This window comes from Fistularia commersonii, chromosome 23 (genome assembly GCF_037954325.1).
Source record: "Fistularia commersonii isolate RoL2024-O1a breed Wild chromosome 23, RoL_Fcom_v1.0, whole genome shotgun sequence".
NCBI classification, from domain to species: Eukaryota; Metazoa; Chordata; class Actinopteri; order Syngnathiformes; family Fistulariidae; genus Fistularia; species Fistularia commersonii.
The window spans coordinates 2270921-2343009 of NC_141306.1; the positions used below are offsets into that span (position 1 = coordinate 2270921).

General features: G+C 41.5%; 2 protein-coding genes across 2 annotated transcripts; both read right to left on the reverse strand.

Annotated features, from left to right (window-relative positions):
* Positions 1-3532: 3532 nt before the first annotated feature.
* On the reverse strand, positions 3533-6094 carry LOC147220611 (netrin receptor DCC-like). The gene is made up of 3 exons (XM_086170101.1): positions 6085-6094; positions 3834-3982; positions 3533-3759 (listed from the first exon to the last, which is right to left on the reverse strand). The coding sequence occupies exons 1-3, from the start codon at positions 6092-6094 to the stop codon at positions 3571-3573; spliced, it is 348 nt and encodes a 115-aa protein (XP_086026227.1). The 3' UTR covers positions 3533-3570.
* Positions 4120-50737, reverse strand: LOC147220612 (netrin receptor DCC-like). The gene is made up of 5 exons (XM_086170102.1): positions 50671-50737; positions 44867-45021; positions 43388-43508; positions 18263-18539; positions 4120-6926 (listed from the first exon to the last, which is right to left on the reverse strand). Exons 1-5 carry the CDS (start codon positions 50735-50737, stop codon positions 6707-6709), a joined length of 840 nt encoding a protein of 279 aa, XP_086026228.1. The 3' UTR covers positions 4120-6706.
* Positions 50738-72089: the final 21352 nt, after the last annotated feature.

Sequence of the window (72089 nt, forward strand, 5' to 3'; positions counted from 1 at the left end):
AAACGCTGTTTGTTTTTGGACTGAAGGAGGAAGACGGGGAACCCGTGGAGAACATGACCGCTCCACGCCTGCAAACACGGCACCTCCGTGTCCTGCCGCTGCGCCGACACGCGTGTGCTCAAAACACAACCACCGGAAAACCACTCGGCCTCTGAACGCTTCGCAAATTAATTAATTCACGTACCGGCGCATATTCTCTGCGCTTTCTAAATCCTCCAGCACTCTCTCCCACTCAATGTGTGTGTGTGTGTGTGTGTGTGTGTGCGTTCCATTAGAGTATTAGGCGGAGAGGCTCCCTGCTTAATTAAAGAGTCTGAGTCCCCCGAAGAAATGCCTGACAGCAGGAGGGAAAAACCTTCACACACACACACACACACACATTTCAACTCAGACTGACTGCAGATGTGACACACACACACACACACACACACACACACATTTATAGATGTCTTCTCCTTTAAAAACCTCCATCTGCTTTTGTGTGGCTTCAATTTTAAGATTCATTCCTTTTAAATGATATGTTTACATACAGTACACATATCAAACACACACACATACACACACACACACATAAATGTGTGTGTGCTCCAATTTTAGTCCAATTTGATTCGTGCATTAATTCTGGAGCCAATGTTCATTCGTATTTCACCTTTTCATTCACACGTTACATACAGGACTGTCTCCGAAAATTAGAATATTGTGATAAAGTTCTTTATCTTCTGTGATGCAATTACAAAAACAAAAATGTCATACATTCTGGATTCATTACAAGTCAACTGAAATATTGCAAGCCTTTTATTACTTTAATATTGCTGATTATGGCTTACATCTTAAGATAACTCAAATTTCATATCTCAAAATATTAGAAAATCATGAAAAAGTCATTTTTTTTTTTAATTGCATAACAGAAGATAAAGACCTTTATCACAATATTCAAATTTTCTGAGACAGTCCTATATATATCATTAAAATATAAATTATAATATATGATAGCTATTATATATATATAATACATATACATAGTGTTATATACTTTATGTTCTAACATGATATATTATGCATAATATCTCTTTATATATAGATATATTAAAATATAGAGATATTATACATAATAATAAACATAATATAACAGAAACAGTCCTGTTTATATGACATTATCTGCCCTTTCATTCACACGCCATGTTAAAAGGCAACCATTCACTTTCTCATTCACGCATCACTTAAAGACGACCTTTGACCCCGTCATCTGTGTCATATTGACAGAAATCCATTCGCCCTGGTTTTGTTTACATATGCAACCGTTCACTCTTTCATTCACGCATCTAATAAAGACCATCATTCACCCTGTCATTCATGTCATATACCGTATTTTTCAGACTATAAGTCGCTCCGGATTATAAGTCGCACCGGCCAAAAATGCATCATGAAGAACGAAAAAAAAACATATAAGTCGCACTGGAGTGCAAGTTGCATTTTTAGGGGGGAATTAATTTGATAAAATCAAACACCAAGAATAGACATTTAAGGCAAAGTTAGGCAAATTTAAAATAAAAATAGAATAGAGAACAACAGGCTGAATAAGCCTATTTGACGCTTAAACAACGAACTGAGAACGTGCCTGCTAGGCTATGCTAACGTAACATATTACGCTAAGCGTCATTCAAATAACGATAGCATTTAGCATATGCTACAACCAAACAATCTCTGTCACTCTTAATCACTAAATCCAATGAAATCTTCTTCTTCGGTGTCACTTTTAAACAACTCTGCCAACTCCGAAGGTAAACAACGCGCCGCTTCCTCTTCTAGCGGTACGTCGCTACGTCAGAGTCCTCGTCACTTGCAGTTCCAATTATTCCAGCCTTTCTGGATCCCGACAGGACGGCGTCCTTGCTCTGATAGAGAGGTGATTGCGTTGCATGAAGCGGTAACACCAGGAAGGTCCTCCCAAAAACTCATTTATATCCATCTCCTTGGCAACTACCTGGGTGTGAAGATGCAACTGTCCTGTTGACAAGCCTCTCCATGTGTGAACTGGTTCCTCGAGCCGCGGCCAGCTAGCTTTTAGCCCGCGATTAGCTTTTTTAGTTTCCTTCATTTCAGTAAGAGTAACCTCCGCTTTTCTCCAGTCCCTTTCAAGTTTCTCACTAACTTCAAACTTTCTTTCTGCTGCTCGATCGCCGTTTCCGGCTGCATATTTCACTCCTTCCGGCTTGTAACCTGCAGAATATGATTTTCTTTTCGGTGCCGTTTTTGTTCAGCCCATCTCAGTTGTTTTTATAAGTTAGCGCTGATATTGAAATGATCAATTTTCATCGGTACAGAAGTCGCTGGTAGCATCTTTTTTTCACAACGCACTTCCGCCATGACCAGCTGAATTTTGATTGGTCGGCGTGTCTGTGTGATGATCGCTGTCATATTAAAGACACACACACACACGCACACACACATCAGAACAAGAAAGCTCAATAATTTCACACATAACACGTCGACTGAATCAAGGTTTGACAAAAAAATCTGTATGCCAAAAGCACTCCAAAAATAAAGATTGTTTATTCTACATATAGTGCAAAAAAACGTATTCTTGCATTATCGACTCTTACCAGTGCTTACCGGAGATATAAAATAAAATAAAATTTGAATGAAATAAAGTGACATTAAATAACTTAAAATAAAATGCATATAAAATGAAATAAACTTAAAAAACATAAAATAAAATTGAATTAACCATAATTTAAAATAAAATACATACTAATTGGAAAATAAAGAAAACATGAAAATAAAATAAACTAAAGTTAAAGTAGATAACTTCAAATACAATAATATAATAAAAATGACTTAAATGAAATGACATAAAATAACTCCAAATTAAATGCATATAAATTAAAATAAACTTAAATAAATTAAAATAAAATAAAATAAACTTAATAAAATAAAATAAAATGAAATAAAAATTACGATTGAAAACATTGAATACGATTAAATATGATAAACTTAGATTTAAATGGATTGAAACCAATGGAATAAGATCAAAACTTAAGTCGCTGCAGAGTATAAGTCGCACCCCCGGCCGAACTATGAAAAAAACTGCGACTTATAATCCGAAAAATACAATCGACAGAAATCCATTCACCCTCTCATTCACGTTATACAGGAATTTATGTGTTTCATGTAAAAAAAAAACAGCTAGAAAACTGAAAAAAAAAAAAAAATCCATCCGCTGCCCAGTTAAGGACTGGTAACGGATCAAAACAGTCGACTGAATCAAAGTTTGAAAAAAAAAAAATCTGCATGCCAAAAGCACTCCAAAAAAAAAGATTATTTATTCTACATAGTGCAAAAAAACGTATTCTTGCATTGTGTGTCATTCACGCTCTAATTTCTCATCGTATAGAAATGCAAATGCGATTCTTTTTTTCCGTATTTGGACGTTTCGGCCGAAAAAATCGAAATGAAATCGAAGGCGGTATTTTAAACGACGGCGTCGTCTCGTGTTTTTTCCCCGAATAAGCGTCGCCTTCTCCTTCGTCGAGGCATGAAGAATCCACCCGGAACCTCAAGGGGTCAAACTCAACGGACGGGTTTCGGCGAAAACAATCGGACGAAGCGACGAAACTCACCGTCTGAGTGGGTGGTGACCGCCGCCGCGTCGGAGGCGGGTCCGGGTCCGTAGCGGTTGACGGCCACGACCCGGACGGTGTACTCGGTGAACTTGTTGAGTCCCTCCATCTTGTAGTTGAGTCCGTTCACCTCCACGCTCTGAGGAAACACGAAAAAACGTCAACCATTTTGGAGGATTTTGTTTTTTTTTTTTTTTTTCTGGCGGCGCTCACCTGTTCCTTCCCCGACGAGCTCTCGGTCCACAGCAGCCGGTAGCCCAGGACGGGGCCGTTGGGGTGGCCGGGAGGCCCCCAGCTGGCCTGGACCGAGGTGGGAGACAAGGCCTCCACCCGGAAAGACTCCACCCGGCTTGGAACCTGGACTGGAGAGACAAGCGGGATTTGATGATGTCGTCGGCTTGCGGTTTGATGATTGTGAGAAAACAGAGGTGTGAAGGCAGGAGGGGATGTGGCTGAAGATGTGGAGGCTGGTCGAGTCATCTGGGTTGAGGAAGGGGGGCCAAAGGAGTTATAGGTAAGCGAGGAAAAATAAATAAAATAAAATGAAAATGAAAAAAAAATTAAATTGAATTATACTTAACTTCGCTGTACTTCGCTATACTTAACTGTTCTGTATATTTCCTGTGCATCGTGTATTTGCAAGTGCATTTGCAGTCCCTATGTCCTCTGTTGTAAGTCGCTTTGGATAAAAGCGTCTGCCAAATGTAATGTAACTTAACTTAAATAAAGAATACTTCATGATAATAATATTAACTTCAATAAAATGCATATAAATGAAAAAAATGAAAAGAATAAATAAAGAAATTAAAGTAAAATAACCTTAAATTAAATAACTTAAACTAGAATAATAAAATATAATTTGAATTAAATAAAGTGACATTAAATAACTTAAAATAAAATGCATATAAAATAAAATAAACTTAAAAAACTTAAAATAAAATAAAATGAACTTAATGAAATAAAATAACATAAACATAAAATAAAATTGAATTAACCCTAATTTAAAATAAAACAAGTATAAATTGAAAAATAAAGGAAAAAAGGAAAGTAAAATATACTAAAGTTAAATTTGATAACTTCAAATATAATTATATAATAAAAGTGACTTAAATGAAATGACATTAAATAACTTCAAATAAAATGCATTTAAATTGAAATAATTTAAATAACTTGAAATAAAATAAACTCAATAAAATAAAATGAAATGAAAATTACGATTGAAAACATTGAATACGATTAAATCTGATAAACTAAAATGGATTGAAACCAATGGAATAAGATCAAAACTTAAAAACAAATGAGTAAATAAATAAAAATCCAACCATTAAATTATACTATGGAATGAAGGAAACTCGTGAAACCACAAGAAGAGTCCGACTTTGAAACGACAACATTTCCAAATTCTTCTAAACAAGCACGGGGTTAATCTTAGCAGCATCGTGTTTTCTTACAATTTTTTGCAAAAGGCTGCGAAAACAAACGTAGCTGCAGACATTAAATTATGGTAAATAACGGGGCGTCTCGGGCAGGAGGCCGAGAGGGAAAACGGCCTTTTACCTTTTACTCGCTTTCCTACCTGCATGTCAATGGCATTAGAATGGCATTAGGAAACCTGCGGGAAATTTCCGATTCAGTTTGGGGCTTTACCGTAATCTCCAGAAGATAAGAACGCTTCAAACAGCATCTTAAACAATGATGAGGCTGATTTATGGATTTTTTTTGGGGCTTCAAGACGCCAAAACATTTAACCTCGTCACATCGGACCAATGAAACGACCAATATTGAGGACGTTCAATTAAGACACCCAAGAAGACGATATTAATGGTTTTAGCGCTTTTGAGACGCGTTTTGTTATAACATTGCATTTTGTAATAAACGTCCAAAATGTACTAACTTTTTCATTTCATTTTGTAATAAAGCCGCATTTTGTAATAAACTGCCCCAACGCATTTTGTAATAAATTTTGCCGCATTATGTAATAAGTTATTACATATTGAGAAGATTATTACAAAATGCACTTGCAACTTTTTTATTTTCTAGGAAATGTAATAACATGGTGCATTATGTAATAACAATTCTAAAGCATACGTTTGTTAATTGTATTTTATTTTACTTAAAAGTATTTGTAAAAGGTAGGCCTATTATTAGCATCACTGTATTAGCCTAGTAGCAGTACTTAGCGATTACTATCAGTGCACTATTCAAAGGTTGCATTAACAGCGAATATTCTATAAATTCCATGTTATTACATTTCCTAGAGAATAACAAAGTTGCAAGTGCATTTTGTGATAATCTTCTCAATAGTCTCCATTCTTCACAAGAGGAGTCCACATCAAGTGGATTTTCCATCTCTGGAGGGGTTTTCGGAGATCCTCCCGTTAGCATCCGCGGTCACAAGGAGCGACGGCATTAACCATCTATTGTTTTTAAGAAATAATGCAAAAGGCTGCGAAAACAAACGTACCTGCAGACATTAAATTATGGTAAATAACGGGGCGTCTCGGGCAGGAGGCCGAGAGGGAAAACGGCCTTTTACCTTTTACTCGCTTTCCTACCTGAATGTCAACGGCATTAGCGTGTTTCTCTCCCGTTTACGCTGATAAAATCTCCCCTTTACGGTTTTTCTTTTTGTCCTCAATCCAGCTGGGTCTTCGCCATCGCCGTTGGCCGGACGGGTGGCCCCTTTGCCTCCTAACTCCCCTGCTCCTTGAGGGTTTTGGCTACCGTGAAGACGGCCTTTTTTTTGTTTTTGAAAGTTTGGAAAAGAGCCCCGGAGGACGACTAAAAAAAAAAAAAACAAACACAAGAAACTCTTGGATAGCGCTAAAAAGGTCTCGCCCGCGTGTCCTTTGACTCTTCAGCGGGAAAAACAAAGAAAGTTAAAATAAAAAAGGACGACCGCAGAAGCAGTTTGGCAACTATATTTGTCTCCGGGGGTTTTTTGGTTTTTGGCACTTTGCTTGAAAGAGGCTGGTTGCCAGGGGTGTTTGCTACCCGGGCCAAATCCCCCTTAATGTGGGCTGACAAGTGAGCTGAATAATTTTAAAATCCAATTACTAACGATTCCTACAAACAGAACGCCGTGTTTAGGGTACGTAAACGGGGGCCGTCGAAAGTCCGTTTCGATTAAACGTTAGCTTTAGCATCTTACGGTCGGGCTTGGTGGTGACGCGCCGGGGGGCGGAGCTCTCGCCGGGACCGGCGTCGTTGTACGCCACGACCCTGAAGGTGTAGCTCTCCTCGGGTTTCAGGTTGGACACCGTCAGCTCCAGGGACTCCGGCTCCGAGACGTTCACCGACCTCTCCCTGGAAGGGAGAAAACGCATTAGCGATACAAGACGAAAAAGAAACAGGAGTGCGGTTTGCGTTGGCTCATGGCTGCTTTTGAACTTTTTGTGGTTCCTCGAAGCTTTCCAGGAACTAGGCCGCTCTGCTAGGCAGCGGAGGATCTCACCAGCGAAAACACGATTTAGCTCCTACTCCAAGGCAGTGTCTGTTACGGTATGAGCGCAGTGGTATGCTCTCCTGACTGAGTTGGGCATCGCAGACGGAGCCTGAAACATGTCTCGGGCAGCAGAACAAGCAAGTGAATGGTTATGGCTAAAAAGGAAGCATGGTAGCTGTGGAGGTTGTTAAAGACAGATTGTTAGCTTGCGGATCAGCTATGTAGCATGTTTCCAGGACGCTGGAGTTCACTGTCAAGCTTTCTTCAGATGTCGTGGGCTTAACTCGACAAAAAACCCATGATGGAAGGTGTCCACTTGAAAACCAAGATATGCTTCAGGCTGTTGTTGGCTCAAGTAGGTAAGTGGTGTCTGGGTGGTAGCCTACTGGTAGTTAGCTTGTTGTTCGTTTTAGATAGCTTCTTTGCAGCCTGGAACAGGCTTCTCGACCTGTTTTAGCTAGGATCTTGGCAGTCAGGAACACGAACACCTGTCCAAACCAGCTCCTAGAACCTCGATCCAGCAGAGGAACCAGGGACAGTGGACCTCAGTTCTTCCTAGAACCATGTTAGCAGCTACTCCGAGGCAGGGTCTGCTTATAGTTCCATTGGAAGTCATGACATACAGTAGGTACTTGGCGATTGGTGGCCCTCATAAGCCACGGCCAGTCCCAGATGTGTCTTGTAGACTTCAAAGTGCCATTTTTTGTAACACCTGTGGTCCCTGCTCAGCTTTTCCCTTTGGGATATAATGGACGGAAGCAGTTTTCAAGAAAAGCTTTGCTTTTTTGAGCTCCATGGCTGCTTTTCTGCACTGTAGGAGCTTTTTGTAGTTCCTAAAAACCTTCTCAGGATCTAGTGTATTCCCACATGTATTGGGATGGCAGAGGAACCGGGGACAGTGGACCTCAAGTGCTTGAGCCATTTTAGCTCCCACAGGGTCTTCTTGTGGTTCCTCAGGAACTCATGACATAGATGCTTAGCGATTGGTGGAACTCTTAAGCCACGCCCAGTCCCCCAGAAGTCCAAGCTCTTTCCAGGGCTAGTAGAGGAACATCACCAAATTGGTTCAGAATAAGGGCATACTTAGCTAATGGCTAACAGGGTTCCTCACAAGGCGAGGCAGTACAGGGAAGAGATAAAAACACTTCAACCCATCTGAAAGTCCACGGTACTTCCCTCCAAGCAGAACAAGAACACGTGGCACTATCTTTGTTGTCCATGTTGTCGTCGTCTTGGCTAGTGGTTCGGCACGCTGTACATGCTAGCATCACGCGTGTCCCCAAAGTGGTCCCTTATTGCCTTAGGGAAGGGAATACTGAAAAGGTTTCCATGGACGAGGAGGCTAGTTCCTTGATAGAAATTCAAATTGTTTCTTAGAACTTTTCCGTCCCAACAAAGCTATCGACGCCCCCTTGTGGACAAAGCTGGAATTGCACATAGCACATGACGTTCACGATGTGCTGTTACATCATGACGCTATCGCAGGTAGGAGTCAGAGTTCCACAAGTTCTTTCAGAAAAGAAGATACGTTTTCAAAAATGGCGACACTAAAGTAAAGCAGATGCTAATGAGGGGTAATTAGCGTTGAAATTACTTTGGATTTCCTCTCATTTTATTTATTTTGTTAGTTTTGACTTTACTAAGCGCTTATACCGTAACGCGGGTAAAAGGAAGGCATGTTTCACGGTGTATCCGCGCAGATAATCTGAGCTGTGATCTGCGTAATCCCCGGGTAACCGCGGTTAATCCTGTGATTACAGCGCCGCCGAAGCTCCCGCTAATCACAGAATCGCCGAGGAGACGGCGCGCAGATTAGCCCGCTCGCGTCCAACTCGAGAATCACTATTTTTCTTTTTTATGTGGAATTCACCCTGATACCCCAGGGAGGTTTATTCCCCCTTACTGGGAAGGTAACGATGTTTTGCCGGAGACGTTTCAAACAGTGATTTCCTCGGCGCGTCTTGTTATTTCCACTGTTTTTTTCAACCGGAGATGAAAATTCTAAAAAAAAAAAAATGAAAAAATAAAATGTTGCTTTCCGCGACGTTGCAGCAGGATGCCGCTATTTTTTATGAATATCTATTTCAAAGAACTATAGTTTGGAGTTCTGCGGGAAATTCAGACTATAAGAACGCTTCAAACAGCATCTTAAACAATGATGCGGCTGATTTATGGATTTTTTGGGGCTTCAAGACGCCAAAACATTAAACCTCGTCACATCGGACCAATGAAACGACTAGGAAATACCGAGGACGTTCAATTACGACACCCAAGAAGACGATATTAATGGTTTTAGCGCTGTTGAGCCGCATTTTGGAATAACAGTGCATTTTGTAATAAACGTCCAAAATGTAATAACTTTTTCATTTCATTTTGTAATAAAGCCGCATTTTGTAATAAACTGCCCCAAGGCATTTTGTAATAAATTTTTCCGCATTATGTAATAAGTTATTACATATTGAGAAGATTATTACAAAATGCACTTGCAACTTTTTTATTTTCTAGGAAATGTAATAACATGGTGCATTATGTAATAACAATTCTAAAGCATAAGTTTGTTAATTGTATTTTATTTTACTTGAAAGTATTTGTAAAAGCTAGGCCTATTATTAGCATCACTGTATTAGCCTAGTAGCAGTACTTAGCAATTACTATCAGTGCACTATTCAAAGGTTGCATTAACAGAGAATATTCTATAAATTCCATGTTATTACATTTCCTAGAGAATAAAAAAAGTTGCAAGTGCATCTTGTAATAATCTTCTCAAAATGTAATAACTTATTACATAATGCGGCAAAATTTATTACAAAATGCCTTGGGGCAGTTTATTACAAAATGCGGCTTTATTACAAAATGAAATGAAAAAGTTATTACATTTTGGACGTTTATTACAAAATGCACCGTTATTACAAAATGTGGCTCAACAGCGCTAGAGCTCGAGAAATAGCAGCTAGAGAAGAATAAAGCAGGGATGGTAAATGGATAGATGGACTTTTTCTCGTGTTATTTATTATTCATCTTTTTTATCGGCCGTTAAAAAATGTTACCGATATGTGTTTGATTAGAAATTAAATGTGTAAATATCTCCCATTACAATGTGGTCACCTGTGGTTTCTAGACAACTGCGGTTTAAATATATACGCATATTTGTTTAGTTATTTTTAGTCGTTGCAGCTTCTAATCAGGTGCTCTCCATAGTTCAGAAAATATTGTACTTTTTTAATTTTTTTTTTCATGCAAATATAAATGATTGGCCGATCACTCAAACGGTTTCCCACCGGATTGTTGATTCGAAGGACAGAATTTGAATGAAACATTTAATGCATCGATTTCAGTGTCTCGGAAAGCGAGGTTTGTATAGATTTGTCTTTAAAAAAAAAAATCATTATGCATTTATTATGGTTTCTGTAAAATTAATGTTCCAAAACCTCTTTCTATAATAACCTTTTACTTAAGTAGTTTTCTTATGTGTGACAACAAGTTCACATGACATTAAGCACACACTCACACACACACACACGCACACACACACACACACACATTCCCCTTGCAGTCTCAAAAAGCTGAACTCAGAACGACATTTCAGCTGGCAGTTCGAATCAAAACTATAAATGGATAAAAGAACAGAGAAAGCTGAATAAATAAATTGAAAGGTCATAATAAAAAATAAATGAACCGGTATCGACCGGAGCTGAAAGACAAAAACAAAACAAAAAAAAAAAAACTAAAAATAAGAAAAAGCCATAAGAGCAAGAGCTTAATAGAAATAAATAAAGCAGAAAGTCCCAGCGCATAATAATTATGAAATATAGTAAATAAAATGTAAAAAAAAAAATAGATATATAAATCAATCTATAAATTAATTCATACATTTATGATTTTTTTTAATTTATAAACATGTATTAAACTAATTATTACATAATATTTCATTAAATAATTTATAAATGTATTAAAATGATAACTTTATTAAAATTATTTTACTGAACCAACATTTGTTATTTTATTACCGTATTATAAAACCCTCATTTAATAATAATTTTAAGAATAAATGTAATCATAAAAAACAAAAACATGAAAAACAAAAACAAATAAAATTAAAGTCAATCAGATAAATAAAAACTATTGGTATTTATGAATCCATATTTTGCAGGGATGAATTTCCTGCAGATTTTTTGATTCATTTTCCTTTCTTTCTATTTGGGTTTAAGCGGATCCACGTAGGGAGAAAAAGCTTTTGATTGTTTTTTTTGTTTTTTTTCATCGTCAAAATGAAAGACAAACAGAATCACAGCTCTGGTTCCCGATAAAAGTTTTCCGATGTCGTTTTAGAAACAGGTGCGCAGCCGGCGCCGCAGGCGTTTGGTCGTTTTGTAACTGGCGGTCGGCGTCTCTTAAGAGGAAGGTCTCGCAAGACCCGGAACATCTGCGTCCTTCTTCTTTTTCTTCTTCTTCTCTGCTGTCGTTGTCTATTTTATATGAAAGCAAACGTCAACCCCGGCGCCACATCTGGGCGTTGATATTAAAAAAAAAGAAAAAAATAATGATAGGGAAATGAGGTATGAGAGTGATGGAGATTTTTGTTTTTTTGGCAACTTTTTGGTTGGTGGGCGTTTTTTCTTATTTATTTTTTATGCACGGGTCAACAAGGTGAACAAAATAAAAATTGGAATTTAAATTAATTTAATTGGAATATTTGGGGATTTTTTTATTTTATTTCAATTTCAACGTCATAAATAGTAATATAAATGTAACGGCCGAAATTATTTTGGAAAAGAAAAAAATTAAAAAAAGAAAAGATAAGTTTCTAAATTCAATATTGATTGAAAATACTTGTTAGAAAATTTAAAGAAAATAGCTTGGCGGGCCGGATGTGGAACACGGGCCGTAAAATGCCAAGATCTGCTCCAGATGATACACAAATGAGAAGATGAATGTTTGCATGGCTGGATAAGTGGCCCCGTGATGGAGCCAAGGAGAACCCCATCTCACACCCGATGACGGAAGTTTAAAAAAAAAAATAATAATAAAAAAAAAAAAAATGAAAATGAAATCTAACCATATAGTAAAATACAATAAATTGAATTAAAATAAAAAAAATAAACAAATTAAAAAAATGAATTAAAGAGAAGATAAATAAGATAATAAAACAAAATGAATTTAAATAAAAAAATAAATAAAATAATAAAATAAAATTAATTAAAATCAAATAAAATGAATTGAAATAAAAAACAAAGACATAAATTAAAATGAATTAAAATAAAAAGATAAAGCATTAAATTAAATTGAATTAAATTAATTAGAATCAAATTCAATCAAATAAAATATAACAAAATAAAACAGTAAAATGTAAGAAATTAAAATAGAACAGCATAAATAAATTAAAATAAAAGAAATAATACAACGGTTGGTAAACAGTCCTCGGGAAGGAAACAGAGGAGTCTGTTACAGTGGTCAAGTCTGGAGGTTATGAACCCATGAACGGGTATTTCTGCAAATAACCAGCGGGAGACGGGTAGCGTTTTGTAGCCTAGCTAAAAAATTAACGCTATTGATTTGAGCCACAAAGAAGAGCAGTATAAACTACAAAAATACAAATTTAAGGAACCGCTGGGTTGCCCGGGGCGATGAGAGACGGCGACTAGATTTGAAAAAAACCACAGAAACCTTTTAGTCGGAGCAAAAGCTTCGCGTCCATCTCATTCTTTCATTTTCCCTTTAGCCTTTTTTTCTGTCCATTTAATTGTCAACGCGCTGAAGGGAAGTCATCGCCGCTGACATTTTATTGTTCCTCCCCGTCTGCCATCAGTCATCCCCTTGTAATCGTCCATTGTTGCTTTCTTTCTTTCTGTTTTTTCCTTCTTTCTCTAGCCGTCTGCCTTCATCCTCTCACAGTATATTAAAATGGACAAAACCATCTCTATAATTTTTTTTTCTCTTTTTTTACCAAGTCGTTAAGACTGACAAAAACCTCTTTCTCTGTTCTCTCTCGAAGTCATTACCGCTGACAGAAACTCCCGTATTGTTTCATGATGAAAAAGCCTGGCGGGTCTTTTGTCCGGCGCGCCGCGCTCCAAGTGCCGCGCCGCCGCGCGCCGGGTTCCGTCCCCAAGGTAACGGAGCTTAAAAGCTCGGATATAAAAGCACTGAGCCGGAGCCCGGACTGTCAGAGGTTGCCGTTTAACATCGGCGAGGGGATTCTCCGGTGTCACCGCGAGCGTTTTTCGACCGAACTTCTGGAGCAGCCGTTCAAGGTGGGGGACGGTTGCCCCTGACAACTCTTGTTTATAAGACAACACCGTGGACTTTTGTCGGGTGGAAACGCAACACTTAGGCTGCGCAGGAGCAGCGGAAAATGGACTCCAGGGTTGAGACATTCAAAAACAAGTCCGGCGCCTGTCTCCACACTGAGGTTGTAATAAGTGGGAGTGCACGAGTGGGACCATAACAACAATAGTGGACTCCAAAGTATGTCTGGATCAACAACCTTCATCAATGTGGTTTAATTGTAAACAAGAGTGAGTGCGCCTCTGAGCGTTCCCTTGCAAGAAAATGATGGCGTCTGGTTGTCAGATCTGGTTTTCCCAGTGACCCTGCTCAGCTAAAAAACACAAAAAATAACCTCAATTGGAACCAACATGTTTGAAGGAATGGCATCTTTATAGCTACAAGATACCAGAACTTTCAAGCTTGAATTTGGTTCCAGGAAGTAGCCTCCCCACAGGGAGGACTACCTCATTGGGGAGTTCAGGAGTCCATAGTGGAGTCACACAAGTCTGGCACTATTTCCATACTAAGGTTGCCCTCAATGGGTGTCCACGAGTGGAACCATAACAACAATAGTGGACTCCAAAGTATGTCCGGATCAATAACTTTCATCAATGTGGTTCAATTGTAAACAAGAGTGAGTGCACCTCTGAGCGTTCCCTTGCAAGAAAATGATGCCGTCTGGTTGTCAGATCCGGTTTTCCCAGCGACCCTGCTCAGCCAAAAAAAGAAAAAAAACAACCTCAAGTGGAACCAACATGTTTGAAGGAATGGCATCTTTATAGCTACAAGATACCAGAACTTTCAAGCTTGAATTTGGTTCCAAGAAGTAGCCTCCCCACAGGGAAGGACTACCTCATGGGGGAGTGCGTTCAGAAGTCCAGAGTGGAGACACTCAAAAACAAGTCTGGTGCCATTTCCATGCTAAGGTTGCCCTCAATGATCATCTACGAGTGGGACCATAACAACAATAGTGGACTCCAAGGTATGTCTGGATCAACAACCTTCATCAATGTGGTTTAATTGTAAACAAGAGTGAGTGCGCCTCTGAGCGTTCCCTTGCAAGAAAATGATGGCGTCTGGTTGTCAGATCCGGTTTTCCCAGTGACCCTGCTCAGCTAAAAAACACAAAAAAAAAACTCAAGTGGAACCAACATGTTTGAAGGAATGGCATCTTTATAGCTACAAGATACCAGAACTTTCAAGCTTGAATTTGGTTCCAAGAAGTAGCCTCCCCACAGGGAAGGACTACCTCATGGGGGAGTGCGTTCAGAAGTCCAGAGTGGAGACACTCAAAAACAAGTCTGGTGCCATTTCCATGCTAAGGTTGCCCTCAATGATCATCTACGAGTGGGACCATAACAACAATAGTGGACTCCAAGGTATGTCTGGATCAACAACCTTCATCAATGTGGTTCAATTGTAAACAAGAGTGAGTGCACCTCTGAGCGTTCCCTTGCAAGAAAATGATGCAGTCTGGTTTCAAGATCCGGTTTTCCCAGCGACCCTGCTCAGCTAAAAAAAACAAACAACCTCAAGTGGAACCAACATGTTTGAAGGAATGGCATCTTTATAGCTACAAGATACCAGAACTTTCCAGCTGGAATTTGGTTCCAGGAAGTAGCCTCCCCACAGGGAGGACTACCTCATTGGGGAGTTCAGGAGTCCATAGTGGAGCCACATAAGTCTGGCACTATTTCCATACTAAGGTAGGCCTCAATGGGCGTCCACGAGTGGGACCATAACAACAGTGGCGGACTCCAATGTATGTCCGATGCCATGACTCCCAGTCGAAGTTGTCTTGGAATTTACCCTCCTTGTAGGTCGGCGTCACAGCAAGCAATACCTCCACCTCCTCATTGGTCCACACCAGCCCTCCGTTGCTTGCCGTTGTTGATGCTCGCTGTTGTAACCGCATTTGGTACGGCGCAGAGAAAGAAAATGATACCGCAAAGTGCAGGCATTGCAAGTGCAATACAGTGTTTCTGGCATTCCCCACGGTGACTTGTAAACGGAGATTGTCTTCAAAACGTCATCATCTGCACAAGAACTGGTTTCGGAGGACTTTCCAGATGGAGTTGCATTCCAGGAATTAGCCTCCTCCTCTTAGGGGAGCTACTTTACTCTTGCATTTGTGAAGGCAGTAAGGGACGGCGGTAGGGACGCTTTAGCGCACCTTTAGCAACGCACTCAAAACAAACCACGGAAGAAGAAGACGACATGGAGAGCGAAGATGATGCAGCATTTATGTCCTGAGTGGTGTGATAATATCTATGGACCATCAGATGGGTTTAAGTATTTCTACAGTTTCCCTGCACTGCTTCACCAGGTGAAGAACCCTGTTACCATTAAGCTAACTTCTAACTGATTTTGGCCAAAAAATTGACGTTCCTCTGGGGGCCATGAGGACCCTCTGTGGCGTAGCAGGCCAGAAGAGCTCGAACCTCTTTGCCGCTCCATTTTTCATCACTTTTGTGCATTTAGTTGCAATGATATATTTTTTTAAAAGATCCACTCCCTGGTCCGCTAGCAGTGTCCGCTAATGGCCATGGCTTGTGAGTGCTGCCGTTCAACAAGCACCTGTGTTCCGGCGGAAATGTGTAAAGACTCTTGCTTCAGAACAGGAGCTAAAATGGTTCCAGGAACTGGTTTCCAGTAACTAGTCTCCTCCTCCGGGGGAGCCATATATTAGCAAAGGCAGTAAGGGACCACAGTGGGGACAGTTTTGTGCACCTTTAGTGCCACTGTCAAAAAATAACCACAGTGAAAGAAGAGGAAGATATGGATAATATTAAGGTGGAAGCTTCCACAGCGTTTCTGAAATAATAACCATGTGGCATCAGATGGTTTGAAGTGTTTGTACCATCTCCCTTCACCGTGTGAAGAACCCCGTTCTGAACTCTGAACTGATTTTGGACAAAATATTGACGTTTTTCTGCGAGCCCTTCAAACCCATGAAAGAGACTCTGCCTCGGAGTAGGAGCTAAAACAGTTCAAGGAACTGAGTTCCCTGGTGCCCACGCTGTCCAGATGTATCCAAAAAGTACCTGAAAAGGTTCTAGGACCTGTTCTAGGACCTGTTCCTCGAGTGCCAAAGCGGATTATTCGAAAACAGCGTTTGAAAACTAAGCTGAACGTTGTCATGTAAGACACGTTCGAGCGTCCTGGAGGGTTCAAATGCATCACGCTGTGAAAAGTCGTTCATCTTTCAGCGGTGAGGTCTCTGCGGAGCATCCAAGAAACCATTCTGAACCCGAGTTCCATCTGCTAGCTTCGCTCAGACGGGGTCGAAGTGGAACTCGACCCGAAGGGAACTTTGGAATCCGGCGAAACGCTGAACTTATGTTCCCTCGCCAGACGGCGTTTCAAGGCTGTAATACCAATGACCACTGCGACGTCTGGACTCAGATGACCTCAAAATATTAGCTCTGTTGTTGCTGCTGTTAAACAGGTATAATCTGTGTAAACAGTCATTTCCATATAAATGGAAGAGCATACAGTCCGGGAATAAGAACTACAGACCGGAGAGGTTCTAAATATATATAATCCATCCGTCATCTCTTGGTCAATAATGGCTAATAAACAACTTCTGGACACTTTCCCATCCTGAGTTATTGGCGGGGACTAAAGATGCATCGGGAAAAGGGGGCGGTTTCTGAGATTCTGGACACGAAACTCCACCCGTTGTGGAAAAGACGTCAAAAGCCTGCTTATCACCCGTCCGTCTTTTGAAAAAGCGAGCCGATCCAATCCGATGAGGGTCAATTGGCAGCTTCGGGCGATATAAATAGTAAAGAGAAAAAAAAAAAAAGGAACCTCACCCATCCTTACTTGTGAGTGGTGATTAGAGGGAAGAGTGAATGGCCTGCTGTTGAAACTCCCCCTTCCTGCATCACTCCAGCTGCGCAATTTCTCTCCAAGCATCCGTAACCTCTTTCCTTTCCACCGTAAGATCCTGGCAATTGCTTTCAATTCCAATAAGCCGGTGCAGGAGGGTTCAACCTGGTCTCGGAACGCCATCTTCCCCCCTCAACTCGCCACCTCTCGCGCTCCATGCTGCCTTCATGTTGGTCTCTTATATTGTAGTCTTAGTTGGTTAGTATCCAGGTTTGGTATCCAACTAACTTCATATCCTCTCTCACGACGTCCAAAAATCCTCTAGACCTCCAATTGCCGGATCCATTTCTAAAATGTGATTTAATTTTACTGATGGCAATTTTTTTGTTTAATTTGACAATGTGATTTTTTTATTGTTTCTTTGAAGATCTACCAAAATTTAAATGTTCGTATGCTGTATTTTTTTTTATTTTTTTTTTAACATAATTGCAATTGAGCTTGTTTCTAGAAAATGCTCACCTACATTGTCTACTTGTGGCGGTATGGTAGCTTCTCCGGCTTTCTATTTCCTCAAGCTCACTTCTGAGATGCCCACGGGAGTGGAACTACCAATTTAGAAACAAACATGTCTTCACTCATTCATTCATGCTGAACGAACAACAGGAAATGAACATAGAGCGACAAAGCACCAAATCCCCTTGGCATGTTTGATGGTCATGTCTAACCCGATATACTTGAAAAGCAAGAAGATCAAGAGATAATTCTTTCATTCATTCAGCCCTTCATTGATTGTGCCACTTATCCTACACTCAGGTTCGAAAGAGCCTGGAGCCTTCCAGCTGCGAGAGGTGACAGTCCACAGAGACATACAACTATTGACCCAAAAAAGCCATATAGAGGCATACGTCCTCTCATTAGCACCTCTGGGCAATTAAGGGTCTCCAATTAATCCAGCATTTTTGGGGGGATTTGTGGGGACACCTGATAATCTGGAGTCGGACTCCAATCAAGGACCTCCTTGCTGGGAGGTGCAAGCACTCCCAACTCCTCTAGGGATTACATGATCCAACGCGAAGGGAAGGGAAGCACGTCTTACCTTTCGACGCCATCCTGGGAATAGTAAACGCCATAGGTCTGCACCGATCCTCCCGTCTCCTCCGGGGGGCGCCAAGTGAGTCGGACAAATCGGCTGGACACTAGGACAGGGACCAGGTCGCGGGGGGCAGAGGGGAGGGCAACGCCTGGGCTGGGGGACACTGGTGAGGGATCAGAGGAGGAGGAGTAAGTCAAAGGGGTGCCAGAAGGAGAAGGCGGAGCAGGAGGAGGGCGAGGAGAAGGAGTGTGGGCTGGTCTATACTGAGTGGGTGTGGTCTCTGTTTACAGTCCAGGGGTCAAGGGAAGGAGGGAGGAAGGAAGGGAAGGGGGCAGGAAGGGAGAAGCAGGGAAGGGGAAGGGGGTAGCAGCAGAGTCGTGGAAGGGAGGAGCGGCAGGCGGGAGACGGAGTCAAAGAAAAAGGAGTGACGTGACAGATGAGATGAGAAGATAAGGAACATAAAAGACATGTAGGAGACAAGAAGGAAGAAAAGGAGGAAGAAGAGTGGTAAAGAAGATCATAGGCAAGAAGAAAAAAGCGGCAGAGAATCTGACCAGTTCAGTTATCAATCAAGAGATAAGGCGTCTGAAGAGCCGACACATCACTCATAACACATTAATCTTTTAATGAATGACAACGCCGCCTCGGTCGGAGTCACTCCAGCAACGCAAACAGATGTGGTTCGGAGTTTTGTTCCTGTCAGAGCCGGCAGGTTTTCGAAGGCGCCGGCAGCCTCCCGGCGCGGAGGGCGGATTTAACCGGAAGGCGGAAAAAAATGCAGTCTTCGGAAGGAAAAGACCGCCCGTGCGATCGACGCCGGGTTCTTTGCGCGCCTTCTCAGCGTCGTAAACATATCGCGATATGCTAATCAGGAAGGCGGCGCGGTTTTCATCCGAGATCGCGGGTTAAAGGTGACGTGTCACCTTGAAGCCCACTGACTCTATGGGCTTTCAACGCATTTCAAACTAATTTGAATACTATATACAGAACAGCCGTATAACAACAGCATCTGTACTCATCAGTCGACGTGAGGCTAATTTGCAGCCTTTTTCTTTTTTTTCCGGTGTCAAGATGAACGGTGATACAATATCCTATACAAACAATCAAGCCACAAGTATAATATATGACAATGTTTTGCTAAGAATAGCACAATAAGTAAGCCTGCGAGACGCATCTGGTTACCGGCAGGCTCACAGTCAGGTCATTGTTCAGTTCATATAGATAACCAACTGTTGCAGAGTGATCACATTTATAAGTGCTGTCCATTATATTTCTGGGACATTCAGTCTGGAACCAAATGACTATAATCAAAGCAGGAAGCGGCGCTAAGTTGAAACAGACACTGAACAATTACCTCAAATGAACACATTGCTTTTCAAAAGTGACTTCAAGCTGTGTTGCGGCGGCCGGTATCGAGTCGCACATCTTGATAGTGCTAACATGCGACACAATCCGCTGGAATAATATCCAGATATTTAAATTTGTGAGCGCTCGTCACCGGAGCGGCCGGCTCGGGCCAATCAGAATGCGCGTTATTTGTTTTTTTCCGTGAGATTCCGGCTCGATGTTTTTACCCACCGAAGGTCACCGCAGCCGACGGCGGAGAAGCTCTCGAGCGTGAGTACTAGCATTATCAGGGTCATTGGTATGACCCAGCTCTTGAACATCGGAAAATGCGATAATGGTACTCGGCGTACGGGGGAGTGTACGCGCCACGGATGTGATCCAGACGCCACATTCAGAAATCCGGCCGCCGCAACTGATGAAGGCAGGAACGGTCGCGTCGGAAAATATTTAGCGTCAGCCCGCCCCTGGTGTGGCCGAGGCAATGAAGGGGTGAACGAAATGGAGTGCGTGGACTCTCAAATGCGGTATGCAATGAAAAGAAAAGGAAATGAATGAGAAAGACGCTAATGCTACCCAAACACGATGTCCTCGGAATCAATTCGACATTTTTTTTCTTTTATATTGTCCTGTATTTCACATTTACTGCCGAACTGAGATGGGGGTACCGTTACCGTTTCGCTTACTTTACCAAAATGTTTACCCCGAGGTCCACTTACCAGCCTCCCGCTTAAGTTCTAATTGTCGGCGTCTGAAAAACTGCTCTCCGGCGAGGCCTGACTCTACTGTTATCCCTCCTGCAAAGAGCGCTTGGTCAGCCAATAAGCTTTCAGCGCTGACTGAACAAATATGATTAGCGTTAAATTGAGCAAACAGTGGTCTTTCGCGGACGAATAAATGCTGCTTTCCCTTTCACAATGTTTACTCTTTCCACGTTACAGATGTGTGTGATCGCTCACTCAAGTACCGTCTTACATCACTCTTTGGCCAAAGTCGTGTCCGTTTTGTTAAAATTCCGCTTGCGTCGGGTTGAAAGCCTACAGATGTGGATTTTGAGGTCTTACTAGAACGGGAATACACTTTTAACCACGGTTTAAATTAAATATAAATGTCATTGCGCTGATTTGTGATGCCCTTTGAGTCACACTGAATCTGACAGCTTGTATTTGCTTTAGAAAACTACCATTTTAGAGAAAGTCTCATTTTCTGCCGTCATTTCCAGACTATAAGCCGCTACTTTCACACGCTTTGACCACTGCGGCTTAAACAATGAGGTGGCTAATATTTGGATTTTTTGGGGGGCCAACAAGCTTCACGCCTCCTAAAACATTGAGCCTTGAAATTCTGAGACCGTTCAATTCGGACACTAAAAAAGACGACTTTAACGGTTTTAGCGCGCAGGAGGAAAACCAAGATAGCGATCAGCTGGAGGAGGACAAAGCGGAGATAGAAAACGGATGGATGGACGGACGTGTCCTTGACTTATTATTTATCTTTTTAATCTTCCCTGTTACAGGTGCTGTTTGGGAAAAAAAGCATTTCCAGCAAGTATTTGCGGGTGTTACAGGTACGTATTTAATTAAAAGTTTAAAAAATGTCATGCGACGACTTGGACACCTGCGGCTCATAGAAAACTGCAACGTTTTGAATTAAAAAGAAAAAAAAAAAAAAAAAAATCGAAAATCAGTGACATTGAATGAAAAATAAAAAAAAAAATCACTGATAAAAAAAAAAAAAAACATTTACCGTAATTTTCGGACGATAAGCCGCGACTTTTTTCACGTAAACAACGATGCGGCTAATGTATGGAATTTTGGGGGGGAGCTAACAAGCTTCACGCCGCTAAAACGTTTATCCTCGTCACATCGGACCGATGAAACGAGCGGGAAATTCGAAGTCCGTTCAACTCCGACACCGAAGAAGACGACTTTGACGGTTTTAGTGCGCAGGAGGAAGACCGAGATAGCGATCGGCTAGCCGGTGCGGCTTATATGGAGGTGCGCCCAATAGTCCGGAAATTACGGTAATTCTTTTTTTTTCGTTTACATTTTTTTTTCTTTCCAAGAGTAGCAACTGAGGCACGGCCTCTCCTGCCCTCGATTGCATTCACCCGTCCACACACACCGACGGCGTCAGAGCCGCTACGCTAAGCTAACAAGACCATCGGGAGCGACTCGGGCGTCCAGAGGGCGCGAGGGGGGCAAACGGCGTTAAACGGCAAACCTCCTAATGGGAGGTAGCCTCGCAGCTTCACCCTCCAGTTCCGCTCCGGCACACAAGATACAGCGGTTTATTACGGGATTTAGTAACTTAATAGGGCATCGCGAGTCGTATAAAGTGATACGTATGGGAAATTTCTAGTAGCGCGCTAAAGGTGAGGACGGTAACGCCTCATAAAGGGATGAAGACGCCTCCCCGCGGGAAGCTAATATCATAAAGTAAACCCGCACTAAACATCCTCTCCCCTCCTCCGAGAGCCGAGAAATCCAATTTATCCTCCCGATCGGAGGTCGCGTCCCCGCCGCCGCCGGAGTCTTTAAAACGCTTTGTGTCCGTTCGAGGCACGTTTCGGCACCTCGTGACGTGACCGGGAGGGAGGGAGGGTGAAAACGGTGAAATAAAGGTTGGGGACGGAGGAGGAATGACGAAAGAGTGAGTTCTTCACGGTTGCTAACTTTGACTCGGCCTTGTGACGGGAGGAGGAGATGGAAAAATATATATAGATATAAATACGGGAAAAAGAGGGGTGTTAACACGTCGCCTCACGTCTCCAGGATTGCGGTGTGTGAAGGGCAGATGTGAGTGTGTGTGTGTGTGTGTGTGTGTTTTTCCGCCCCGCCCGTGGCGACCCAGCCGAAACGGCGGGCCGTCGCTCGCCCGCCGAAAAATAGACGGCTGCGCTAAATAATGGAGTCAGGCATCGCAGAAGAAGAGGGACGGACACAATCTGAATAAGTGCTGAAAATTACAGCGCGGTCTGATGATACCTAGACACACACACACACACACACACACACACACACACACACACACTGCAGCGCACGTGTGCACACGAGCCCTATCTCACACACACACACACACACACACAGGTTTCCATCATCATGTCCATCTTCTACAAGCTACTCTGCATTTATATTGTTTCTGCTGCCTCACTGATCTTTAGGCGAGTTTGGGTTCGGCTCTGACATTTCTCCAGACAAAAAAAAGAAAAAAAATATATATATGCACATATATATATGTACGTGTGAATACACACACACACACACACACACACATACACACATGTATACAGGACCCTCTACTTTGCAGTTTGCGGTTCGATGTGATACTTTAGTGTTCCGTTTTTTAGCAGTATGTAGTTGTAAAGCTATAGCTTTTTAGCTGTATATAGCTATAGTTATTGGCAATATATAGTTATAAGCAGTTTATATTTATAGTTTTTAGCTGTATATAGATTTAGTTATGAGCAGTATATAGTTATAAGCAGTTAATATTTATAGTTTTTAGCAGTATATAGCTATAGTTGTTAGCAGTATATAGCTATAGTTATAGTTATAGTTATAGTTTTAGCTAGCATGTTTAGCATTACGACCTTTTCATGGCTGAATCCCGATGCATCATGTTTGCCGACGACACGATAACCGGAAGACTGAAAGCACATAGTTTCTAAAATCAAGTATCCAGTTCACACACACACACGCACACACACACGCACACACACACACACACACACACAGACGTGTATACAGTGGACCCTCTACTTTGCAGTTTGCGGTTCGATGTGATACTTCAGTGTTCCGTTTTTTTAGCAGTATAGAATTATAAAGCTATAGCTTTTTAGCTGTATCTAGCTATAGTTATTAGCAAAATATAGTTATAAGCAGTTTATATTTATAGTTTTAAGCAGTATATAGCTATAGTTATTAGCAGTATATAGATATAAGCAGTTTATATTTATAGTTTTTAGCAGTATATAGCAGTATATAGTATATAGCAGCTATAGTTATAGCTATAGTTTTAGCTAGCAGGGTTAGCATTACAACCTTTACATGGCTGAATCCCGATGCATCACGTTTGTCGACGACACGATAACCGGAAGACTGAAAGCACCTAGTTTCTAAAATCAAGTATCCAGTTCACACACACACACACACACACTTGCTGTCAGCACTTCAGCTCCGGGTTAATTCCGCGTCGCCCCTTTCTACTCTGCTCCCGCTCTTTTGTAACCGAGGTGAACCTTCCTGCCATCGGACCTTTGAGTCCCCGCCGGACCACAAACCAGCATCGATCCAAACTGCTCGCCAGTCTGTGTGTGTGTGTGTGTGTGTGTGTGTGTGTGTGTGTGTGCCACACAAAGCTGCCACGGTGCATTATTAGGACTGATCTTTGTATAAATGCAGCCTGGCTGTCGTGTCCTACTTCTGATCACAATGATTATTCATGTGTTGGTTGGAGAAGCTGGCAGGAGAACATCTCCCGGATCTTGCAGATGTTGCAGATCTTGCAGCAGCGAGCTAAGAAAGACAAACGTCGGCGGCGGCGCAAGGCTTCCTGGAGGTCGGGCGCCATCGGCAGCGTCAGGTCGACGTTCTGGACCGGGTGAAGAAGAAGCGGAGGACATTGCAACACCGTATGTTGGTCGTATTTTGGAAAAAAAAAGACCTTCTAACCACCCCGATTGCACCGTGGTGCCTTCAGGGCGTGAATCCCTGACGTTGATTTTTTTAGAAAGCTAATTTTCTCGGATTCAAATGCAATCATCTGAGCCGTTTCGTGTTTGATTTTTTTTTTTTTTGTGCTATTACGGTTATTATGATTATTATAACAGCAGCTTTCCCGGCGTGCTCGTTCGAAGCCTTCTATTGTTACATCCGCCGCCATCTGTTCCCGCCGCCGCCAAACGGGGCCCCCATTGTTTCATATCACTGGCTCCGACGCCGTCGCTAACGCTAACGCTAGCAGGTACCGAGATCTACAACCTCATTAGACCCGGAGACTCGAATGAAAAGCAAAATCCAAGGTCAAGTTTTGCACAAAGAGCATAAATATCAGCGACGTAGCGTCCGGACACGAGCTAAAAACCCCTCATCCTCCGTTTATCGATAACCGCGCCCTCCTTCTTCCACCTTCTAATCGTCTTTTTTTGCGTTTAATCCCTTTTCTTTTTCTTCCGGCCTCTATTTGGTCGCAGGAATCGTCTCTGCTCGCTCGCTTGTCTCAGCTTCACTCCGCTTCACATTCATACTACTTCTGTCTGCACTCAATTTCAGGGCTCATTTCAGCCAGCTGTCGTTAACACACACACACACACACACACACATACGCACACATGCATGTACACACACACACACACACACATGCGCGCACAGACATTCCTCTTAAATTGATATTTATTCCTGTAAATCTCAACCGCTGTAAGTGGGTGGGTAAAATCTTTAACATCTGAAATGTGTGTGTGTGTGTGTTTGTGTGTGTGTGTGTGTGTGTGTGTGTGTGTTTGTGCGAGTCTGGGAGCAACCGACTGACCTGAAGGTAGGGCCGACACTAATGGATGAAAGTTGAATAAAAGCCTGTCTATACACGTATATATATATAAAAAAAAAACATTTTATTTTATTTTTTTTTTTCAAAATTTTAAACAGTTACATATTCTACATAATAATAAAAAAAATAAAAGTCTTGATAATTAGGTAATCTTCGGTCTCTTTAGCTGAGCATTCCTTTTTGACACATAGGTACAATAAATTTTTAATGATATTTTTTATTATTATATTTTTCTATTATTATATTTCAATATTAAAATAATCTCAATTCTGTTTTAATTTTTTTTTTTTTTTTTTTTTTACATTTTGAAACATATGTATGAATTTATGTTCAACATGGGAAAGGATTTTTTTCAACCTCAGTCTTGACAACCGATCAATTTTCCGTAAAGGACACATTTACGTCAAACCACTCCAACACTTTGTCTGTTTTATGGTTTTATTCTGAATTGAAAAAAAAAAAAAATATATATATATATATATTTTTTTTTTTTTTTTTCTTTATAGAAAAGAAAGCACTCGAGGACTCCACGAAGTGGCAAAAAAGAAATGAAAAGCAGGAAGCTGTAACTGGGTCACATGACGTTTACATTTTAGTCTTCATTGTGCTAAATCTTTTTTCCCCAGAACAAGGAAGCAGTAGAAGACACTGGCTGTTGCCATAAAAGGGGATACAGAGCAACGTGGACGGCAACCGTTGCTCTGGAAGGAAAGCAGGTGCATGATGCTTGACAGGGTCTTGTGCGGATGGAACAATCCATCTTCTGATGTTTATCCAGGGTGGAGTCACGGGGGCAGCAGCGGAAGCAGAGATACCCAAATTGTCTTCTTGGTCCGGCTCCTCAAGGCTAGCCGAGGAACCGAGACGTCCGGCATGTGCTGGTTCTTCTCTGAGGGCCTCCTCCTGGTGGGACCTCCCTGGACCACCTTGCCAGGGAGGCATCCGGAGCATATGTTCCGAGCCTCCACATCTGTCTACTCCTGGTTGCAGAGGAGCAAAGGTTGCCTTTTGGCTCAGCTCCTTCTGGTGATCCCATCCAAAAGTGTTTCAGCTGGTAGACTGGGAGTCCCTCCAATCAGGAGGTTGGCGATTCAATGCCCACTCCCTCCCTTCTACATATTCCCGTGCAAGACTTTGTACTACCGAGTCGCTCTTGTCAGCGTCTCGAGTGGCAGCTGTGCCACCATTCACGTGTGAAAGGTCGAAAGCAATCTACGAACCTCTACTCCATTGACCATTTATAGTAGTAAAAATGTAGTCTGAATCTAATTCATTCATACGGGCAAGGTTGCTCCTGACGGTATGCTTAGCGGCTTGCTTAGCATACCATCGGGAGCAACTTGGGGAAGGTTGCACCCAATGGTATGCTTTGCGCCTTGCATAGAATACCATCAGTAGCACCTTGGGGAAGGTTGCAGCTAATGGTATGCTTAGCGCCTTGCTGAACTATCAGGAGCAACTTGCGCAAGGTTGCACCCAATGGTATGCTTTGCACCTTGCTTAGCATACCATTAGAAGCACCTTGGGGAAGGTTGAACCCAACGGTATGCTTAGTGCCTTGCTGAACATACTATCAGGAGCAACTTAGGAAAGGTTGCAACTAACGGTATGCTATGTGCCTTGCTTAGCATAGCGCTGGAGCAACTTGGGGAAAGTTGCTCCCGACTCTAAGACCGTATGCTTTCTAAGCGTACCATGGGGAGAAACTTTGGGAAGGTGCCATCGGTGCACGAATGCGTGAATGTCGTCCCTTGTAACATATTTGGAACAGCAAGATGTGAAAGCACAATATAAGTGGAAACTGGTGATCAGAGATTTTCCGGATTACAAAGCGAACTGGAACTGTCAAATCGTGATCATTAATAATGAACGATAAATGGATGATTAAAATGACATACTGTACATCATAAAATATTAAAAAGTGCAACCTTGCTTCTTTCCCGGGATGGAAAACAACAAACGCCTCCCATACTAATGTTCTTTTCTTGTACTTTTCAAACCAACAAGTTAGCAATAAACAATCACTTCCTGATTCCCGGCTGGTTCCGACAGCGATCCCGGCGTATTCTAAAGGGACAATGCGTAAAACACACTAAATAATACTCCGCTGTACCGGTGTGTGATTTGTAACTTGTCTTGTGTGTGTGTTTGTGTGTGTGTGTGTGTGTGTGTGTGTACATGCCACCGCGTATCTGTGTTTTTTCGGTAATTTACTGTGAAAGCCGTGTGTGTAGAAATTCACCCTGAAAGCTATGTGCGCGCTTGGGGAGCGGCACAAAAAGTCACATTTTGCAAAGGGCCTGTGTGTGTGTGTGTGTGTGTGTGTGTGTGTGTGAGTGTGTGTGTGGCTGCAATTTCCAGTAAAAGCATGTACGCAGTGATTCCAGGTGCGTTTCTACCGCGTGTCCAGTGGTTCCATGAACGTTGGCAGAAAATCTAGGGCACATGTTGCAACTTTGGGGCGTCATCAGCCGGTAATAATACACACACACACACACACACACACACACACATACAGGGGTTTGCAACGAGATCGTGCTGCATTTAGGACTCAAATGAGTCAGAAATCTTGTTTTTTAAAAACAAAAAAAATCAGTTTCAGATGAAGATGCAGAATAACGCCTGATGCTAATGTTCCGTGCTACATCTTCTGTGTTTTTGCTTAACGTGTATTTTATTGGGGTATATATACTGCTCAAAAAAATAAAGGGAACACTTGAACAACACAATGTAACTCCAAGTCAATCCCACTTGTGTGAAATCATAGTGTCCACTCAGGAAGCAACACAGATTCATTTTGACTTGTTTTAAGGACATTACATCAAAGTTGGATCAGCCTGGAGTTTGTTTTTACACTTTAATTTTGAGTGTGATTCCTAATCCAGACCTCCATGGGTTGATACAATTGATTTCCATTGATCATTTTTGTGTGATTTTGTTGTCAGCACATTCAACTGTGTAAAGAGCAAAGTATTTCATAAGAATATTTCATTCATTTAGATCTAGGATGTGTTTTTTAAGTGTTCCCTTTATTTTTTTCAGTGTATATAAAGGGGTTCCACAATCACCCGCCGCAGTGTATCTCATGCTTTATGGCGGTTGTAAACGTCCAGCGCCGGCTCTAATAAAAGCCTTTATTATAACACGGCGTTGAATTTAATTTACTTCCTGTTTAGTGATTCGCATCAAAGCGGTGACACGACCAAAAATAAAAAAATACAAAAATGACCCGAGTGACGAATGTGAAAAAAGTTTCGTCAGAGGCCGACAGTCTCGAGGCGTTTTAGTATCGCTTAGCATTCGGGAGAGCGACTGTAAGTTTTAAATCCAGATTAGGGAAAAATAAAACAGCAAAGGGGTTCAGAGGTGATCTTTTCCACACAGGAGCTCCGGTTTAATAAAAAAAAAAAATGTCAATCGATGCCGCGGTGACCTTAACTGTCGGGGTTTGACGAGACGACGACAACAAAACGTCTGTTCAAGCAGTGATTTAAGAATAAAACCATAAAACAGATGAAGTGTTGGAGTGGTTTGACGCAAATGTGTCCTTTATGGAAAAAATGATCGGTTGTCAAGACTGAGGTTGAAAAAAATCCTTTCCCATGTTGAACATAAATTCATACATATGTTTCAAAAAAAAAAAAAAAAAAAGTAAAACAGAATTGAGATTATTTTAATATTGAAATATAATAATAGATATATATAATGAAAAATATCATTAAAAATTATTGTACTGTGTCAAAAAGGAGAGTGACCGAAGATTACGTAATTATCAAGACTTTTATTTTTTTTTATTATTATGCAGAATATGTAACTGTTTAAAAATTTGAAAAAAAAAAATAGAAAAATGCTTTTTTTCATAAATATATATGAATAAATATATGTGAAAAAAAAAAATTATACATATAAACATTTTATTATGTCTTTTTTTTTTTTTTCCCTCACAACTAATCTAATGCTTTAGTTGTTGGCCATATTTGTATATTTTTATATCAACTGGCTATATTTCTTCATTGTCACATTTGGCTACAGAGGCTCACCATTTGCAATGTTCTTTTTTTTTTATTACTTTCCAATCGCTCACTCTGCTCTGTTCCTTTGCCCTTCATTCTGCTTGCAGACTATTTTATTTTTGTCAGAATCCTTTTTTATTTCATTTTTTGTTCTGATCACCTTCATTTCTATTATAGCTGATTATTTTCCATGCTTTGATTTTTGCTAAAATCCATTTTTTGCAGGTGATTTTTTTTTTTTTTCCCTCATATAATCTGCAGGTCTATTCTTTACTTCGGTTTGTGCTTCCATTAATACGAGACCCCCGACCCTTTGAAAACTCCGGGTTGACCTCCTGTGTGCTTCGTGTCAAATGTGAAACCGTGATGGTTTAGAGCGAGGTTGCTATGGCAACCAGTAACTCCTAAAACCGCCACTGTTTACACTGCATTTAAAAAAAAAAAAAAAAAAAAAAAAGTGCAGGGAAAATGTGAGAATTGTTGGCAGAATCCCTGGGTTGGAAATAACCGTATGTTCAACACACACACACACACTCACACACACACACACTCACCCTGCTGAGCAGTGATGAAGGAACTGATGGAAAGGTGTTTCATCACAAAGAATCAATGATGGAAGAGCCACCAACCCCCTCTGACTGACACAACTCACACACACACACACACACTTGTAGCACGGTGACTCGACCAATCAATTGACAGGAATACACATGCAATCACACACACACACACACACACACACACACTCGCGAAGGCCAAAGGGCGACCTTCTACGTCCGGCGGTCGATGAAGGCCGAGGCTGCACAAACATCGGCGTTATGAGAGAAGAAAAATATCTCCACATATTTCAACCCCCGACCTGCAGACCAGCAGACGTGAACCTTCTTGCTTCCACCTCTCACAGCGAGAAGGTCGCATACACACTTTCTCCTGGAGTTCTTGTCCTCTGGGGTTTCCCTCGACGGCACTGTCTCGAAAAATTTGAATATTGTGATAAATTTCTTTATCTCCTGTAATGCGATTACAAAAAAAAAAAAAACATGCTGGATTCTTTACAAATCTACTGAAATATTGCAAGCCTTTTATTATTTTGATATTGCTGATTATGGCTTACATCTTAAGTAAACTCAAAAATCCTATCTGAAAATATTAGAATATCATGAAAAGTTTTTTTTTTTTTTTTTTTTTTTATCGCATCACAGAAGATAAAGAACTTTATCACAATATTCGAATTTTCTGAGACAGTCCCATATATATTATTGAAATATAAATTATAATATATGATAGATATTATATATATATAATACATATACATAGTGTTATATACTTTATGCTCTAACATGATATATGATGCATAATATATCTCTCTATATATAGATATGAATATTAAAATATAGAGATATTATGAGACAGTCCTGAATATCATAGGTGCCAAACTCTGGCCCGCGGGCCAAATTTAGCCCGCACTTTATTCATATTTGGCCCGCAAAGTCTTACCAAATGTATCGCGCATGTATCGCTAATTCTACAAATCCCAGAATTTCCTGCTTTTGTTTTGGCACGAAAATCCCAACAGGACCCTAAACACCCTCTGTGTACGGTAGTCATAGCGATGCTATGCTAATACCGGCACCCTGCTACTTAGGCAGACAATGTAATTTTGCATATGTGCAATATTAAGTTATATATTGTGTAGTATTAAGCTATTCTTGTTCCATATTTGGATTTTAAGCAAAACTTGTTCGGGTCCATATGAAAAGGTTCATTGTTATATCTGGAGGAAGATTTTTGTTTAATAAATATCAATGTTGGCCCGCGACTTCCCCAGTTTTTGAATTTTGAGGCCTTAATCTATATGTTGCAGCTGCTTCTGAGCAGCTGAGAGCGTTTTTAGTATTCGGAATAAATATATATATTTCCTTAACTTGTTTCTGCATACTTTTGTTCCCTACCTTTATAAGTGTACGTCTTTCAGCTGCAGGTGTCCACGTTGTAATGCAAGATATTTACAAAGAAACATTTTAACATTCACAGTGTTAAGGTTACATTCCGGAAATGCTTTTTTAACAGTGGTGAAAAAGATAATAACAAATAAGACAAGGAAAAGCCGTCTTTTTCGGTGTCGGAATTGAACTACCTCAGAATTTCACTGTATATTTCTGGCAACTGGACTTGTACTTCTTTAGTCAAAGACAGTTCAAGTGAAGAAATTCGAGAAGACAAGAAGATTTCGACAAGAATTCTAGATGACTGAGAACCTCCACAGACGATTTTGCGATCATTTCATCAGACCGATGTGACAAAGCTCAAGGTTTCGGCGGTGCGTAGCCAAAAATATCTATAAATTAGCTGCATTGTTGTTTAAGCCGCTGTGTTCAAAGCGTATAGAAAAAGTAGCAGCTTATAGTCCAAAAAAGTGAAGAAATTCAAGTCCAGTTGCTGCAACAAAAAAGATTTCGACAAAGGATGCAACCATTTCAGTACTATTTTCCTATGAACCAGGGGAGGCAGGAGAGGCTGTGCCTCACTTTCCAATCTTGGAAAGAAAAAAAATGTAAAATGAAAAAAAAAAAGAAATGGTTATATTTATCAGTGATTTGCACTGTAAAGGTAGTTTTCATTTAACTTCAACAGTTTTAGATTTTATTCAACATGGCTGGATTTTTACATTTACTGTTCAAGTACTGAGAAGAGACATACGGTGAGGCAGCGGACTGTGATGCCTCACCGTAGATCTCTCAAAGACGGCTGACAGCTGGCATGCTCTGCACTAAGACTGCATTACTGTCTCTCTTAACGCCAATATTTCATGAATTACATGATGAATTAAATTGTTTCTTTTGTCAACAACCGTATGTGTTACTAGTTTCTTGTGCTGAGCGTTCATAAACCAGCTGCGAAGAGCCACCAAGTGAGGCACGCAGTTCTCCTGCCTCATCGTAGGCGTGACGCACCGGCGGTGAACCTCACCGCACATCACTGGAAACAAAGTGTAAGAAGTGGATTTCATGGGAGAGACAACGAAAGTCAAAAGGGAAACTTCACGCGTCTGACAACCTCCCATCTTTGTAACTCCCTCCCGATAAATCAGTCTTTGTGATTTATAAATCACGTCTGACACGCGCTCATGTCTTCTTGATGTTAGAACCGCTTGATATGTGCTTTTGACGTTAAACATCAATCATCCCTCCCGCTTTAAATAGATGTGAGACAGATGTTATGCAGACTTATTTATTGTTATTAACACTATGATTATTATTAATCTGTCAACTTCCCCAAGCCACCTGAACGCATCGCAAGTCAAAAGCAGCGGCAAATAACATCCGGGAATCAGAGGGATGCACTCAAAGGACCTTGATGAAGAAAGTCTTAAAACTATGATATAATGAGGGTGAATTTTTAATATTTAATCACCGTTAGCTTTACTCCCAGACGCCGGCACTGACGGGGAAAAAAATAAATAAGTTCTACATTTTGAGACGTCAGCGTGGGAGATTTGAGAAGACGTATCCGAAGAGACGAAATAATCGTCTGCATACGAAGACGCGTCGGTTGCTTTGGTCAGAAGCCGACATGTTCTTGATGGCGTCCCTTTTGTTCACTCGTGCCTCAGTCGAGCTAAAGACTTTACCTTCTCTAAACAGGACTGAACAGCTGGCGTCATTAGTTACTTTCAAATTGTAAGAACGTTTTCAAGGTCCTAGAACTGTAACCAGGTGAACCATTTTGGGTCCTACTTGTATGACATTGGTGAACAGCGGACCTCCTCAGCCACCCGGTACCAGATACTTCTTGGGGACTGCGGAGTGCTTGTTTTCTCGTTACAAAATGGACAGAAGCAACAAAGAGGTCTGTGCTAAAGGGGTTCTTCACATGGTGAAAGGAGAAGATAGAAGCACTTCAACCCATCTGATACTACATGGTTATTATTCCAGGAAAGCTGTGGAAGCTTCTGGCTCCATGTTGTCCATGTTTTCCTCTTCTTCTTGTCTGGTTTGTTTTTCTTTGTGGCACTCGAGTTGCACTAAACTGTTCCTACCGTGGTCCCTTACTGCCTTACTGCTAATACAAAGCTAAAAATCCCCTCTGGAGGAAGACACTAGTTCCTGGAAGGCAGTTCCTGGAACCATTTTAGCTCCTACTCTGAAGCAAGAGTCTTTTCACAGTTCCACAGGAACTCATGGGTTCTTGTTGATTGGTGGAACGCACAAACCAGGGCTATTGGCAGATACTCCTGCTAGAAATGATCTTGAGGAAGACCAAGGAGAAGATTTATGGACGTAGTGAGAGAGGATATGAAGGTAGTTGGTGTGAGAGGGGAGGATAAAGAGAATAGGGTTAGAGGGAGAAGGTTGATTCGCTGTGATGATCCCTGAAGTGAAAAGCCGAACGGAAAAGAAGAATTTGTGGCAGGAGTGCAGGACATGTATGGCCATGACAAAGGGATGACGACTAAAATTATTTGAACTTGAACACTCCTCTGTTCATGTCCAAACCAAGGTGAAGATCTGGGTAGAAGGTTGCTGAAGGTGGAGCTGCCAGGCAGGAGGACTAGAGGAAGACCAAAGAGAAGATTTTGGGATGTAGTGAGAGAGGATATGAAGGTAGTTGGTGTGAGAGAGGAGGAAAAAGAGACTAGCTTTAGAGGGAGGAGGTTGATTCAATGTGATGATCCCTGAAGGGAAAAGCCAAAAGGAAAAAAATAATTTGTAACAGGGGTGCAGGACATGTATGACCGTGACAAAGGTATGACGACTGAACTGGTTTGGACTTGAACACTCTACCGTTCATGTCCAAACCAAGGTGAAGATCTGGGAGAAGGTTGATTGGCTGTGACGATCCCTGAAGGGAAAACCCGAAAGGAGAAGAAGAAGAAGCTAGCGGACCAGGGTGCGGCATTTTTAAAAAGCATTGTTGCAACTAAATGCACAGAAGTGATGAGAAATGGAGCGTCTTTTTTGTGGTTTGTTTTTGAGTGTGGTGCTGAAGGTGCGCTAAAGTGTCCCCATTACTGCCTGCCCAGATACTGTACAACACAAAAAGTTCCCCCGGAGGAGGAGGAGGAGGCGAGTTCCTGGAATGCGACTCCATCTGGAAAGTCCTCAGAAACTGGTTCTTAGAACTTAGCCCAAAAAGCGCCTGTCGTTCCCAGAGCGGTCGTTTTGAAAACGATCTCCATTTACAAGAGGCCGTGGGGAACGCCAGAAACGCTGTAGTACACATGCCAGGCCGGCACTTGGCGGTATCACTTTCCTTCCCTGCGCCGTACCGAAAGTGGTTACTACGGCGAGCATCAACAACGCCAAGCAACGCAGGACCGGTGTGGACCAATGAGGAGGTGGAGTTATTGCTTGCAGTGACCCTGAATGACAAGGAGGGTAAATTCCAAGACTACTTGGACTGGGAGTCATGGCATCGGACATACTTAGGAGTCCGCCGTTGTTGTTCCGCTACCACCCGCTACCACCTTAATATGGTGATGGCGCCGGACTTGTTTTTGGATGTCTCCGCTCCGTGAATAGCTTCCAGTGAAAAGGTTACTTCCTGCAACCAAATTAAAGCTGGAAAGTTCCTGTATTTTGTAGCAAGTAGCTAGAAAGACTGTAATTTAGGTTGTTTTGTTTTTAATCCCTTGGTTGCAGATGAGCAGGATCGCCTAGAAAACGCTCGGCCACCCCGAGGTGCTCGCTCTTGTTTACAATTAAACCTCATTGATGGAGATTGTTGATCTGGAAGTATGCCTGATTGCACTCAAACACACACACACACACACACACACATATACAAACACACATTTGCAGGTGGTTTTTAACCACTCACAATAAACAAGGATTACACAAAGAGTACTAACATATACAAATATATAAATAAACACACATACACTTATTATATATATATATATATATATATATATATATATATATATATATATATATATATATATATATATACACACACACAACTTTAAACCAACCCTTGACTACTAACGCATTTAATGATAATATTATCTTCAATCTTCAAATCTTTGCACTTAAAACCTTAAAACACTTGATAGCCTTAACCTTGACAATTTATATTTTATTGTATTTCTTATTTTCCCTCCTTCCTACTGTTATCTATTATTGTTATGTTTTTGCTTGAAACTCTGGCACAACAATTTCCTTTGGGATAAATAAAGTTGTTCTTATCTTATCTTAATAATAATGATAATAACACAAATACGGATACGACTGCTGCTACCACCAATGAAAATGAAAACAACTATATAATAAATAAAGTCTTGTGGTGTGACTTTATAAAATAAAGCAATGGTCAAAATCCACACACACACACACACACACACACACTTCCTCTTTGCTCCGGGGGCAAACACTTAATATGTATCACTACCTGTCACCCCCCCCTTTACACTCCACAGGATAGAGGACAGGAGAGTCGGGGTCTGTTGTCACCATGGCAACAGACAGAGACCCCCCCCACCCCCCCCCTCCCTCCATGCACTTGTGTAGATGAGCGGGGGGGGGTAGAATAAAGTGTGTGTGGGTGTGTGTGTGTGTGTGTGAGTGGAGGGAGAAAGAAACAGTAGAGGTGATGGAGTAAAAGCATTTCTCTGTGTGTGGGAGATAAAGTGTGTGTGTGTGTGTGTGTGTGTGTGTGTGTGTGTGTGTGTGTGTGTGTGTGGTTTACTACGGTCAGGCTCACTGTGGAATACAAATCTGTCATGGCTGACACACTTTCTTTCTCTCTGCCCTTTGCTTGACCCTCCGTTTACACCCTTCTTCTTCTTCTTCTTCTTCTTCTTCTTCTTCTCTCCATCCAACCCATATCCTCGCCTCATCTTCTCGCCTCCACACACACACACACACACACACACTCGCGGTGCACGATTGGATTTTCCCTCCATCCATCCATCCATCCATCCATCCCGACCCTCATCCCGCCATCTTTATCGCGCAGGAAACGGAGGATAATCTACCAGGACGCTTCTTTCTTTCCGTTTTTTGTTTTTTTTCTTCTTTTTTCGCTCTTCTTCTCGTGAAAGGCCGAGAAATGACGAGGTGCGGAGGAGAAACAACCGGACGGCGGGAGAGGGAAAAAAAAAAATTAAAAAATGTAAAATGGAGAATGGGCATGTGGCGTGCAGTGCGACTTAGAAATCAATATAAAGGAAAAAAAAAAAAAATCGTACTAAATTGTAATAAAGTGTTTATAAACTCATTAAGGACTTTTATTGTCAACATTTCAGTGTTGCCGTTCGTGTGTGTGTGTGTGTGTGTGTTTGATCCATCGTGTTTGTAATTTGCCCGGGCGTCTCGTTGATTGCGCTGACGGAGGCCATTAGCCAAATCAAACCAGACCATAATAGCAAAGCGCCGCCCGGAAAACAAACCGCGGCGGAAGAAAACCTGTGTTTACTTTTTGTTTCTTCGCCGGATTTTCTTTTGCTAACACGGGAACGTAAAACTATCATCTGATTTAATCATTTGATTAAATAACCTGCGGTGTGAATGAAAGGGTGAATTATTGCATTTCTCTGCGTGACGTGTGCATTAAAGTTGTGTTTCTTTATATGATGTGAAAATAATATGTGATCTATGTAATGTGTGAGTGAGAGGGTGAGTGGTTGTATGTCTGAATGAAAATAAGTGACAGACTGAATAATTACATGTTTTTTACATGTGAACGAAAGGCTGAATAAATGCATTTTTCTATATATTGTGAATGAAAGGGTGAATAAAATTGCATTTCTTTATAGAACATGCAAATGAAAGGGTGAATATATTGCATTTCTCTATCTAATGTGAATGAAAGGGTGAATAATTGTACTTCTCTATATAACATGTGAATGAAAGGGTGAACATAATTGCACTTATATAACATGTGAATGAAAGGGTGAACATAATTGCATTTATATAACATGTGAATGAAAGGGTGAATATAATTGCATTTTTCTACATAATGTGAATGAAAGGGTGAAAAATTACATTCCTTTATATAACATGCGAATGAAAGGGTGAATAAATTGCATTTCTTTGTAGAACATGCAAATGAAAGGGTGAATATAATTGCATTTCTCTATCTAATGTGAATAAAAGGGTGAATAATTGTACTTCTCTATATAACATGTGAATGAAAGGGTGAATAATTGCATGTGTTTCATAACATGTAGATATAATTGCATTTTCTATATAATGTGAATGAAAGGGTGAAAAATTGCATTTCTTTCTATAACATGTGGATGAAAAGGTAAATATAATTGTATTTTTCTATACAATGTGAATGACAGGGTGAATAATTATATTTCTGGGAATGAAAGGGTGAGTAATTGCATTTGTTTCAAAACATGTGAATGAAAAGGTAAATATAATTGCATTTTTCTATATAATTTGAATGAGAGGGTGAATAATTGTATTTATCTATATAACATGTGAATGAAAGTATGAATAATTGCATGTCTGTGAATGAAAGGGTAAACAATTGCATTTCTTTATATAACGTGAATGAAAGGTTGAATAATTGCATGTATTTTACAACATGCAAATGAAAGGGTGAATAATTGCATGTCTGTGAATGAAAGGGTGAATAATTGCTGCATTTCTCCATATTATGTGTGAATGAAAGGATGGATGATTGCATCTCTCTTTGACGTTTGGATGAAAGGGTGAATGTTTATATGTTTGTTTGATGCATAAATGCGAGGGTGAATTTGTTGTGCACGTCTATAGGACACATGAATCAGAGTGAGTGGTAGTAAGACTCTAAATCTGGCCTAGTATAGATAATGAATGAATGAATGAATGAATTAATGAATAACAAACCACAAATACTGTTGGAAGACAAAACTAAAGGTTTCCCCCGCAGGAGGTTCGATCCTGGAACCAAATGCGATCCGGACGGTTGTCGTGCCCGGTTAGCGTCGCAAGGACAGAAAAAAAAAAAAAAAACGCCTTTTCCGCGTCGTCTAAACGCCACCGTCGCCTCCAACGATCCTCCTGAAAACCCGACGGGCAACAGAAGACATCATGGAGAACGTTCGGATACATCGAGGTTTTCTCCGTCCGGAAGAATAATCCGGAATCGTAGCGTCACCCATTAGCACCAAATGCTAATATTAAGTTTTTCTAGCGTTTTCCTGCCTGGCAATTAACAATTTACTATCTGTGGCGGTGAAATGAAGCTTCCAGGAGTTGGTTCCTCTGCCCTGCAGATGCGAGGAAGGGAAAGAGGGGAGGAAAAACGCCGCCGGGCGGCTGCAGAGGCAAAGGGCTAAAAGAGTGATGGAGGAAATAAAAGCCCAAATGTCACTAATTCATCACCCCGACGCATTTCCGTCCGCGCACGCCGACCCAGTTTTGCTTCCGTCGTAGACGAGTTACAGTTAAAAAGCCATCATGGCGGGCGACCCTGCAGCGACGGGGAGAAACCAAAACACGCAAGTCGGGTTTCTCTTTCCAGACCCGGGGTGCTCCTGCAAGAATATTCCTATTGGAGTTGTTTTTTATTATTTTTTTTTTATTTTTATTTTTAACTATCCAATCCATCCATGATTACTCTTGAAATCAAATTGATTTTTGTAAAGGGAAATTAGTCAAGAAAGTTAAGTCAATTTGACAAGCAAAAGGATGTCATAAGCTTGCAAAAAAAAAAAAAAACAATAAATAAATGAACGAAACAAATAAATAGATGACCAAGTAATTTCTATATCAAAGAAGATGAATAAGTAAAATGTGATTTTTTAAATTTATTTACTTCAAAAAAACATTATGGAAATTATGAATATTTTTAATAAAATATTCAATATTTTTAATCCCTGAGAAAGCCTAGAAGATTCTAGATCTAGAAAATTAAATAAAATAAAATGAATTAAAGATAAAATTGAAATAAAAAATAAAATAAAAAATAATTAAATTAATAAAACTAATAAAATTAAAATGAATAAAAAAAAAAGACTTCAGCAGGGGTTCCAAGCACAGTTCTGTTTACACAATTGCATTTCCTTGCTTTGTCCGCCATTGTTTTTGATCACCTTTTTTCCTTTTCTTTTTTTTTTCATCATCTTGTGAGGACATTTTCCAAACCCAACCTCGTTCCAGTAGAAGGTGTTTCTCCAGCGTAAGCCATTAAATCGGCGCCGGCGCCCAGATGGTGACCCGGATGATGGGATTACCCCGCGGGACGCTTCGGCCCCCGGACGCTCGCCGCCCAAAACCTCGCTTAAAGCTATTAGCGACTACAGGAGCCCGGAAAGGTCGAGAAGGCTTCGCTCTGTTTTGCGTGTTGAATGGGTTTAAACCCGGATCGGCGGCAAATAAGCCGAGTAACATTTCGGAAAATAATCTCTAGAATGCGGTGAAAAGTGCGCTCCTCGCTTTGGATGGATATCCGATGAAACGCTAGAAAACCTGAATGCCGACGTGCCCTCGGGCAACACACACAGAGATGCTAATGGTCCTGTTAGCAGCTAGCATGCACGCCAGCAGGTGGGTGTGTGAATGATTTTTTTTTTTATAATTATATCTATATGTACATCTGGGTGACCATATATATACACATACTTTTAAATAATTTAATTTTAATTGATTAAATTGATTTATTTAACAGTTTTCCTTTTTTTTTTTTTTTTTTTTTTCTGTATATTTTACATATAGCTGAATACTGAGTTGCTCCCGTTGGTCTGGTAAGCGCTTTGCACGGTGTGTGTTTGTAAGTTTGCGTGTGTGTGTGTGTGTGTGTGTGGATGGACAGCTGCATCCAGTTCTAAGAAACACAGAATGAAACAAAGCAAGAAAGAAAGAAATAAGGAGGGGTAAACGACAAAACCGAAGGGAATAATTAAAACCTTGAACCGGTGGAGGCCGCAAGGACAGCCAGCGAGGAGCCTTGACAACGGAGGGACGACGTGTGCAGAAAGTTCGATAAATGTATATTGGAATAAAAAATACTAAATATGGAAAGTATACAAAGCAACTGACTGCATGTTAAGGCCATTAAATGAACAGTGAGTGCATTGATACACACACAAGAAGAAACAACAAGAATAAAGATAATAATAGCAATGATGAAATTAATAATAATAATAATAATAATAATAATAACAATGATAATGAAAATAACCACATACAATATAAATGATAATAAAAAATAAATAGCAGGAATGATAGTAATGATAACAAGAAGAATAAGAATAAAATATCTAATAACTATAAAATAATAATAGCAATAATAATTATGCTACTACTACAACTAGTAATATTATGAATACTAATAATAGCAATAATGAGGATATAATATCATAATCATAATAATAAGAAATCAAAAATAAAAATACCCACAAATAATAAATAGTAGCAATGATGCTAATAGTAAAAATGATAATTATAAGAGGAATACAATATTTAACTGTAATCATAATGAAATAAATAATAATAATAATAATAATAACAATAATAATAATAATAATAACATTAAGGATGCAATTGTCATAATCGTACTGAGGTAATGGTAGGGATATTAAGGATAATCAAAAATAAACACATGTGATATAAATAAGGATAAATAAATATTAGTAATATAACAAATACTAAATATATGAATTATAAGAAGAATACAATCACAGTAATAATAATAATAACGATAAATAAATAAATAAATAAATAAATAAATAAATAAATAAATATAGATAGATAAATAAATAAATAATAACAATAATAATAATAATATAAACTACATCTAACAACAACAATAATAATTTTAATAATAATAATAATAATAATAATAATAATAATAATAATAATAATAATGATAAATAGATATAGTCTCCGAGCTCCAGGATAAATGGTTGATGGTGAAAGGAGCCTTGAAGACTCCTGGACAAAAGTCCTGGTTTTGATCCAGAGCGCTGATTGAACGGGGCAACGCTGCTGTATCACACACACACGCACACACACACCACACACACACACACACACACTCACACACACGCAAAGCGAGACGCAGGGCTGTCTGGTTGAAAGACGGATGGACGCGGCTTCATGCTCGCTTTAAATGAAATTAAAAAAATGGATCTGTTCGTTTATTTATATATTTTTAAGTCCCGCTCGCGGACGAGCCGGCCGAAGAAGCCACAGATACATTTCCTTACCTCGTTTATCCAGCCACATGACAACACACACACACACACACACACACAAGCCTCCCCGAGGCCCGCCAGTAATTTTGCTAATGGATTGGTTTAACGGCCGAAAGAGTTTGACAGCCGACGCCCAGAGATCGAACCGGGCGGCCGAGTCATCGAACGCATCAGTCAGTGTCCACGCTATAAACTCTGTGGATATATAGAGACCCGTACTGTTACACACACACACACACACACACACACACACACACACACACACACAAAAACAAACACACACTTCCTCAGAGCTGCTCCCTTCAAGGGCAGCCAAAGCCACCCTTTGCTTCATTCTAACCTCACAACCAATCATAAACTTCCAATTAACCTCTCAGCCAATCGCATCCCTCCAATTAACTTCTCATCCAATCACATCCCTCGAATTAAGGCCTCAGCCAATCACGTGCCTCTGTCGAACCTGCTTCTCTGCATCGTCTTCTTCTTCTCTTTCTCACTCGCGCTGTTGCTCTCGCTTGTGTGTGTGTGTGTGTGTGTGTGTGTGTGTGTGTGTATGAGTGAGTGTATAAGACGGAACAGTCCAATGATCAAGAGTTCTGGCATCATCATCAAAGTTAACAAGATGGTATACACACATTACACACACATACACACACACACTAATATCTCATGATCATGCTGCAACAGCCCGCGGTGACAGTAACGTGGTGATAACACCAAACATCTGACCCTGCTAATAGTGTGTGAGTGTGTGTGTGTGTGTGTGTGTGTGTGTGTGTTGCCATCTGTGCCACCTGCTAAGCAGAAGAGCCCTGAAATGTAATTAAAGTGCAGACAAAGGAAGAAAGAAACGGCCACTTTGCTGACGGGGCTCATTGTCACCTGAGCGCAGAGCCTCCGCATATTATGGTCTGTCGGGATGACGGGGGACGGGGGGGGGGGGGGGATCGATAGGAGCTGATTTGATAAGTTGTTTGAAAATAAAATAAAATATCGAACTCAATTTGGACTGCTTTTTTTTGTTATTATATGAGATTATGTAATGCTGTTACCATGGCAACCGTTGTAAACAACTGGCTTGGTGACACTGGTGTATCCCGGACACAAGGACAACCCTTCACAACGTGTGTGTGTGTGTGTGTGCATCCAGTGTTGTGAGCTGTGTATCTATGCTCACACACACACACACACACACACGGTTTTGGTTTATCTCAAGTGACATAAGTTGAGCCACTCATACATGTGTGTGTGTGTGTGTGTGTTTATACACAGAGAGCTCACAGTGTGTGAAGCTTCCACACTGAAGCCCTGCAAAATGCAGGCTCATGAATCAAGCAGAATAATCTTGATACACACACACACACACACACACACACACACACACACAAACACACAGTATTTCTTTTTTCAAGCAGTGAGATTCTGTTGTGCTGATTCATGTGTTTCAGAGACCAGCTGAGCCATTCGCATCAATATGCATGTGCGTGTGTGTGTGTGCATATGTGTGAGTGTGTGTGTGTGTGTGTGTGTGCGCGTCATAGTTGGCAGCAATCACCGATGTCGCACCAGATGATTCACCGCAACACAACTGACACACAACTCATCAAATCCCAACACATGGCGGACGTTGCGGCGCCATTATGGTGAATATTACACGTTAATAAACGATTAATAACGGGATGTTTTTAAAAAATAATAGATTTTAAAATCCTCCCGGGACGACCGGCTCCTCATCACTATGCGTCTCATTCTTCCCTCGGTTAAAACTTTAAGGGCAGCTGAACCTCGGGGGGGTTTAATTTTTCAGCCGCAATCACACGGCGATGAGCTTAAAAACCCGTCTCTTTCCTTCATTTATCAACAAACGCCACGAGGGTTTATTTTTATTTTTATTTTTTATTTCTTATTTCTTTCCTGCTGAGGAGACGGATGGGGGGGGGGGGAATAGGGAGAAAAAAAATGACTTGAGGTCAGAGGAAATGACGGGCGTGGAGATGAAGGCTGAACCAGGGGCGGGTCTGTTCGCCTGAAGGGACGTCGGGTAATTCTGGTGTGTGTGTGTGTGTGTGTGTGTGTGTGTGTGTTGGGTCCTACCTGGCTCTCGGAGGAGAAGCTGAGCCATGGCCTGCGAGCTTCCGGCTGCGTTCGCCGCGATGCACTGATAAAATCCCTCGTCCGACTTCACCAGACCCAAGATCTGCAGGTTGCTGCCGTCCTGGGGGGAAAAAAAAAAAAAAAAATAGATTTAGAGCGTTTCCACGGTTTCCATGGTTACCACAGTTGGAGGAACTCCTCCTGAACGTCTTGCAGATCACAATCTTCAAACATCTGGGGGTGACACGGACTCAGAATCCCCAAAAATCGCATCAGATCTTTTAAATCCAAGTAAATATCGAAGCCAAATCTGAGTGTCATTAAGATAGTAGGTTAGTAGGTTCATGAGAATTGCATTAGGGATTGTCTGTGTGTGTGTGTGTGTGTGTGTGTGTGTGTGTGTGTGTGTGTGTGGTCTCTAGATTATGTGATTACAGATCACGATTGATATCCAGATGATGAGATTGTGCCGCAGACGAAGTGAAAACGCCTCTCCGGGTGGAATTTAAATCCGTAAAAATAAATCCGAATAAGGTGGGCGGATGTGGGGGCGGGTGGGTGTCAAGGGAAAATAACGTTAAATTATATTTTCTACTTAAAATGAAAATTGAAATACAATAAATTACGATGAAAAAAAAAATATATAAAAAAATAATAATTCATGCAATTCCCTGATATTAAGTGAATGCCTGAAAAAGAAATCTCCAAGAAACCGGTTTATTATTATTATACATTTTATATTATAAATGTGAAAAATGAGTTTAAAGATCAAAAAAAAAGATATATTCGAAAAAATTATAATCCATGGAATTCCCCAATACTGAATGAATACCAAATAAGAAGAGTTCTCCAATAAATCACCTTTTAATGAAATGATATAAAAATGAATAAAATTGAAATAAAAAATTAATTGACATTTTAAAAATTGAATATATTAAAAATGAAAATCCATGCAGTTCCCCGATATTAAGTAAATACCAAAAAAGGAGCTCTCCTAGAAATCATCTTAATATAAAATAAAATAAAAATATAACTGAACATATTCTAACCATCTAAAAAAAAATAAAATAAAAAAAAAATGAAAACTGAAATTAGAAAAAAGGCAATTCAGGTGATTTTTGCAATTACCCACTATTAATTAAAAAGTCGCCCAAAAGATGAATAATATTCTTGCATGAAAATTAGCAAAAAACAAACCAAAACAGAGAAAATAATTTCATGCAAATTACTGAAAGATATTAGGAAAAATAAATTCTTGCAAATTTCTAAAAAAAAAAAAAGTGCAAATAATTTCATGCAAGTTACTGAAAGACATTGGAAAAATAAATTCTTGCAAATTTCTTTAAAAAAAATAATGTGAAAATAATTTCATGCAAATTACTAAAAACCATCCCTTTAACTTCCACCCAGAAGAACGAAGAATCTTCCCTCAGGTTATCATTTCAGGAATTGCACGAAAAGCCATGTTCTCCGACTGACCACGATCTGGAAATAGTCGCTGGGGATGACCTCCTCGCCGTTCTTCATCCAGCGGATGGCGGGCGGAGGGTTTCCCGTCACGGCGCACTCCAGCTCGATGTCGGTGGATTCGTACGCGTGTGTGTTGGTCGGGTAGTTCAGGAACTGAGGAGGAACTGTGAAGGGCAAAAGGGGAAAAAAATATATATATATATATCAGCGGCGAACGTTTCGACAACATCTGCATCGTTGCACCTCTGCAATCGGCTAATTAGCGCCATTAGCGCCGGGCTGATGATATATCTGATCTCATTAACGCGGATCTCACAGTGTTCTAGATATAAATCAGTTTTATTAAGCTTTAATTCAGGAAAACAATGTGTGTTCATATGTTGATTTTTGATTTAAAAGAAAAAAAAGAACAATAGTGATGACAAGGATGGACAAGAAAGCAAAATGAGTGTAACAAGACGAAATGCTAAGTATTTAACCTTCAGCCTAACAATAAACAGGCAACCTTTTTGGAAATTCTCCACGCAAAATGTAAATAGATTAGACTAAATATAGAAATAAGAAGACAGAGAAATAAACACAATAATAAAGTGGAGGAGATTTCACAATATAGCTGGAGCTGCAGGACAAAATAACAAGCACTGATATGCGCCTATATATTAGCATGTACTAAACATTGCTAGCATGAGGGTTTTAAGTGTTATAACGTCAAAATAATGGTGGGAAAAACAGTAGTTACACAAAATGTCTTGACTTCCGTAGTTTATATTAGCTTTTCGTCCAGGTCGGTGCAAGGAAATGGTTTGTGACCTGGGTTGGCTTTTGGCGATTTTGAAAAAAATGGATCTGTTAGCTGTTCGTGACCGGTGTCACATCATGTTACATGACCATAAGACTACCTGAAAATTAAAGGTCTTGCGTTTTGTTATTGTTATATGTACACGTCTAGACTACCTTGTATCCTTATTAACATTGAAGAAAAGAAAAACTAAAAAAAATATATGTATATATATATACAGATCAAATTGCAACAAGGAGTATTAACATAACAGTGCTCGCTGATTGCTAGCAACATTTGGTTTTCGCTGAAAAATTATTAAATAAATGATAAATAACAAAATATAGGAGTGTAACGTCTTTAAAGAGATGTCTTAATTTATTTGGTTTCATGCTGTCCGCTGACAATACTTTTAAACAATAATAACACTCGTCAGAGTTATGTAGCAAGAAGCTACGATTTATGTTAGCTTTCGGTCGACTTAGTTTTTCTCCTTCTCATCCCTGTTAAATATTATCCATGATGTCTCCTGAGAGTTTGTCCACTGCACTTCATATGTAGCTAATGCCACAACATAAGCATGTTCCCTGGGGTCATGCGCCGCTATCTGAGAAGCAATAAGGTAGCCGTATACGCTGAGGCAAAAAGCGAGAGGATACGCTAACGGTGTTGACGCCCCAAATAACTAAGCCCTACTTTCAGCATGCTGTAAACACCTGAGACCGGCTTCTCTAGAAAAAATACACACAAAATCCCAGATTTGATGCCCCAATTTAATGCTTGGATTTATGAAAGGAGGGAATATGATGTTGTTTACCGGCAATATTTGGACGGGATGAACCATCTGGGTGAAGGTATGACTGCGCAAACTTGAAAAAAAAAAAAAAAGGCCGTATTCTGGAGTGCTGATTACTCAGCCCGCATTTTAGCGATTAGCGTGTAGCTGTTAGCGCTACTGCTATGAGTACAAGCAGATCTTCTGTGCCGTCCGTCTCCATCACGCTTTTGCCTTCTATCTCTTGATCCTTCTTTCTTTCTCTTCCCTGAGCGCTCGAGGCAGAAGGCCCCTCGCTTTAAGCTAACTCTCAGTAGATGATCTATAGGGCTGGACAGGATCTTCTCTATGTAGAAACTGGTGTGTTGTGATTGGGCGCAATTTAAAATACAGTGGATAAAATACGAGATTCAGATGTAAAAAAAAAAATGAAAATTTTATAATTTTGCCATTTCCATGTTGAACTATTGAAATATTTTGAAATTAGAAATTTCCAAATTGAAATATTTCGAAATTTTGACATTTCCAAATTGAAATATTTCGAAATTTTGAAATTTCCAAATTGAAATATATATATATATATTTTTAAATTACAATTCAAAACGTGAAATTCTGAACACAACTTAAGGATGGCCTCGGAATTGTGTCTTGAAAGCCTCTCAAGGTGTCTGAGAGCTTGATTGCATCATTAAACACCTACAGACTTAGTTTATTTTCAAGTGGCTGCTTAGGTTTTCTTTTTTTCCCTCAAGATGAAGGTGAAAGTAATTACCATAGTTGTAGTTTTCCACCACTTGTCTCGACTATTAAATATTCAAATCTCTGAAGAGGGAGCGCCAGATTGATTCAGTCGGAACTGCGGCGGCACTTTTAACTCCGCGAAAAACAGATCCACAGTTCAGCACAAACTTTTTTTTTTTTCCCAGATTTCTCCGAAACAATCTGCTATTGTCGGGACGCTAAAACTAATTATCACAACTCAAAAGGGAATTACTGTGCCTTTAAGAGGAAGCAAGGGATTTTTCAAGGGTTATTTTTGCGGTTCGCGCCGGCAGGCAGAGGGATTTCAGCGCTAATGTCCTCGGACAAGCACTCCCCGATCGCCGTTGTCGTCGCTTGTTGCATTTGGTAAATTGGTTTCAAATTTGCATCCATTAGAACTCTCACCCCCGCGTGCGCTTCATACCGATTAGCGGCGTTAGCGGCGGTTCCCGCTTTCGTAGGCGCCGGGCGCGTCCCCACTCGAGGACACGGAGTCAAAGTTAAGTAGAATATAAGTGCGAGGCTGGAGGGGGAAATCAGATTTGGGTTTTCGGATCGTTTCGAAAAACACGAACACGTGAATGCGCCCGTCGGATACGACGACGCGCTACGCGGACGTACACTGGACGATGATGGGTTTTCCCCTGAAATTGGGAAGAGGAGGGGTTTAAATCCACGTCACACACACACACACACACAGCGGCGAAGCTGCAGAAAACATTTACGGTGAAAACCGAAGGAAATAAAAGCGCTCTACAAGAGCTGAGCCATTTGGGATAATGACGCGCCGATAATTGAATCTTTTATCACAGCATCGCACCGAGGGCCCAGAATTCGCATTTAGATAAAACCCTAAGAATCCCCCCCCAAAAGAAAGGAAAAACATCGATTGACGGAAGAAGGATAAAGAACCTTCCGGAAAAGAGGGTTTGAAGCCCTGAGAGGAAGCTTAGCTTTACTTGTATTACTGACACATAAAACCGAAAGAGGGCATTAAGGCTTGATCGATTCCACGTGAACGATGTTATTTCTCACAACAGATTGTTATGCTTTTTAAAGTTGTCTTTTTTTTTTTTTTTGCTGAATAAAATGAAGAAATTAAACGATGTATAAATAGCACCCGCCGTCACAAAAAAATCGGAGCATTTAAATAAAAAAAAAAAAAAAAATTAAGTAAAAGAATACATTTTTATTTGTGATTAAATTATTATGATTATATTATAAATTATGATTTATCATCATATTTATTTATTATTAGAAATTATTATTATTAATTATGATTTATCGTTATATTTATTTAAAATTTACTTATTATAAATTCATTCATCTATGATGCAGGAGCGCCTTGACTTGGTAATAATATCTAATATCTGATATCTAATTTCACCTCCATACAGACGGCTAAAGATAAAGGGCGAAAAGTGACCATAAAAACAAACAAACAAAAATAAAACAAAATGTAAACAATCACTTCACTCACTAATTTGTCCCTTTTTTTATTATGTGGGCGAAGGCAGGAAATAGTGCAGTAATTTACCAAACAATAAGCCGCTACGTTTCTCACACGCTCTAATCAACGCTGCGGCTAAAACATTAGCCAAAACATTTAGCCTCGTCACATCGGACGTTAATTTTCTGCACCTAAAAACACGATTTTAACGGTTCTATCGCGCCGGAGGAAGACCAAGCCAGCCGTCAACGGATGGGCTTTTCCTTTCGTTAGTTATTATTCAGCTTTTTCTTCAGCCGTTCGGAAAAAAGTATTTCTGGTACCTATTTGTGCAAGTTACCGATATGTATTTAATTAAAAGTAAAAAAAAAAAAGTTTGTGTAAATATCTCATGCTACAACCTGGACATCTATGGCTTACAGACAAGTGTGGCCCGTATATATACAAATATTTATTAAATTACCATATTTTTCACACTTTAAGTCGCACTTAACCCTCTCAGGCTCAAATTAAGTTGTGGCGTAATTAGCTAAGTAGCATTTAGCTGTCGCAAATCTGCAACATCTGCCTGGAGAGGGTTAAAATCCTTGGATTTTCTCGAAAATCAGACAAGCGCCTTATAATCCATCTTATGTATAAATTATTGTTGTGTTTACTGACCCCAAACCAGTTTTCAGCGCGACTTCGGCGACCGATGAAGCCGATTGGTCGTCGGAAATAGACCCGTTCATTTATATTGCATCTTATAACGCGCAGAATAAGGTACTTTCAGCCGTTGCGCCTCATATTCCGGCGCGCTACAAGTCGGGGAAATACGGTAGACTCACCGATTCTGATCTAGTTTCTTTTTTAAAAGCTAGATAAGGAAAAATCGTCTCAAAGTCCGACACTTGACCGCTCGGTATCGGCTTTCGACGACACCACAGGATGCGGGAAATCGTCGATCGCGCCTCAGGTTGTATTTTGCGCGTCCTCTCCTGCTCCCGTTGTGTTTCTTTTTTGTTTCTTTTTAAACCAGAATGCATCTCCTTGCTCTTTGCCTGCACTTGCTTTCTGTTTGTGTCGTCGCTGGTCTTCTGTTCTCCCCTTTCTGTCTTCTCCTATTTGAATTCCTGTACCTTTGATAGCTCCTCATGTAGCTCGTCGCGTTCCCCTTTTATCCCTCCCCACGCCACTTGCCGCCGCCGCCGCCGCCGCCTTCCAGTGATGTTTCCGCCGTCGGAAATTCGGTTCCTCAATCCGCCCCGAAAGAAAATACAGATCGACGGAAAGGGGAGGAAGCCAGGTGGAAGGAATGAAAGGAAACAGCGGAGGGAGAAGAAGTCGGAGAACAGGATCGCGTCTGTCGGTCGCCCCGTCGAAACATCATTATCCGGAGTTGCAGCTTCGTTAGCGGACTAACCCCGAAGCTAATGATTTCCGCTGAAACTGACGGGCTAGCGTTGCTTTACATGAGCTATTTTGGTCCGGATGTGTAGATACGCAGCAGACACTTCGGCAATGAAGTAGAAAATAGATCAAGTAAAATAAAGCAGGAAATTGCTTAGAATATATTGGAAAATTTGTAAGAAATGAGCATTTTGCTATTTTGCTAAAAGAAGGCGCCGGATAGTGACATGTTAGCATAGCACAACAGGTAATAAGACATTGCGACGATGTGACCCACGTACTTATATTCCATGATTTTCATGTGAATTTATATTTTTGGACAATTAGAAATTCTATTACGTTGTTATCCGCCGCGCTGACGCCCCGTCTTTGCTAGCATAGCGATCCAACGACGGTACAATGTTTAAAGGGTGAATGGTTGGATGGCTCTGTATGACAGATGAATGACAGCCCAACCGCTAGTAGCCCGTTGCTAATCCGTCGCTAATCCAGAAAGGCCTGGTGAAATCAAGACGCTCGTCCCTAAGGCTAATGCTAATGCATGAAATGTCCGCTAGGGGATTTGTCTACCGGTTGAAAGCGACGAATCTCAGGTTTGTTTTCGTGTCGGAATTAGAGTTTACACACATAATCCAATGAATCGGGCCGCCGGCTTCCACCGTGACCCAGATCCTTCTCCGCGGTGTCAGCTGTCACCACAACGCTGAGAACACCAGTGATGCGCATAATGATGCAATGAGTTTATCATCCAAGGGGATACTTTTATCATTTTTTTAGATTTTTTTTATTCACTAAACAGTGAACCCGTAGGATTTAATGTAACCTTGTTGAATTTCTTCAAATCCAGTTGCCACGACAATGACCTAGATGACAGCGACATGTGGTGAGGTTCACCACTGGTGTTGCACGCCTACCATGAGGCAGGAGAACTGCGTGCCTCACTTAGTGGCTCTTGGCAGCCACTTTCTGATCGCTCAGCACAAGAAACTAATAACACATACCACTGTTGACAAATTGGAAATGTAGCTTATCTAGCAAAAGTGTTTAAACATTTTAATATGACATACAGAGAGACAACAAAATGATCTTAGAGCAGAGCATGCCAGCTGTCAGCTGTCATTGCGCAGTCTAAACTGAGGCGCAACAGTCGGCTGCCTCACCACACGTCTCTTCTCAGGATTTGAACACTAAAAGTGAAAATCAAGCCAATACGAATTAAAAAAACTGATCAAGTTGATTAAAAATCACTGATAAATCCAACCATTTCATTCTTTTTTTTTTTTTTCCATTTTATATTTTTTTCTTTCCAAGATTGGCAAGTGAGGCACAGCCTCTCCTGCCTCCCCTGACTGCCTGTCACTGCTGCAGTACATCACCTTCAAAAAAAATATTTTTGAATATTTCCCGGTCAAAGACTGTGACCGCACCGACCACTTAGCATTCTAAATTCAAATAACGGACACTTTTACTTTTACAAAGCACCGAGAGGCTCTTCAAAGTTGACAGACCTGTTTTGTTTCTGCCGCCCCGCGAAAAGACACCTTCCGACAAAAACGGCAAACTGAGGTTCGGATGCAGAATGGGCGCAGTTCCGGGGGGAACCGTGTGCTTGAGGGGCTGGTCGCCATGGAGACGCTGCGTTTTAAGAAACACGTGGCGGTGGAAGGAAAAGCTGAGCACGACTGTTACATCGGGAAGGAGGACGACTCAGGGAGACCTGAGACCGAGACCTCTGGGGGGGCAGAGAGAGACTGGGGACAAGAGGTGGAGAGAAGAGCAAGGAAGGGGAAGAATGGATATTTGTTTCTGCTGCTTATGGATGGATGGATGGATGGATGGATGGATGGATGGATGGATGGATGGATGGATGGAAGGATGGATGAAGGATGGATGGATGGAAGATGGATGGATGGATGGATGATGGATGGATGGATGGATGATGATACTGATGGAAGGATGGATGGAAGATGGACGGACGGACGGATGGATGGAAGGATGGATGGATGGATGGATGGATGATGGACTGATGGAAGGATGGATGGAAGATGGATGGACGGATGGATGGATGGGAGGATGGATGGATGGATGGATGGAAGATGGATGGATGGATGGATGGATGGATGGATGGATGGATGGATGGATGGATGATGGATGGATGGATGGATGGATGGAAGGATGGATGGATGGATGGATGATGGACTGATGGAAGGATGGATGGAAGATGGACGGACGGATGGATGGAAGGATGGATGGATGGATGGATGGGAGGATGATGGATGGATGGATGGATGGATGGATGATGGAAGGATGATGGATGGATGGATGGAAGGATGATGGAAGAATGGATGGATGATGGAAGGATGATGGATGGAAGGATGATGGACAGATGATGGATGGATGGATGGAAGGATGGATGAAGGATGGATGGATGGATGGATGGATGATGGACTGATGGAAGGATGGATGGAAGATGGACGGACAGACGGACGGATGGATGGATGATGGAAGATGGATGGATGGATGGATGGATGGATGGAAGGATGGATGGATGGATGGATGGGAGGATGATGGATGGATGGATGGATGGATGGATGATGGAAGGATGATGGATGGATGGATGGAAGGATGATGGAAGAATGGATGGATGATGGAAGGATGATGGATGGAAGGATGATGGACAGATGATGGATGGATGGATGGAAGGATGGATGAAGGATGGATGGATGGAAGATGGATGGATGGATGGATGGATGGATGGATGGATGGATGATGGACTGATGGAAGGATGGATGGAAGATGGACGGACGGACGGACGGACGGATGGATGGATGGATGATGGAAGATGGATGGATGGATGGATGGATGGATGATGGACTGATGGAAGGATGGATGGAAGATGGACGGACGGATGGATGGATGGATGGATGGATGGGAGGATGATGGATGGATGGATGGATGGATGATGGAAGGATGATGGACAGATGATGGATGGATGGATGGAAGGATGGATGGATGGATGGATGGATGGATGGATGGATGATGGGTGGATGGATGGATGGATGGATGGATGGATGGATGGATGGATGATGGAAGGATGATGGACAGATGATGGATGGATGGATGGAAGGATGGATGGATGGATGGATGGAAGGATGGATGGATGGATGGATGGAAGGATGATGGAAGAATGGATGGAAGGATGGAAGGATGATGGACGGACGGATGGAAGTAGTAGCTGAAAGTAAAAAACCCCACAATCATCAAATTAAAACTCATCACAAAGAAAACGCCGCATCTCATCCCTTTTCCTCGCATGTTTTTCCTCCCCGTCTCGCCGCCGGCGACACGAGAGACGCCCAGTTCGTCCCGAGGATCCCGTTCGGCGTTGCGGCCGCGACGGCGCGGTCGCCCCCGGCAACGGGCCCACAAAGAGGGGCGGAGTTTTCTAGGTGACCCTCCGAGGCTCCGACGGCGGGAAACGAGACGCGGCGGTAACACACTTCCAAATCCCTCTGGAAACAGCTGAGGGCACCCATTCGTATGGAAATGAGACGCGTCAGCCAGCTGACCTCACACACACACACACACACACACACACACACACACACAGACCTCGAGTCCGATTCTACCTGAAATACACACACACACAGATTATTGTTCACCGCGGACAATGTGACGGATATCTGCGAGATGAATTAATGAAATGCTGTGCAACATGATGGAGAGAACCTATCGCTTCTCTCATGCACACAATTCGGGCGTGCGCACACACATACACACACACACACACACACACACACACACACCTGAGGGAGGTCACCTCGATTATTGTTCGTAACTAGCAATACGACAGACATCTGCTGGATAATGAATGAAAGACTTATGAATGCATCTGCACAGAAAACATTTCGTTATCGCAGCTCTGTTTATTTTTCTCACACACACACACACACACACACACACACACACACACACACACACACATATATATGCATGTTATTCCTCACAACTGATAAAATGACAGACATCTGTTGGATAAATCAATTGAAAACCTGAGATAAACACAACCCATCTCATGTTCTTGTCTCTCTCGCACTCACACACACACACACACACACTTGAACGCGCGCGCACACACACACACACACACAAGCACTGTGTGTCAGTCCCGCCGCCTCTCCATTGCTACCCATAATAACTTCCACTCACCATTCAAATGGAAATCATCTCCATCATTCATTTCAATGAACATCTGCTTTGTGTGTGTAAGTGTGTGTATGTGACTGTGTGTGTGTGTGTGTGCGTGTTCAAGCGTGTGTGTGTGTGTGAGTGTGTGAGAGTGTGTCATGTTCCACACTGGATTCTATGATTCACACTCTCTCATTCTGTCTCTCTCACCCCTGATTCTGACCACACACACACACATACACACACACACACACACACACACACACACACACACAGTGTTTAGTTAAACTATATTCTCCTCATGTGGACTCAAACTCGTTAGCAACCCCTTTCCGTCTGCACTTAACCGCCAATTATCTGTCATTAAGTACATCTGCGGAGTCGGACTTTATGGACACACACACACACACACACACACACACACACACACACACACACACACACCTTATTGTAAGTGGGAGTTGCTGTCCACCGGTTGGAAAGTCATTATAATTCAAGTGTGAAGGGGCTGGAGATGCTGAGGAGCATCTGCACCTTCATCTTATTTCCAGATGGCCTTAATTCCGCCATGTTGACATTCAATTTTGTTTGTTTGTTTGTTTATTTGTTTTTCCATCGATAAAATAAAAATATATCATCACGGAGCGACACGGGAGTTGGAGGAAGGTGAGGAAAGGTTGATCATGACACTGCAGCGGTTCGCGCTGAGATGTTAGCTAGAAGCTAATTATCTATCTATATGATTGATATGTGTATGTATTTATAGATGAATCGATACATGGTGACACAAAAACAAACTATATCTACACACACATACACAAACACAAATAAGATGTGTGTGTGTGCATATATACATACATACCAACATACACACACAAACACACACACACACATATATATATATACATATTTATATATGCAGGACTGTGTCAGAATATTTGAATATTACAAAAAGAAAAATGTCATACATTCTGGATTCATCACAAATCAACTGAAATATTGCAAGGCTTTTATTATTTTAATATTGCTGATTATGGCTTATATCTGAAGAAAACACAAAAATCTCAAAATATTAGAATATCATGAAAAAGGAATGTTTGTTTTCTTAATTACATTACAGAAGACAAAAAACTTTATCACAACATTCTCATTTTCTGAGACAGTCCTGTGTATATATATATATATATATATATATAAACATAATGCCTGCATCCACAAACATACACACAAACAAACTATAAAGTTATACTATATATTTATACACACACACACACAGATATATATGTTACATATTTTCATGTTATATATATATGTGTGTCTGTGTAGATATGTATATGTTTTTCTACACACACATGTATATACTTTTTTATAGACACACATATAAACACAGTGCCTTGGTCAAAGAATATACAAACCAAATGCACACACACACACACTTATATGTTATATTTGTGTGTGTGTATATATATATATATGTATATATATATAAATGCAGAAAGAGAGAGCGAGAGAACCATACAGTATGTATAAACTGGTATGTGTATACATGCGCACACACACACACACACACACATATATATATACACACAACATAAAAATATGTTTTTTTTTTATATCTCTCTCTCTCGCTTTCTCTCTCTTGTTCTATATATACATACATATATATATAAACCCCTGTATATAACATATATAGCATTATGACGATTCTTCTTATGAAAATGTGGAATCAATGCCCTTAAAGTCGGTGTTTCCTTCCGTCTCGTCCATCAGAGACTTTGTTTCCACGAGAAGGAAATCACGCCGTCGCCTGCACGTCTCAGGGGAGGAAACGTAGCGACGAGCTTCGCCGGCTTCATTAAAAAAAAACGAATCAGAACATTCGTGTTTGTTTCTTATTTGTTTTTTCACGTGAACTTTAGTGCCGATAAAAGCGCCGGCCGAGAGGCGGGAAGAAGGTGGCAAGCGAATGAGCTTGGAGAAATCTCATGTGATTGAGATTAAGAAGAAGAGACGCAAGACGTTCAACGGGACTATTTTTATCATCAAAAAATGTGGAATCGACACAGATTCCAAAGCTATTTCTTGTTTTTTCTTTAAAAAAAAAAAATTCTCAGGGTCATTTTGGGATAATGATTGACAGTGATTCATTCTTTGTCTCCTGCTATTGATATTAAGCTGAAATAGATGCATAATATAACAGGACTATTTTTATGATAAAAGGAAATATGAAATGGAAATGATAGGTTTCAAAGCAATTTTTTGTTTTTTTTGATTTTTTTTTATAGGAAATTTACTTTTCAGGGGGATTTTTGGACGACGACTCGCAGGTCATTCATTCATTCTTGGATTTAGCTTTTTGCTGTGTTACGAGAGGCGAGTTTCATCCCCGACCGGCCAATCACAGGGCCACAATTCAACCTCGCATTTATGCGTCATATATAAATGCATCCTTTCATTCAGGTGTCATGTACAGGACTGTCTCAGAAAATTAGAATATTGTGATAAAGTTCTTTATCTTCTGTAATGCAATTACAAAAACAAAAAAAATGTCATACATTCTGGATTCACTACAAGTCAACTGAAATATTGCAAGCATTTATTGTTTTAATATCGCTGGTTATTGCTTACATCTTCAGAAAACTCAAAAATTCTATTTCAAAATTTTTGAATATCATGAAAAAGTAATTTTTTGTTGTTTTTTTTTAATTTGCATTACAGAAGATAAAGAACTTTATCATAATATTCTAACTTTCTGAGACAGTCCTGTAGATGCAAAAATTCACCCTTTTATCCTGGCGTCATGTACAAATGTAAAAAAATTCACCCTTTCATTTAGGCGTAATGTATAAATGTAAAAATTCACCCTTTCATTCAGGCATAATATATAAATGCAAAAATTCACCCTTTCATTCAGGCATCATGTATGAATGCAAAAATTCACCCTTTCATTCAGGCATCATGTATAAATGTAAGAATTCACCCTTTCATTCAGGCATAATATACAAATGCAAAAATTCACCCTTTCATTCAGGCATCATGTATAATGTAAGAATTCACCCTTTCATTCAGGCATAATATACAATGCAAAAATTCACCCTTTCATTCAGGCACAATGTATAAATGCAAAAATTCACCCTGTCATTCAGGTGTCATGTATAGATTCAAAAATTCAACATTTAATTCAGGCGTCAAGTAAAGATGCCAACATTCACTCTTTCATTCAGGCATCACGTATAAACGCAACTATTCACCCTTTCATTCATCAGCATTTATAGATGCAAAGATTCACCCTTTGATTCAGCCGTCATTATAGATACAAAAATTCACCCTCTCAATCAGCCGTCATGTTTAGATGCAAAAATTCACCCTTTCATTTGGGTGTCATGTATAAATGCAACCATTCACCTTTCATTCAGGCGTAATATATTTATGTAAAAATTCACCCTTTCATTTAGGCGTTATGTATAAACGCAAAATTCACCCTTTCCTTCAGGTGTCATGCATAGATGCAAAATTTCACCCTTTCATTGAGGCGTAATGAGTAAATGCAAAAATTCACCCTCTCAATCAGCCGTCATGTATAAATGCAAAAATTCACCCTTTCATTCAGGTTTCATGTATAAATGCAAAAATTCACCTTTCATTTAGTTGTGATATATTAATGTAAAAATTCACCCTTTCATCTAGGCTTCATGTATAAATGCAAAAATTCACCCTTTCATTCAGGCGTTGTATTAATGTAAAAATCCACCCTTTCAATACGGCGTCATGTACAGATGCAACCATTCACCTTTTCATTAAAACATCATAGATAGATGCACAAATTCACCCTTTCATTCACGCGTCATGTTTAGATGCAAAAATGTACCCGCTCAATCAAAGGTCATGTATTGATGCAACCGTTCACTTTTTCAATCAGGCATCATGTATGGATGCAAAAATTCACCCTTTTATTCAGGCGTTATGTATAAATGCAAAATGTACCCTTTCCTTCAGGCGTAATATGTAAATGTAAAAATTCACCCTTTCATTTAGGCATAATTTATAAATGCAAAAATATACCTTTCATTCAGGCGTAATATATTAATGTAAAAATTCATTTTCTGTTCACTAATTCTTCACAAGCATTCACCCATTCATTCAGTGATCCTTCGCCTTGCAGCTTTCACCGCATCATTTTTTGGTGATTTTCACAAAAATATATATTTTCCATCTGCTGTTTTACAAAGCATGTCCAAAGAAATCGTCGCCATGGAGACAAAGAATCCCTTTTTTTTTTCTGTCGGACAACAAACGGCATCTTCACTCCGTCCCCCCCAAAAACGGGTTTGCGGTATTTAATAATGTCACAACACCGGGTGTAATAAAGTTCAGCACGGTTTGCGTCCGAGGGTTATTAGATCCACGCGGAACGACGTGTCTGGTAATAAACCGGCGGAAATCCCGCCGTCCCGCAGGAACCCCGAGGCGACCGTCCGGCAGAAACCAACTTTCCGATCGAAAGTTGCGACGGTCCTGAGCCGTCGGCGGGAAACGGATTTACGAAGATTTCAAAAAAGAGGTGGAGACGACAGAAGAGGAAGGTTAGAAGATCAAGAATTTTGGCAGATTTTTGGTTTTGAATCCATTCATTCAACCGCAAGCTAACATTCCTTAGCAACACGGGTGTTAGCGGTGGAAAAATAAGAAGCTTACATAGTTGGAGGCCATGCAGTACTTTGGTTGCATGTTGGCACCAGTAATGTAATATGATGAAAAAAATAGTAAAAAATAAATAAAATCATTAAAAAAAAAATTGGATTTTTTTAGATATATTTATTATTTTTTTTATTTTGATTTATTCATTTATTTTCAAGGATACTTAGTGTTTGGGGACAATGCTTTTATATTGTGTTTATAAGGTCCTACTAATCCGGCGTGACGTGAAAAGGAATTAGATGCGCATCCGTCACCGGGGGTGAAAAGTTTAGACGCTGTTGTCTGAGTGATGAAACACACACACACACACACACACACATTATCCATACTAAGTTCAACACAGCTGCAGACGGCACTGTTACCGAAGTACAGATATTACCGTTGCACTTTATGGGGATTATTTTCTCACCGGAGATCTGCAGCCGGTTGCCATGGGTGCGCCTGCCGTTGTAGGCTGACAGCATCGGTATTTAAATTAAAAAAAAAAAAAAAAGATTAAGCCCCGGCGGCACCAACCCCCCGCCAATCCTGCAAGATTTGCGCTGTCTTGTTCCCGCTGAGACGCCGACACCCGAAGGCCCGGCTCACCTGCGGGTCTCAGCCGGAGCCGTCCGTCCGGATGAAGCCGAGCTCCGTCACGGCGGGAGGAAACCGACGCCGGCTGGGAAAGAGCGGCGGCGGCGGCGGCGGGTTAAAGGTGGGCGGAGATGTGGGATACCGATGCCGGACGCTAGGCGTGCTAGTTAAGGTGAGGAAAAAGGAGCGACGACAAGTAAAGTGACCTTTGGAATCAGATCTTAGATCGACGCTTTCGGGTGAACAACTTCTAGAAATGGTCCGGCTTGAGTTCCCCTTCCAGGACCTTCTCTGGTCCTCCGAGGAACGTTTTTGGTCCATGTTGCGATCTGCATTCTCAGCACAAAAACAAGACGACGGCGACACGGACTGATTGGAGGTGGAAGCTGCCACAGTGTCCTTGGATAAAAAAACCCACGGGCCATCAGATGGATTTAAGTGTTCTTATCTTCTATCTGCTATTAGCTGAGGGATTTTGGCCAACATGTCGATGCTCCTCTGTGAGCCGCGGAAACTAGAACAGACCAGAACAGCTCGGACCTCCTGGTAGCTCCATTCTTCACCGCTTCTATACATTTCTTTGCGAGAGCCGACCGGTGATCGCAATTTTCTTCTTTTTCTTCGGGTTTCCCCCTTCAGGGGTCGCCCGATTCTCTTCACTACATCTACAAATCTTCTCTTTGGTCTTCCTCAAGACCTCCTGGCTGGTGGCTCCAACCCCAAGATCCTTCAACCAATATAGTCACACTATATGACCCAACCATCTCAGCTTGGCCTCTCAGACTTTCCTAAACATCTACCATGCTCCGCCCCTCTGATGGACTCATTCCTGATCCTATCCATCCTTGTCCCTCCCAAAGAGAACCTCAACATCTTCATCTCTACCTCACGTCTTTCCTTAGTGTCTCCGGAGCATACATGTCTGGTTCCACCACCAGGTTGTTCACTGAAGTATCTCCAAGAACCGAGGGACTTCTCCTTCTTCTTTCGGCTTTTCCCTTCAGGTGTCGCCACAGCGAGTCAACTTTCTCCATCTCACCCTATTCTCCGGATCCTCCTCTCTCACACCAACTACCTTCATATCCTCTCTCACAACGTCCATAAATCTTCTCTTTGGTCTTCCTCCAGACCTCTTGCCTGGCAGCTCCAATTCCAGCATCCGTCTACCAATATATTCTCTATCCCTCCTCTGTCCATGACCCAACCATCTCAGTCTGGCTTCTCTGACCTTCTCTCCAAAACATCTAACATGTGCTGTTCCTCTGATAGACTCATTCCTGATCCTCTCCATCCTGGTCACTCCCAAAGAGAACCTCAGCATCCTCATCTCTGCAACCTCTAGTTCTGCCTGCTGTCTTCTGGTCATTGTAACAGTTTCTAGTCCATCTCCGACTGGTCCTTGAATCAGCAGATGGTGCTTCTGCCGGTGTGGCTTAAGAGACATGAGTCCTGAAACAACCAGTTGAAGGAGAGTCCAAGATGTTCTCCACCTCTTTTGGACACTTTCCATTGATCCTGACAGTTGACCCTTAGTACTAAAAGCATGATTTCCAATGGAACTGTAAATGGCCCCCGAGCTCCCGTGGCTCCAAAAAATGCTCAACAAAAAGTTCTGCATGCTTCGCACCATACGAAGATGCGGGCGAACACAAAGATGGAGGGATTAGGGAAGGACAAAGCGGAAGGGGAATCGTAACGGAGAAGGAGGGCGATGAGTCTCAAGACTCATTAGAAAAAAAAAACAACATCCAAACAATCCGGAAAAGAGCGGCAGATGGTGAAAGGAACAGATGTCAGCGGCTGATGAGCTTCACGCTCACGAGACTCTCGTCCCGTCCAGGACCGACCCGGGAAGACGCCTCTGCTCCGGGTCGCATACGGCGGGAGGCGAAATTTCAAATCCGGAGCCGCCGCCGGGTTGTGAACGCCCAGGTGAGAGCTTTCAGGGGCGCGACGGTAAAACAAAAAAAAAACAAAAAAAAAAAAAAAAAAAGAAAAAGTCAAGCTAAGGCTCTTTTCTTTCAACCCCTGTAAGCAACTTGATTGAGTTCAAATCCTGGATTACAAAGCTTAAGAGACAAAAGGGACGGGTCAGGTTGATTTGATTCGTCATCTGGGCGGGTTCGGCGCTCGGAAAAGAAAAAAAAAAAAAACCCCGCCGTCGCGCAGGAGCCGGGAAAACGGCGGACGGGCTGAGATGGATTAAAAGCGTCTGAACATACGTGACCAAGGAGGGCCGTTAATCTGCGACACCGAGCGACATCGCGAGGAGACGGGGGATTAGCCGCGGGGAGGCGGGGATGGAGAGAATAAAAAAGAAAAAAAAAAAAAAAAGGGAATAGCATCGGAGATAATAAAGTGACAAAAATTTGACAAGGCGCTACGCTAAGTGGGATTTCAGGGGTTAGCAGGGCCGGGAGGAGCCCGACCAGGAATTAGACGCCGCCGTCGGCCAATTGGATCGACGAGGCGGTTCCCGCGGCAACATCTGGGTCGGGGCGAGCGACAGCTGGCGCGGCGGCGTTTTTGATATTCGTCCGTCTCCCGGACGCCTGTTTCCTCCGTCTGCTCGCAGCTTCACAGGGTTCTTTTTTTTATTTTTTCCCGAGGATTCGCCTTGAAACGCTTGACGTCGAAAAGCGAATCGGCGTCAGAAGGTGAGATGCAGAAACAGATACGGGACCCGAAAAACGCGGAGATTCTCGCGATGGATCCGCCGGCACGTGAATGAGCGAGTGAATGGTTGCGTTTATTCGAATACGAATGAGTGAATGTTTTTTTTTACGTCTCTATGTTGTGCAAATAAAAGGTTGAATGTGAATTTCCTTATTAGAGTGAGTAAATAGCGTCATATGATGAGAGGGTGAATAGTTGTCGGAACGTCTCTACACGACTTGTGAATGACAGAATGAATAATCGCTAACCTACCAACCAAAGTAACGGGCCTGTACGTTTTTTGTTTTTTTTTGGCCCCCATGTTCTTCAGCGTCCATTAGGCCTGCAACTGGGGGTTTGTTTATTTTTTTATAATAATTTTATAATATTTTTTTTTATATTATACCCTTTCATTATATATATTATATATTTTTATATATTTTTTTTATAATATGAGCACAAGCTGGTGTGTAAGTGTGGGCCCGCAAATTAGCGTGTTATACAAACGTTCATAATTTCATTTATTTTCTTCTGACGCGTTCTCATTTCTGTTTGAATGAATTACGTTATTTTTGTAAAGTGCTTCGGCGATCGGTTTCTACAAGTTGTATTTTTTTTTCGATCTTTGAATAAGGGGTGAATAACTTTTACCACACAAAGTGGAATAACTCTCGACCCAAAGGCGCCGACCTCGAAGCGCAAGACTTGTATGTCTTTCAATGACGTGAATGAGTGACTGAAAGGTTTTTACGTCTCCATATAATGAGTGAATGAGAAGGTGCACGTATACGACTTATGGATGACAGAGTTTACAAGAATTCATAAATAATTCTGAATGAAAGGGTGAATATCCATATTTCTCTTGAAGGCACGTGAATGAGAGAGTGAATGGATCAAATTCTCTTTTTGGCGTGTGAGAGAGTGAAAACTGTATGTCTCTATATGACATATGAATGAGTGAATGCCATGTGAATCTATACATGTCCTGTGGTTGCCTAGCAACCAGTCCATCATACTATTGTGCACTCCTTACCTCACTTGTTACTAAGACACTTATAGTTTTATCACTTGTTTACTAAGACACTTTATAGTTTCACTGAGACACTTTATAGTTTATAGTTTATCTTTATTTCTAATTCTGCCTTTTCTTTTTATTATTTATTACTATTATATTTTCTGTAACTCTGGCACAACAATTTCCTTCGGGATTAATAAAGTTGTTCTTATCTTATCTTATCTTATCCGGGTTGAACCCTGTAAGCAGTGCAGAAAATGAATGAATGAATGAATGAATGAATGAATGAATGAATGAAAATCCTGACTTTCCACCTTCAGCCGCTGCTGTGAATTCTTCTCCGACGTCGAGGCGGAGAAAGCCGACACCGGATGTTTCCGATGTTTGTTTTTCTTAACTTTGATAAGCCGATAAATTCATAAACTCATAAACTCCTTCACATCTGTGCGCTTTGCGATCCGTTGCCAAAATAGCTGTTAAATCCTAAAAGTCCTAAACACACACATGTTTCCGTAGCCAAATCGGCACACACACACACACACACACACACACATACACACTGAGAAGGCTCACCCCTTCGGCACACTTCAAAAAAAAAAAAGAAACACACACACACACTTTGTGAGTTATGCAACAACGCAAGAAGATCGGAGAATCCACTCAGCGTGGATTCGCTCACGTTTAAGTGGATTTCCACGGGAGCCCCACAGGACAGATTTAACTCCGCGTTTCACCCGACGATCCACGCTCGCCGGAAACCATGGAGGTCGGTGTGTGTGTGTGTGTGTGTGTGTGTGTGTGTGTGTCACTGGGTTCACACACCGACAAAGGGGGGAAAGCGATTCACTCATTGGCGAAGAGAAATCCTCTGTTCATATTAGTGGAGGCCTCTCACTCAGCAGGAGCTCTGTGACCTCCCTCACACACACACACACACACACACACACACGGTTTTGGGTGAGTGGCGACGCCGACCCGCGGCGTAGCGGGGGGTTTAGCGAGGGCACGGCGGGCTTTGGTAAATGTTTTCGAGAAAACCCGCAGTAATTCACAGAGCCTGTAATTAATCAGGAGGAGAACCCCCGCAGACTGCAACAAGGAGGGTGTGTGTGTGTGTGTGTGTGTGTGTGTGTGTGTGTGTTATTCTTGGAGAGGCACTTCACAATTCCACAGCGAAGTGAGACAATTACACCGCAGAGAGTAACCTAATCTGGAATTCAATGCTGTGGAGTGGTGTGTGTGTGTGTGTGTGTGTGTGTGTTCAATGATTGACTGTGTGTTTGCGTGTCTGTCAATAACACTAATGAACATTCATTTTAAACACACACACGAGTAAAAAATTGCCCCCAGATGTCGGGCGAAGCGAACACGCCCTTCGCCGACGGGTCGGAAACGAAGACGTTTGAAAATTTTGATTTTAGAATTTCGGACAAAAACTCGAGAAAGAGACATTTTTATTTTATAATTCTTCTAATTATTATTAATGATGAAGTAAACAGTCGTCCGTCACTGGACGTCTTGTGAATAAAATGGTGAATGCCTGCACGTCTCAATGTGAGGTTGACATTAATAAACGGTCTCTTTTAGACCCGTGAATGATGTAGAGCATGATAATTGCGTGTTTTTAAACATACAAGCAAGAGGATGCATGTATAGGCCACGTGTTTAGACGACCATTCACTCGTTCGGGGCAATTTTCCCAATTTTGTCCAATTAGCTGCATGGAAAAACACTCAAACTCCACACAGAAAAGGAGCCCCTTGTTGGAAACCAACCTTTGCGCCGTGAGGCCGAGGCGCTAAACCACGACAAAAACCCAGAGTGAGTATTTTTTGTGCTCACGCTTGTATCTGCTCTACATTCGTGCGAATATGTACATTTAAGAACAAAAAAAAGGTTAAAAAGTACAGTAAAAATTGACTATATCGATGGATATCCTGTATGGTCGTACCAGTGATGTGCAGTCATTTGAGGCAGGGGAGGCTGCGCCTCACCTGTCATCATGGATAAAAAAAGAAATACAAAATGAGAAAAATAAATTAAAGGGTTATATTTATTACCATAAAGTTATTCTCCATGTAGCATCGCCATTTTTATTTATTTATTTTTCAAAATCGCTCAAAAATATTCACATATTTACCGTTCAAATATGAAGAAGAGACGTGCAGTGACGCAGTAACCAGCTGAGCCCACTATGGATGGCGCAATGATTCTGCTAACTGTGCTAGCATGCTATGACCGCTGAGACTATCACTGTGGATGAAAAATATATGAACTAAATTTCCATAGTTTAGCTGATGTGTATAATGTTTTTCGTCAACGACTGTATCATGTTTTTCCTGCATAGAGACATCAGGTGAGGCACACAGTGACGGTGCCTCAAGGTAGGGGGCGCCGCTGATCCCAGGGATCCTTCTTACTACTCGGCTACAGAATAATAGAATTAGCAATAGCAAGCTACAGTAAACAGTTAGCAAGTCAAGTGCAGCCATCCAGCAATTTTTTTTTTCCCGATCTCATCAGGCTGTATAGCTCACAAAGTGAGAGATGAATGTAAATCTCCTGGGCAGCTTCTCAACTTTTTGGCCCAGAAGGATCTCATTCAAACTGTTCTTAAGGCGACAAAGTTGCTCCGTTTGGTGGTCACCGTTCCGGCTACGACAGCATTATTCGATACGCTTATTCTCGGCACGGAAAAGAATCAAAACATAGAGTCGGAACAGGACCGATCGAGGACGACCGTCTTCACTGGCGGTGATTTCCATTGAGAGACTTTTAAAACTGAAGAAAGATAAGAAAGACTTCTACAAGCAAGCTAATGATGCTTTTCTCCAGAAGAAGCAGCACATGGATTTTATTTATAAGTAAAGGTAAGTGATAATAACCCTTTTTTTACATGTGTTTTGCCTTCTGTGCTTCAGTTTGTTAATGTAAGGAATGCTGATATGATATTTTAAACAAAACACATCAACTGCTGCCAAAAAAATGGTGAATAAGCTACTCTTTAAGCTACTCTGACGCCAGTGCCTCACCAGCCATGAACCTCAGCGCACGTCACTGGGTAGTACCGTAGAGACGGTTGTGTCTATATTTGACCCTGTGATCGCTAGCTGTCAGCAAGGAGATGCTTAGCATTAGCATTAGCATTAGCGAGGATTAGCATTATGAATAAATGATTCGGGGGACGGCGCGGCGCAGGAAGTTGAACGATCGTCCTCGGAAACGAATATTCCTGGTCGAAGTGCAGTTGAGCAAGACGTTGAACCCCAAAGCTGCTCCCCATGGCGCCGCTAGATGGCCGACCAACTGCTAATGGTTCGTCCAGGATGTGTTAAATGAAGTTAAACATAATAAGTAAATTAAAACGAATGCAATCGCATCGGGAAGTCTGCCGCCACAGTTAAAGCCCGACGGAAATTAGTAAAACCTCAAACCCCGGCTGATTCCTCCGGCTCACGCAAACAAACGATTAAAAATGATTGTTTCCCAAGCGTTTGAGTTTTTCAGCTCATTCCGGCGAATCGGATCCGACGAAATGTCTTCCGATAACGACCATGTGACTAACATAATGGCCTATTTCGCGCGAGAAAACTCCGGCCCTCCGATTCCTTGTTGTCGGCGCAAACCGATGAGCGATGGCCGCTCGGCCTCTCGCCGCGCCGGCTAACAGGAGGGCGGCTAATGAGCCGGACCGCGTTCGTTATTGCGGGACGCAACGAGCGCACGCTCCGTCTCCTCGTTCGAATAATCGCACACACACTCCCGCCCGTGAAGGAGCAACACACACACACACACATCTTGTACCGTCGGGGAAATACATCAGCATCTCGCTGGTCTTAAAGAAAAAAGAAGGCTAATATAATGGGGGTGTGTTAGCGGTAATCATTTCTCATTTATTTACATAAAGACAGGCAGGAAGGGCAAACTCGATTAATTATGTAATTAAGCAGTTTGGTTTTTTTTTACGATGTTTCTCCTCAGTGTATTTGGATGAATTTTAGGATTTTTTATTTCATAAACGTCTACCAGGTTAAACGGCAAGATTTGACGCTAATGCGCTAATTCTGACGCTAACACGCCGTTTCCTCCTGGTTACAACGTAAATGTCAGCTTCTTTCTCTGCTGTCGATCTTCAGCATCTCGCAGTTCCATGTCCTCCAAAAATCCCCCAATAAACGCTCTAGTGTAAACTCAATTTGCTCTTATATCAAAATAAAGTTCTCAGATGAAATGAGTTGAAATGCTAACTATCCGCTCAAAAAATTTGTTACTTTCTTTCCTTACTCCCTTTTTTCATTATTTTACGCTTTGGCGTCAGTGGAAGAAAACAATTTCTCATTTTGAACAGGAAGATATTGAAAATACAAAACTTTATTTTTTTTTTTTTTTGCTCTTATTTAGCTGTATTTCACTTTTATTTATGTTAGGTTTAGATATACCATAGGAACAGATGATATAGACATGACGCTCCATGGTTTGTGGAAAAATGGGTCAATACGTGACGCTAAGGGATAATTCAATCACGCTTTGTGGAAAAATGTACTATGTAAATATTACGTATAAAAAATAACACAAAAAGAGAACGCAAGTGTTGCTCTATCGCTTAACTTACCAGCTACAAGCGTAATGCTACAATGTGTTGCTAGACGTAGCTTCCGCATTTCGCTACATTTTACGGCTAAACCTATTTCCCGACCGGCTTTGAACGCAAAGTTCCCCTCAAATCCCCAAAAACATCTCCTGCCACCTCACAGATCGTGTTTTCCATGATTTTCTCTGAGCTAGCTAGCGGCGGAAGCTAACGCTCATCCCGCTCCCTCTTAACTCAGATCCCGGTTCAAATATTTTGGAAAATGGCAAGCAGATGCGCTCATAAGTCGTATTTACGCGTTATAAAATAAAACATCTAGGATGCTTCCCTCGTGAAGAGGGTGTGACTGCCAGGCAGGAGGCCAGGAGGAAGACCAGGGAGGAGGTTTATGGATGGAAGGAAAGAGGACGGGACGTGAGGGAGGGAGATCTGTGGAATAAACCATCAAATATTTCTATTTTGGAGGTTTTCACTCCTGAGCTCTTCCAACGCAGCAGCACCAATAGAGATGTTTTTGCATTTAAAGGAAAGTGCGATATGACTGCTCTGCACATACGTATGCGCACACAGCGGCGCCGGGAGAGTCTCAGCCTTATCAAATAAATGAAATTCGCAGATGGGGCTCGGAGATGCGGCCATGAATACGCACGTCCGGCGTTTATTTACAGACGGCCGGAGGCGCGACATGATAAGAGGGGCTGTTTGAGGCTGAAAGAAGAGGAGATGAAAACAATCGGAGGTTTATCGTAAATACGCTTTGCGTGTGCTTGAAAACTTTTAAACGACCGCAATTCCTCCTTTTGCCCTTCCAGCTTTTTTTTTTTTTTTTAAATGATTTCTTCATAAAAAGAACGCAATTGATGGAAGGAGCCAAGTGTCATTTTATTCAGCTATTAGCGATTTAGCTGATTCTGCACCCAGGTGTCACCGGGGTGCTGGAGCCTATCTCAGCTGTCATTGGGCGAGAGGCGGCGTTAGCTCGGGATCCATTCACCCTCTCATTCACGTGTCGTAAAGTGACGCAAACATTCACCCTGTCATTCACATGTTGACAAATAAACATACGTTCATACGTCCTGACACGCCATGCCGGGATTCACCCTCGAGTTCAACTTACTGTATTTTCACCACCATAAGGCGCACCATACTATAAGGCGCAGTCTCAGTTATATGTGCAATTACTGTGTTTAACTCACATATAAGGCGCGCCTGATTATAAGGCGCGGGTTTTATATACAATCCACGTCCCCTTTAACGTTCTCATGGTGTCCTCTACTACATCCGCCTTACAACAACAACACACACAAGCATACAAGTCTGCGTATTTAAAAATAGAGCGGGAGCTAAACTGAGTTTGGTATTCACATTTTTTTACCGGTAATCGTCATCAATCGAACCCATCAAAGTCCTCATCCTCTGTTTCTGATTTGAACAGCCGCGTTAAATCTCCATCAAACATGCCAGGTTCACTTTCTTCACTGTCAGAGTCACTTTCTTCGCCCTGCGGCTCCTCGTAAACAATGCTGGCTTTTGCGAAACCTCGAACAACAGTGCCGGAAGACACGTTAGCCCGAGCATCTACAATCAATTCGCAAATTGTGGGGTAACTCGCCCGGCGCTGCCTTCCACTCTTAGTGAAACTGTGGTCTCCAAGAAGACTTTTCGTACCCCGTTGTTCGTATCGCTACCGTGCTGGTCCCCTTCTTCTCCACAGTGTGACTCGCCAGGATGTCGAAAGCGAGCGGTACCTAGTCCATGTTAGCGATGTAGCTGGATGTGTTTGTCAGGGATGTTTTCAGGGTTGTTAAAACAACATGTTCTGCATAACTTATATACCCGTTCTTTTACATACAATCAACGCCCAACTTCCCCCTTTAATGTTCTACTGGTGTTCTCTACTACGTCCGCCTTACAACAACAACACACAGGGAGCACTGCACTATAAGGCGCACTGCACTATAGGGCGCGGCGCACATTTTGAAGAAAATCTAAGACTTTAATGTGCGCCTTATAGTCGTGAAAATACGGTATATAGGGACAAACGACCATGCATTCACAATTATGCAGACGTGCAATCATTCACTCTTTCATTCAGAAGTTACAGACAGATATTAAATCATACAAGTATTCGCCCTCTCATTCCCACACCATACAACACAGTGATCCCTCGATATAACCCAGTTTACAGTCACGGTTTCGCTACTTCCTGGATTTGCATCGTGCATTGTGTTCTGCATTCTGATTGGCTAAAAAGTCACTCCGCTTCTTCTCTACCTGTGTGTCAATGACGTTGCGGTTTAATATGTACACGTACGTAAAACAGCTTGCCGAATTTACATTACGTACGTGCAAATTCTCCTGCAATTTCGAGTTTCTCTAAAACCCATAATGTTGACAAAAGGCTCTGAGCCGACAAAAGCACCTTGCAGGGCCCAAAAGGCAGCGGAAGATGCTATCTATCGCAGATAAAGTTAAACTTCTGGACATGCTGAGGGAAGGTAAAAGCTATGCGGCTGTAGGTCGGCATTACGGAATGAATGAATCTTCCGTTTGTTCCGTAAAAAAGGAAGAAAAAAACATAAGGACGACAACAGCAATAAGTTTTGATAAGGATGTATAATAATTGTAAAAAAAAAAAAAAGGTTTCTACATCACGGATTTTGCCTATCACCGGTTCTTTTTGGAACGTAGCCACCACGAAAAACAAGGGTTTACTATCATGCGAATATTCACCCTCTCATTTTCACGTCATGTAGATGAATGATTCACTCCTTCAGTCGCCCCTTGGAACCAAACAAACGTTCACCCTCTCATTGAGAAGCTACACAGACATAAAACCATTTACTTTGTTATTCATGTCAACAAGAGGCATGCAAGGAGCCACCCTCTCGTTCCCGACCCCCCAAAAAAACATGCAACCACTCCACGGCTGGACAGTAAATATTTAGCCGATGCTCAAACAGCAGAAGGACCCTCTGGCTGCGACCGGAGGTAAATAGTATCTCGGCGCTGGTTCTTCTGCTGTTGGTCTCCTCCAGCCTGCAGAGAAAGTGCTCCTGGCCTGAGAGCCGCCGCTCTCAGTAATCAGATCCAGACTCCGCTCGCTTGTTGTAAACCAGATGCGTGGGTTTGCAGGCGGTAGGAATACGAATGCGACGGTAAACACACACAGAGCAAACAGGGATTCGGTTGGGGATGCTGAGACAAAGACTCGGAGGGATGTCGGGCGGGTGGAGGAGGGGGTGGAAGGCTCGGAGGGAAAACCGCAAACACCCCGAGGTTAATTTGCAGATTTTCTCCCGAGAGTCGAAACAAACAGCAGCTGCTTCTGTTTGATTTGGACTCCGGGCCGGCAGGAGGGGGATCGTCGTCCTTCAACTCCGAGAGAAGGGTCTTGTTCATTAAAAAACGAAAAATCCGACGGCGGCGACGCGCCCCGCGGTCCAACACCTGCTCCGAACGGTGCTACTCTTATTTGACTCGGGCGGGGATGAGTTTATAGTTACCCGGAACTATTTCCTGCGCGTTATTCCCTTTCACCGGTGGATGGGTTGCCGGATGCAAAACGTCAAAAACCACAGAGATGCACAAGCTGATCATCAAGTTGGCATCTGGAACTTCACGGACTCTCCTTCAAGCTGTTGTTTTCAGTACTCATACCGGCAGAGGCAGCAGCTGCTGATTGGAAGATCTGACAAAGTTGGTTGTCCCTCGGTTCTCAGAGATACTTCTGTGAACAAGGTGGCAGTGGGGGCCAGACATGTATGCTTTGGACACAGCAAGGCAGAGCTGGAGGCAGCGGAGATGAAGATGTGGAGGTTCTCTTTGGGAGTGCAATCCAGTTTTTTTAACGTCCAAGAACAAGAGGAACACCATCTTACGACTTCCAATCTGGAGGACCCTCAACAGGCTACAACCTGGAGCAAGGCAAGATGTGGAGTTTTTTTTTGGGGTGTGACGAGGATGTCCGTCAGAGGGACTGCATACGTTGGATGTTCTGGAGATAAAGTTTGGCTGGACGCGGACCGAAGAGGGATGGTGAAGATCCAGATAGAAGGTTGCTAAGGTTGGAACTCGAGGAGGACCAAAGGGGATGTGGATGGAGGTCAAGATGACAAGAAGTATGTTGGTGCCCGAGGAGATGGAGGCAGATGAAGTTCCCAGAGATACTTCTGACAGCTAACCTCCACGTCAACAGCTACGATCCATATCAAGTTTGATAAACATAAAGCCGAGACCTTCTAGATGACATCATGATTATCTACAATTCACGATATGGGAATGCAACAACCGAGCGCTATCGATAGTATAGAGGTCATCTAGGCTACAGCATCGCTGTGTTCCTCGCTAGACCC

What these genes read in the sequence shown, in the direction of transcription:
- LOC147220611 (XM_086170101.1), bottom strand. An exon ending in GCTCGTCGGGGAAGGAACAG is followed by an intron (nt 3,760 to 3,833) that starts GTGAGCGCCGCC and finishes GTGTTTCCTCAG; the next exon opens with AGCGTGGAGGTGAACGGACT.
- LOC147220612 (XM_086170102.1), bottom strand. Translation starts at nt 50,737, where the DNA reads ATGCGCATCACTGGTGTTCTCAGCGTTGTGGTGACAGCTGACACCGCG. An exon ending in GCGACTATTTCCAGATCGTG is followed by an intron (nt 43,509 to 44,866) that starts GTCAGTCGGAGA and finishes TTTTCCCCCCAG; the next exon opens with GACGGCAGCAACCTGCAGAT. An exon ending in TCCCAGGATGGCGTCGAAAG is followed by an intron (nt 6,927 to 18,262) that starts GTAAGACGTGCT and finishes TCTCCCTTCCAG; the next exon opens with GGAGAGGTCGGTGAACGTCT.